At 40.4% G+C, this 72,089-nt stretch overlaps 1 protein-coding gene and 1 pseudogene across 1 annotated transcript; both read right to left on the reverse strand.

The window, feature by feature from the left end:
- Window positions 1-18,644: 18,644 nt before the first annotated feature.
- Window positions 18,645-19,127, reverse strand: LOC116900812 (ubiquitin-40S ribosomal protein S27a-like). The gene has a single exon (XM_032902525.1). It carries the CDS (start codon window positions 19,125-19,127, stop codon window positions 18,645-18,647), a length of 483 nt encoding a protein of 160 aa, XP_032758416.1.
- A 14,367-nt stretch (window positions 19,128-33,494) lies between these two features.
- Window positions 33,495-33,992, reverse strand: LOC116900172 (annotated as a pseudogene).
- Window positions 33,993-72,089: the final 38,097 nt, after the last annotated feature.

Raw genomic sequence — 72,089 nt, forward strand, 5'->3', positions numbered from 1 at the left:
GACCTTTGGGACACACACATTCACGCACACGCACACATACACACAAATGTAATAAAATATTTAAAAAATATTTTGGTATGTTTGGATTAAAACAGAATAAAATAAACTGGATAATTTGAAAGGCAGCTATTTCTTCTTTCAGTTCTAGAGGCAAAGGCCCTTTTTCTTCAAGTAGACAGCTAGCTGCCTTCTGGCTGAGTTCCCACATGGAGGAAAGAATGAAAGAATTCTTTGGGTCTTGAATTCTTTGAAATCTGTCTTTTTCTGATCTACTCAGTGCCCAAACACCATTATGTCAGGGATTAAGATTGCAACAAATGAACTATGTGGAGATACAGACACTAAGACTATAGCAGAGAGTATAGGCAAGTGGTGATCTACAGCATCTATGACGGCATAACAGTTTCCAGTGTTGATGTCAATAATTAGGTTGTCTTTTCGCTCACCCAATAGCCATTTATATTGCTTCCCAGATTCATAGTTGCCTTTACTATATTGTTCGAAATAGAAGTAGATCTCTAATTTCAGCAACTTTAATGTTTGATTAAAGCTGTTATCAAAATGGGTGAAGCTGAATTTTAAAGTAGCTCACCTTACTGAGAACAGAGATTGAATTATGACCTTGTGATTTGATTTAGGGCCCTACCTCAGGGCTGTGGGCATAAGAATGGTTCCAGCTATGCTTCACAAGAGTCCAGCTACATCGCTAATTTACGGAAGGCAGAAAACGGTAGAGTGAATAAACAAAAATGCAATAAAGTCATTAAGAGAAGGAAAGGCTTATCTCGTTTATTCAGATATAATTGTAGTTGCTGGAGCCAGGCAGGTCTTCAGCTCTGCAGTTAGAACGTGTAATTTTCCTGCTTAGAACTCTTTAGGGACTGTCTATGGAACTCGGATGTCAACATTTTTCAAGAGCCTCATCTGACCTGTTGTCTGCCTCACTCTCCAGCCTCATCTCAAGTGTTCGTGCCAGCTCTCCTATGTTCTCAGGTCTTTCTCCTTTGGCTCCTGCCTGAAGGCTGTGAAAAACTTGTTCCCTCTTTTTGAGACCCCCAGACTGCTCTCTAACATCACCTCCTCATATTTTCTCACATCACCATGTAAATGTTCTTCAAGGAAGCTGTCCACTTTTCCAGACCTAATGTTAGGGGACCTCATTCTGTGCTTCCCTGCACTTCATTTGAAATTATTTTATTTAGTGTATGCAATTGCTTATTTAAGCCAGTTTAGACCAGTGTCTCAGGGTTTCTATTGCTGTCAAGAGACACCATGAACACGAGAACTCTTATAATGGAAAGCATTTAATTACGGCTGGATTACAGGTTCACAGGGTTAGTTCATTATTGTCATGGCGAGAAGCATGGTGGCATACAGTCAGTCATGGTACTAGAGAAGGGGCTGAGAGTTCTACTTCTTGATCCAAAGGCAGAAGAAACAACTGTGGCCACACTGAGTATAACTTGAGCATGTAAGTCCTCAAAGCCTGCCTTTACAATGACATACTTCCTCCAACAGGGCAACACCTACCCAAATAAGGTCATGCTGCCTAATAGTGTCCTTCCCTATGGGCCAAACATTCATACACATGACCTTGTAGGCGTCATTCCTATTGAAACCACTACAACCAGAATACAAACCATGTAATTTTTCTGCCCCGCCCTTCTGCATTCTGGAGGAGACAAGTCTTCTGGGCTTAAGTATATTTGAACCCCAAACCCTGAAATATCTATCTTCTCCTGATGTTATTAGGTGGGATGTTATTAGGTGAGAGGTCCTACCCAATGCTCTTCACCATTATCTAAGGACTGACAGAATGAGCACTTAGTGTTTGGCTTTTGACAAACAGCTATGTTGCTATCATCTTTGTGATTAGCTAATAATATGCACACTTTTTGCATAGATTAGAAATTTATGGATTTTATTTTCCTATTTTGCTGAATTTTATACTGGCCAACTCCAGTGTATACTTTTAAAAAACTGAATTACTTAACAGATGCTCCTTATGCACAGGGCACAATGACAGGCACCGGGGACAGGCAACAAGAACAGTGAATCAGGTTGTGAGTTCCTTAGCCAGTGTTGGTGAGAATACAAATTGGTGCAGCCACCCTGGAAATCAGTGTGGAGAACTTTGAAACAACACAAAATAAATCTACCTAGCTATACCATTCCTTGGTATATGCCCAAAGGACTCAATATCACATTCTACGGATATTTGCTCAGTCATGTTCATTGTTGCCCTATTCATAATAGCCAGGAACTAGAAACAGCCTAAATGTCCTTCATCAGATGACTGGAAAAGGAAAACGTGGTTCATATGCACTGTAAAGAAAAATGAAATCATGGACGTTTAGTAACAATATTGATCGAGGTGACCCAGACTCAGAAAGACAAGCCCTTCATGTTCTCTCTCATCTGCATTTCTCTTGTTAACATTTCAGGCATGGAAACAGATTCACCGAATCAAAACTCTTGAGACTTTGTGGTCATTGCACATTTGGTATTGTGTTAAGACTTTTTCTTTGCCCTTTGTCTGAGTTAGGGTTTCATTGCTGTGAAGAGACACCATGGCCATGCAAATTCTTATAAAGGAAATCATTTAATCGGGGCTGGCTTACAGTTTCAGAGGTTTAGTTCATTGTCATCATGGTGAGAAGTCTGGTGACATACAGACAGACATGGTGCTGGAGAAGGTGCTGAGAGTTCTTGATCGACAGGCAGCAGAAGGGGCCATCCATACTAGGCCTAGTTTGAGCATATGGGACCTCAAAGCCTGCCTCCACAGTGACACATTTCTTCCAATAAGGCCACACCTCCGGTGGTGATTTGAGTATGCTTGGCTCAGGGAGTGGCACTATTTGGAGGTGTGGCCTTGTTGGAGTAGGTGTGGTCTTGTTGTTATAGATGTACCGCTGTGGGCTTGGGCTTCAAAATCCTCATTCTAGCTGCCTGAAAGTCAGCCTTCTCCTTTTTGACTTTGTAACAAGTTTCCCCAACACCATGCCTGCTTGGACGCTGCCATGCTTCCCACCACAATGATAATGGACTGAATCTCTGAACCTGTAAGCCAGTCCAATTAAATTTGTCTTTACAAGAATTGCCTTGGTCATGGTATCTGTTCACATCAGTAAAACCCTAACTAATACAGAAGTTGGTACCAGGAGTTGGGGTATTGCTGTGATAGGCCTGACTGACCATGCTCTTGTTTGGAAGAAGGTGGATTTTTGGGACTTTGGATTTGGAAAGCAGTGGAATCCTTTAAATGGGGCTTAATGGGCTATCCTAGTAGGAATATGGAAGTGACTTGAAGCAGCAGCAGACCTGGCCCAAGAGATATCAGTAAAGAAGAATTTCAGTATGTGTTGTAGAGACTTTTTGTGGTATTTTGCTGAAGAATGTGGCTGCTTTTTGCCATTGTCTAAAGAATCTGCCTGAGGCTAAGGTGAAGAGATTTAGATTAATTGCTTGGAAAAAAGGAAGTCTCAAAACAGCTTGGTATAAATTCTGTTGTGTGGTTACTAAAGTTCACTTTCAGGAAAAGTGTAATGAAAAGAAGCAAGCTGAGAAAGGAAAAATACGAAATATATGGTTCAAGTATTAAAGGGTCACTTGGAAGTAGAATGGAGCTAAATCCTATGCTCTAGGAATTAATGGATTAAGGAAGTGGGACTTTTGGGCAAGATCCTACCTAGCTCAATTTAGATCCAGGCATGGTGGTACACACCTTTAATCCCAGGAGACAAAGCCAAACAGATTTCTGAGTTCAAGGCCAGCCTGGGACAGAGCAAGTTCTCGGTGAAGGAAAGCTTAAATCTAGGCATGGTGGTATACCTCTTTGATTCCAGGACTCAGAAGACAGAGTCATGCAGATCTCTGAATTCCAGGTCAATTTACAGAGAAAGTTCCAGTCTATAGCAGTCTTAACAATGTTAAAACTCCAAAGTTAAAAGTCTCTTCTGAGATCCAACCAATCACTTAATTGTAATTCCCCAAACAAGACAGGAAAACAGCTGGATAAACTCCGAACCTAGGCAAGTGAGAGATTTGGAATATAGAAAGCTAGTAATAGAATAAAGGGTAGGGGGCATATTCTAGCCCCATCAAGTAGCAGAACTTGGCAGCTTCAGTCATGTGGCTTTGGCTTTAGAGTCGAGAACATAAGGCACTACTGGGACAATTGTTGCTAGCTAGATGGAGCTAAGAAATTAGTGGTGATTAAGAAGAGAACGGCATCACTGAGGTGAAATCTTCTGGGAATTATTTTCTGAGAGCACAAAGAAGCTGTGTTCCAGAGATGGCCGAGGTTGTACCTCATGCTGCAGCCGTTCTTGGTAATGGGTAAGAGTCACTCAGGTGGTACTGGTTTTGAAGGCATTAAGATGTCATGAAGAACAGCTGAAGCTTGGCACTGTGTGAGGCCACAGAAGGTCATTGGTGAAGGTGCAGTCTTAATTGCAGTTGAAGGCCCAGGACTGAAGGGGCCGTGCAAAAAATTGAGGTTTGTCAGCATAGAGGGCGCCTATGAGAGGCTATTGGTGAAGCCTAGTTGCAGTGAGAAACCCCAGCATGTTAGAGATGCCAGTACCATGGGATGACCACCAGGAACAGCAGTTACAACGCAGTGGAGTCAAGCAGAGCCCAAGGTGCTACAGAGCTGAAGTGACAGTAGCCCTCTAGAGGATCCTAAAAGATCTTGTATGGATCCCAGACATTGGGGCAAGAAGCCGTAAAGTTGAAATTGCCTTGGGACTCCAAGATGTTAGAGATGTCAGAGTCACGGGATATCTGCAGAGGAAAGCTGCAAACAGAGAGTGGAACCGGCCTAGGAGAAAGAAGTTTGTTGCAGTTAACAAAGATAAAAAAGGAGTCAGAGATCTAAAGACTGCTCTGACATCAGCCATGGAGATGCAGAGTTTGAAGTCTGCCCAGCTGGTTTCCTGTTCTGCTTGGGGATTACAGTTAAGTGATTGGTTGAATCTCCGAAGAGACTTTGAACTTTGGACTTTTAACATTATTGAGACTGGTATAGACTATAGGGACTTTGAAGTTGGACTAAACATTTAGTTGTATTTACAACTAAACATTGTATTGTGCTATGTTTAGGTATGGGCCCCATAGATCCATATGTTTGAATAAGCCTATAGAGGGTAGGGAGTGGAATGTGGTGGTTTGAGTCTGCCTAGTCCATGAAGTGGCACTACTTGGAGGTGTGGCCTTGTTGGAGTAGGTGTGGCCTTGTTGGAATAGGTGTGTCACTGTGAGTTTGGGCTTTAAAACACCCATCCTGGCTGCCTAGAAGTCAGTCTTCTCCTGTTTTCCTTTGTGAAAAGTTGTAGAACTCTCAACTCCCCCAACACCATGCCTGCTTGGACACTGCCAGGCTTCCCATCATGATGATAATAGACTGAACCTCTGAACCTGTAAGCCAGCCCCAATTAAATGTTGTCCTCTATAAGAGTTGCCTTGGTCATGGTGTTTGTTCATAGCAGTAAAACCCTAACTAATACACTTCCTAATAGTACCACTCCCCATGGGCCAAGCATTCAAACAGTCTAGAGGAGCCATTCCTATTCAAACCAACCTCTCAACTACCTTTAATGTAGTTTTAGTTCTTTCTTTATATATGTTATGTGCTGAGGATAAATGTTGCATAGATACGGGTGGGGTCGCAAATCAACATCTGTATAAGCATTGTGTACATTCCAGAACTTGGTAATTATAAAAACTTAATATTAATTTCTATATTGGTTCTTTCCTAGTAAAAGAACACTTGGAATTGTTATGTCAAAGAAACATTCTTTTCTTGCCCTTAAGCATACACAGAAGCTGTGAGAGCTCATCAGGAGGAGGCAGGTTCACATGAAAGAGCCTCTGGTTTAGCATTTGTGTTATTTTCATAATTTCTTTTTTTTTTTTACACTCTAAAGGTCATTCTCTGGATCATCTAAGAACAGTAGCTCTCCTTTGTAATTTCATGATATTCATTTAAGTACAATAAATATGAACAGAGTGTAATTTTTAAAATTTGAGTATAATCAAGGTTGGCAGAAGCTAATTAAGTAGGACATAGGCAGAAAAGTTTTTAATTAGCCTTTAAGAAATCGTCGCTTATCTTGTGACTTGCACTCTTAAGGAACAAAAGAGCCAGAAGAAACAGCACATCACATGTGTGCAGAAGAAGGCCATAACTCGGACCATCTGGGCACAAAGCAACTGCAGCACACAGGAGAGTATTAAGTCAGAGTGATTCTGACCTTGTGCTGCAGAATAGTCTAACTAAATGGAGGAGAAAGTTAATATAATATATTTTTTTTTCTGTTTGGATTAGCCAAACTCATCTCAGTACATTGGGGAATAGTTTGAAGAGAGAACAACAAGGCACGTGGTTTCCAAGAACTGGGTGACGCCACAAAATATATGTCTGTATTTATCCACTTAGACTCATGTACATGTATGGATCTGTGTGAATAGTTTTAGGCATATGTTTATTTATACATTCCTATATTCGGGGTGCATTGCAGTTTTTATCTCCCCTTTTTTTTGTCATTTATGACCCGGCTCCTGAGTGTCACATTCGTCACGTCTATTGACTTATGTTGTGAGAGCAAGTTGTAAACCCTGCTGAGGTTCAAAGGTGTGAGGCACACATTCCATCAAAGAGAGGGGAGAGGGGAACTATGAAACAGCACGTGGGGATGAAAAGTGTTACACCAATTTTGCAAAATACCTTCTGCCGACATCTTTTAAGAAATACGTTCATTTCTCCTTATAGGCTTATTGATAAGATTTCATGATGAGGTCTTAGCGTCTTTTCTATAGTAGAAGGATTTGAAGCAATAATGTCCATTCTTTCCATTATTGGTAATTTGTGTCTTCGCTTTTTTTCTGAATCAGGTTAGCTATTTTTAAAAGCTTATTGATTTTTTTTCCAAAAACAAGCTAATGATCTCATGGATTCTCTCTACATTTTAAATTGCATTAATTTCCATTTTTATCATTGAAAGTTTTTAACCCCTTGTTTTGATTTAAATATATTCCACTTCCTTATTATTCTCTTTGCTCTTATGTAGCCTATTGAGATAGAAGCTTAAATAGTTTGTTTAGGTTGGTCTTTAAATATTTGCATTTAAATCATGAACATTTGAAACACTTATAAACACATCTGATATACATTTAAAGGGTTTGTATATATGGGTGTTTTATTCTGCATATGTCCCTGTATATTAGAAGACGGCATTGAATGTTATGATACATGGCTGTAATCCCTCATGTGGTTGCTCTCAGTTGAATTCAGGATTGTTAAAAGACCAGCCAATACTCTTAACCACTGAGCCATCTCTCAGCACTGATATATTTTAATACATTCTATTCTCACTGTTGTTTAATTAACATATATTTCTAGTATTTTTATTGCATTTTTCTTAGATTCAAGGATTATTTAGAAGTATCTTATTTAATTTCCTAAATAATCGAGTCTGTTTTGCTTTGCTCTTTTTCAGTTGCTTCATTGCTGGCATAAAATATATGTGACATAAAACTTACTGTTGATCAATCATGGTTAGATCACTTTGTAAAGCTACTCTATTTCGGTTAATCAAGGCAGCTCCTCAAAGTAACCTATCTTTCTAGGTTCTTGCCCTCCCCTCCCTGCTGACCTGAAAAATGTTTATCAATCACCTGATATTTCTAGCCTTGAAGTATTCTAGGTAATTCTTGAAGTATTAGTTGCCTGTAGTTCTTTGTCTGCGGTTTTGAGATTTTTCTCTTTCCACATAAGCACATCTGTTAGTGTTGTCATTGTTATGGCATTGTTATTTTTAAGGTAAGGTGGGTGTTGCTTCCATTTCATTTCTTGGAGACACAATTTCACTGCAGACATCCTGGTTCTCTTGCTCTCACAGCCTTTCCTCTCTCTTCCATGACAGTTCATGAGCTTTTAGTGAAGGAGTTATGTTGCAGATGTATCCACTGGGATTAGACACCCAAAGTCAGTTTTTCCTCTGCATTTTGAACAGTTGTAGTTTACTGCAAAGGTCTCTGTCTGTTGCAAAGAGAAGCTCCTTTCGCAAGGGATAAGAGCTACACTTCTCCATGACTATGAGGATAGTGACTTAGAATGCAATTAGTAATTATGGTGGTTTAGTAAAGTGTCCCTAGATTATCCTCTAAAATGCATGACATTACAATCCCTGAGTAGTTGGCTATGTTTCCAACACTATAATGAATGGGTTCTACATTCAATTAGCCAGCTATTGGTTACTAGCAAGGTATACATGCCACCATTGCACCTTTAGAAGCATCTTGCCATGATGGTCATTCAGCCTCAGTAAATGTGAGTGGTATCTCATTGTAGTTTAGCTTTGCTTTTGCCTAGTGACGACGTGGAACCTGTTTTCACGTGCTTGGCAGATATTTAATATCTTCCTGGGAAAGATATCTATTTAAATATTTATTCCATTTTAAAATTAGATTGACTTTTAAGAGAAGCTGTGTCTGCAGAGACAGATTGATTAGAACTAAGTACTGTGGAGAGATTGGCATGTTACAAGGGCAGAGGCAAGTTACCTTATCTTGGACTTGCTTTAGCACCCAAACAGCTATTCCTGTGACAAGTAGATAAAATTCTTTTGCAGTTTATTAAGATAGCATAGTGCTAGCTTCCAGCAATCCAAAAGCCAAGGAATATCATCGGATAATGCCTTATGCCTACATGAGAGCTTCCTCCCATCTTGCTGTAACTGCATTTTCAATATATCTACTATTGAATTTAAACTTGAGTTGATTTATAACTGCCTTTTATCATGTTTTCCTTAAGATTACTATTGCTGTGACAAAACAGCATAACCAAAGCAACATGGGGAGGAAAGGGTTTCTTCAACTCACAATTCTATATAACTTCATTATCAAAAGCAGCGAGGGCAGAAACTCAAGTAGGGCAGGAACTTGGGGCAGGAGCTGATGCAGAGGGGTACTGCTTTACTAATTCACCCCTTATGGCTTGCTCAAGCCCGCTTTCTTATAGAATCTAGGACTCCCAGCCTAGGGATGTCACCACTCACAATGGGCTGGGCCATCCCCCATCAGTCACTATTAAGAAAATGCTTACAAGTTTGTCTGCAGCCCTATCTTATGGAGACACATTCTTAACCAAGGTTCTATCCTTTTGGATGATTTCAGCTTGTGTTAAGTTGGCATAAAACTGTCTAACACACTTTATGAAACTGTATGTTGGAATATGACATTCAGGGTAACTGAAATCTGCATTCCAGGGCCATTGTTTCTCAAAGTGGCTCCAGAGTAAACTAATTTTCATCCCCCTTAAAGATGAGAACTTTTTTTTTCTTGCCAAGCCCTTTGTGTATTTTGCATAGTAGGCTCTTATGAGACATTCTATTTGTAAATATGTTCTCCAATTTGGTGTTTGTGTTTCATTTCCTATCTAATAATATCATTGAATAAAAATATTTTAAATTTTATTGAAGCTCTATTATCTAGATTTAATTTGTGCTTGTGGTATCCTCTTTAGGAATGAATCCATTGCCAAATCTATCATGAATATTTAGATTTTATTGTATATTTTCCTCTTGAAGAGATTGCCTTTCCCCCTTTGTATGTTCTTGACATTGCTGTTGAAAAATCAATTTACCACTGTTACATAGGCTTGTTTATGGACTTTATTCCAGTGATCTACATGTCCATAACTTTGTCACCATCATGCTGTTTTGATTGTTGTATATTTGTGATGTTCTAAAATCCAAAATTGTGAGTCTTCCAATTTAATTGTTTTCAGGATTGGTTTCATTATTTGAGGATTGCTGGAAATTCCATATGCATGGAAGGTTCTACTTTTCTATTTCTACAAGAAGGGTCAATGGGATTTTCATAGAGACTGCAGGGAACTGTTGATCAACATCATGAGTATTGCCATCACAAACAATATTAAGATTCCTAATCTGTGAAGAGCAATATGGTTCCATTTATTTAGGTCTTGCTGAAGTATATTCACTGATATTTTGTAGGTATATAAATACTGTAATTTCTTGGTCAAATTCATTCAAGGAATTCTTTTCTTTTTGACATTTGTATAAATTGAATTGAAAAGAATTTCCCGCAAGTCAGTCTCTGATTATAGAGTATATGAAAAGTGGCAAGGTAAATAATGAGTCCCAAGTCTACAAAATGTAATACAGGAAAATGTATATGAATTTTATGATGCTTGTTATTAAAAAGGAAATACTAAAGGACAAGGAACTTATTAACCACTTTAAGGAATTATAAAACAAAGCAAAACAAAACATACTAATTGCCACAAGCAACAAATAGAAAATAATCAAACAAATGAAAATCCCAGAAAGAAAAAAATCACTAAGCTCAAATCTAACTAAGCAACAATAAAAACAAATAAAAGAATGCAAGAAGGGCTTACTGATGCTGTAAGCTTTTACAAAACAGCCAGTAAGTCGATAACTCACTCACTTGAATAATCCATTTAAGAAGACAACCTTGATATGAGAATAACAGGAAAACATAAAAGATGACTAAAGAGTTTGGTGGTGTAATTATTAGACTTTAGGAGGTTACAAAAAAAAATCAGCTAGTCTTGGTGGTGCATGATTTTAGTCCCAGCAGTAGGAATGTTTAGGCACATGGATCTTTGAGTTTGAGGCCAGCATGGCTTAAATAATGAGTTCCAAAGACAGCCTGAATGTAGAAACCCTACCTTAAAAAATAGGAAAAAAAAAGATGGATTATGTATAGTTAGGGTTTTATTGCTGTGATAAACATCATGCCAAAAGCAAGTTGGGGAAGAAATGGTTTATTTGAAGGAAGTCCAGGCAGGAACTCAAGCAGGGCAAGAGCCTGGAGGCAAGAGCTGATGCAAAGGCCGTGGAAGAATGCTGCTTACTGACGTGCTCCTCATGACTTGTTCAGCCTGCTTCTTTATAGCACCCAGGACCACCAGCCTAGAAGTGACTCTACCCACAATGGGTGGGGTCCTAAAGACTTGCCCATTACCTGGTCTTACAGAGTTTCTTTCTCCATGGAGGTTCCTTCCTCTCAGATGACTTTAGCTTGTGTGAAGTTGACTTCAAGCTAGGCAGGGCAGATGACTAGCAAAATAAAAGAGGCCAAAGCAATATACAGTGGTGGAAAAGTTCGTAGAAGAAAATTGTGTTGGAATTGAGTAGAATCTGCGTATGGTGTTTAAACATTATTTTAACTGCATTGAGGATTCACTTGGAAAGGAACATTCAAGAAAGGACTTGCGTTACTCACAGATTCTGTGAGAGGAATCTCAGTAAAACACAAGAGTTACGAGGAAGCAGGGAGGGAGCAGGATTAACCAAGCAGTCAGAACCAGAAAGAATGTGAAATCAAAGGCTCTCCCACCTCCCAGTCATGGCAAGGGTCTTCTGGTTTCAATGCATCTCTTTATAAGGTTGTTTCTTTTAGGCATAGTTCCTCCAAGGGGGGCAGTGGTGTTCTTGGGTAACGTTATAGTTCTATTTTTAGTTTCTTTAGGCACTTCCATACTATTTCCCACTGCAGTTGCACCACACTGAATTCCTACCAGCGGTGTACAAGCCTTCTCTTTTCACCAACCCTTAATTTTACTGGCTTTTAGATGACAGCCAATTTGTTCCAGTCTATAGGCTTCCTTTTTATTTAATTATTTCCATTTCTACAAGGTAGCTTTTCAGTTTGACATAATCAATTTCATTTCATTACCTATTTTTTAGAGTCCCATCATCACAAAGAACAATGCCAAGGAAACTTTCCTCCATTTTCTTCTAGTACTTTTATGACTTCAAGCCGTAACACCTTCAATTCAATTTTAGTTGTTTTGCCTGTGGAGAAGTGTGGTAGTGGTGGTGGTGGTGGTGGTGGTGATGGTGGTGTGTGTGTGTGTGTGTGTGTGTGTGTGTGTGTGTGCGCGCGCATGTGTGTGTGTGTGTGTGAATGTGGGTGTGTTGCGTGTACATAAGTATGTAGATACATGAACCACTTGTGTGTACTCATGGAGGTCAGAGCTACATGTTATGAGTATCTTCCTCTAAGCTTTCTGCCTTAATGCTTTTAGACAGGGACCCTTACTAAACCAGAAGATCACCATTTTGGCTAAGCTGACTGACTAGCAAGCTCTTAGATCTAGTTATCCATGCCTCCCAATGCTGGGGTTACACAGCATGTACAACCATTTCTGACTTTTATGTGGATCCTGGGGATTTGAACTCAGGTCCTCATGCTTGTACAAAAAGCACTTTTGTTCACTGAGATCTCACCTAGGCATCTTACTAGGTCCATTTTTTTCTAACTCATGAGAGTGTGTTTAATGTTTATGTCAATGTTTTGTCAATGTTATGCTGCAGATACTGAGACAATTATGTCAAGGTTCTTTTTTTGTTCATCTTAATGTCATACATTTTTATTAATTGATTTGTAAGTGTAAAACCAACCTTATATCCAGGACTAAATCCAGCTTGGTTATGATGTGTCAGAGTGTTTACATGTTGTTGAATTTGATAGAGAAGTAGTACTTTATTGAGAAATTTTGCATCTACATACATCAGAAATACTGACTTGTAGTTTTCAGTTTTCTTTTCTTTTGTCTTTGTCTGGCTTTAGTATTAGAGTGATATATGCCTACTAAAACAGACTGAATATATCCTTTATAATTCAATTTTTTATGTTTCAAAAGGATTGGCTAGTATTAATTCCACAAAGCCACCTGGTGCCAACATTTTGTTTGTCAAGAGATTTTTAATTACTACTTCAATCTCTTTATTTGCTATTGATCTATTCAGCCTTTCTATTTCCTCCAATTCAATCTTAGTAGATTATATGCTTCTAGCAATTTATTCATTTCCTGTGGGTTATCCAATTTGTTGGCATATAATTGTTTCTAACAGTCTCTTCTGATGTTTTTCATTTCTGAGGCATCTGTTATAATGCCTTCACTTTTATTTCTGATTTAATTTGTTTGGGTCCTATCTCCTAGTTCATCTAGCTAAAGCTTGGCCCATTTTGTTCATTGTATATGAAAATCCCAATTGTTAATTTTGCTGACTAAAAATAATTTTGCTCTATCTTTGATATATTTCTGCTGTCACCACTATATTTCCTTCCTTTTGGTAATTTTAAGTTTAGTGTTTAGTTACTGAGGAATAACTCTAGTTTTGTTTATTTGAGATCTTTCTTCCCTCTTTAAGGTAAGCATTTATTGGTGTAAACCACCTCTTAGAAACCCTTTTTTGCAATGCCCCACAGGGTTGGATTATATTGTGTTTCCATTTTTGTTTTATCTCAGGAGGTTTAGTGGCATAGAGCAGCTTAAGAAATAGTGGTGCAGCTGGGATTTAATACTCTAGCAGCTTCTCAAAACTCTTATACTGTAAAGTTTGGAGGTTGAATTTCTGTCAGTGAAGGTTTTAAGACAAGAGAACATGCTCTGGGGACTTGTAGTCTCAGCTCATGACAAACCAAACTTCTCACCTCTTCCCTCCCTCCTCATGCTAGCTAGTTTTATGTCGACTTCTGACACAAGCTACAGTCACAGCAGAGTAGGGGACCTCAATTGAGAAATGGTGTCACCTTCATAAGATTGAGCTATTGGCAAAGTCTGTAGAATTTCTTAATTAGTGGTTGATGTGGGAAGGCCCAGGTCATAATGGGTGGGTCCATTCTTGGGCTTGTGGTCCTAGGTTTTATAAGAAAGCAGGCTGAGCAAGCCATGAGAACTAAGCTAGTAAGGTCTTCCATGGTCTGTCCATCAGATCCTGCCCTGTTTTGAGTTTCTGTCCTGACTTCCTTGGATGATGAACAGTGACAGAGAAGTATAAGTCAAATAAACTCTTCCCTCCACAATTTGTTTTTGGTTATAGCAGAAACCCTAACTGTGACACTCTTATAGATGGGTTCTTGCTAACAGCTCTCTATCATCCACTGGTCCAGAATCTGCCAGTCAATAGCTACCACTGCCTTTGCCACTCAGGTATGAAGGCAAGAGGAGGAAGAAATGGGAGCAGGGCCTTTTGTTGCTGTTCGTCCCAGCAGGGATCTGTATGTGGGTACTGAAGTGTGTTTTGGTTAAGAGTATTGTCTTGAGTTGACAATACTATAGTGTTTTGGTGGTCTAACTATTGAAGGCCTTTCAGTTACCCTTGATTTGGATTAATTGTCTTTTGATGTACAGGCTTCAACTCATTGAGGGTTAGCTTTTCTTCCAGATGCTTGGAATACATACTAAAGGGAGATTTGACTTCCCTTTCATTCTGCCCTGGGCGGTGTTGATTGTAGCCAGCTTCTCTGGTATACTCATTCAGAGCTGTCTGATTCTATATTTTCCTAAGTTCCAATTATCAGACTAAAGACAAAATTTCTTTTCATTTATAGTTTCTGAGTTTGAGATGTGAAGCCCAGCGTCTAGTTGCTGGGACTATGTGGTCAGTGACTACAGATACTGGGAACAAGACAGGATATCTGATGCCTTGACTCACCCATTTGAATTCACTTCACTCGATCAATTCATCTCCCTTCTAGTTTTCCCAAAGCTTGAAAACTTTTCAAGATTCAAAAGAGACATTAAGTATCATTAGCTGTATTGAGACTATATACCAATAAGATTTTATTGTTACCCATAAAATATATGCTTTGCTCACATGCCATAAAGCACTCTGTCCTAAATAAGAGGAATGCAACTTTGGCAGACAGGACAGAATAACTGAATGTGACACATGTTGTAAAAATGCATCTTTCACTTTTATACTATGTGTTGACATCCTTACTTTCTGAGTTCTGTAGCATATCATTAGTGTGGATTTTGGGTAATTTTCCTAATGTAGCTAGAGCATCAACAAGACTGATCCGTCTTTATCTCCTCACTGTCTCAGGTAAGTAGCTGTGTATCTGCTCTTCTGAAAGACACTTCCAGTGACTTGGAAGGAAAACAAAAGACTGAACGACTCAGCACCTGCTAGTGGCAGGAACTCTGCAGTATTCCCACAGGGGTTAGCGCTGGTTCATCAGCCTATCTGAACCTTAGCATTAATAAATGGTATGAGTCTATGATAAAGAAATTCCTGAGTATGAATAGTTGCTGCCAACCTGCTGTGGTTTTTCATTTCTACTCTGTGGAATATTTCTTTAGGTTGTTTTAGGCAATGTAGGTTTAATAAAAATAGCTTTATTAATCCTAATTTAACAATTATCTCGCTAAAGAATAGATTAAAATTCCAAGACACAAGTTTTAATAGCACCTAATAAGATACTTGATCAAAAGATTTGAACAAATAAAAGTAAAGATTTGCCTAATAAAAGTAAAGCACATGAAATACATGAAATAGCAGCTTGGGCGTCACATCATCAGGCATGAGGGAGGACTCCTGAAGGACAAAATGGTAGGCCTTGAAGTTGCCTGAATCGGCTGTGCTGATTTTCCAGAGAAGCCAGGTAGAGCTGGCCAAGGTGAGGAAATAGAGCTAAGTCCAGGAGGACCAGTACAGCGAACATCCCCAGGAGTGGTTACCACGTTCACCATCAGATTACTGAGCAGTGTCTGTGAATAGCAGATGCATGCAGAAAGGAATGGTGGAAAGGATCATGCCCATCCTCAACACACACAGAGACAGAGTACTACTGGGAATATGGTCTTTTCTATTCCCCTTTCCTCTAAGATCCCTCGTCTCCTTTAAGGAAAGTCTAGATGTAGAAACCAAGCTGCTTTACCAGAAGAGAATATTTCTAATTCCTCTTGGATAATATTTACTTAGTTGAATTTCTATCTATAAATATTTTGCAAAATATAATTAGGATGCTTTCAATCATATGCTACAAGTAGGCAGATTTATTCTGTAGGATTTGAGGGCATTTTAGCAAGAGTGACAAAACACTCAGTATAGGGACTAGGCTGCACCCACGTTTGGTTCTACCCACAAAGAGCTTACTACTCTAGAGGGAATAAATCTCCTTCCTTACTCTAAGTTTGTTCCAAAATGAAATAGAAAGCTATAGAGATGGCTCAGTTAGTAAAGTCACTGCCATACAAGCACAAAGAAATGGATTTCATCCCTAGAACTCATGAGAACCTGTGTATAGATGAGTGCTGGGTGGGGGTTAGAGACAGGTAGGGTGCTGAAACTTATTGGTCAATCAACCTAGCAGTCAATGAGCTCCAGGTTCAGTGAGAGACCCTGGTTCAGAAAATTTGAGGTGGGGAATGATTGAGAGAGACATTCAATGCACACCTATGGCTTCTACTTGCACTCCTAGATGCACCCCTCCACATGAATATATATATATGTATATATATATATGTATATATATACATACATGCATATATGTATACACACATATATGTATATATATGTATATATTCCATACATTAAAGGATAAAATAAAAATTATAAGCATAGTGTCTTTCTTTATAGTATACAAAATTAGACTCAATTTTAACCCTCAGGAAATACAGGGCCTGTCACACGGGCAGGAATCACCTTGAGTCCCTTTAAGTCCCTATATGTGCCCCAGACAGGCTCCAGTTAGACTATAGGTTGCTAGTTGGTTGACTACAGCTTCTTTATGAGTCACCTTTGATCTGGGATACAGGAAATTAGTAACACTGTAAATAACAGGATGGACAGCCTAGTACCAGGACCTGTGTCTTCTGTAGTTAAGTGACTCTGAATGCTTGTTTCTTCTCTCTGCTGGGCTATTAGCCCCGCTGGAGGGGAGAGTTTGCAGATTTTCTTAAGAATGTCTGGGTAGACCAGGTATTCATGATGCACACAATCTCAATAGCTCATAACTTACTCCAATCAGCCTCCATGACTGATTGCTCTGGATAATTATGTTCCTTTCTGCTTTGCTTCTTATAAGAAATCCTTTTGTTGTCATGTATGCAATGTACCACATTCATATGGGGGCAAGCTGTAGACTCTCCAGTATAATGCTATGGAATACATAAACCATATAAGACTACCCTGAAAACAACTTCTTAAGAAACATTTAGGTGTCAAAATAAACTATAGATTGTATCTTCATTAACATATTAAATAATAAAATGTAGCAGATAATATAATATATTTGCTAATTTAAAGTAGTAATACATACAAATAACATTTCCTTATATTCACAGTCACTGAAATAGACTTTAAAAATAGCTGCGATTTTCATTCCAATGATTTCGGTTGTTGACAAAGTTCTATTTTTGTGGAAATTTGTGGCCTATATAGTAGAGGCAGATGTTAAATAATGTATCAGCCATCCATGCAAGTAAAGATGTAACTTTTCCCCCAAGGCAATGTCATAAAGTGTGGATTTTGGAAGGGTGAAGTGCTTTTCCTCTGAGCAAAGTACAGATGTGGAGTCCTTTTCTTCTGCCTATTAATCCATGGTTAGAAGCCTGACCAGCTTTACAGAGTCTTGGTAATTGCTCCACTTCCAGTGTGCTGCTAGGCATATTAAACAGGAGATGTTTGCCCAAGAGCAGCGTGCGTTGAAACAGATGCTAGACACACAGTGAGTAATTAGATATATTGGAGGTGTCAGGTGTATCACGAGGAGTGCCTGGACCTTAGAGAATTACCTTTTCTTCTGTTTTTAATACAGATGGCTGAAGCGTGAGAAGTCGTGCTCTCTGATGGCTGGTCGCAGACCTTCCTTCTGCAGAGGTGTGCAGGCATAGGACTCTCATGAATTTTCCTATGACAGTCATGATCATGAAACCCAAGTTCTGACATAGGTGGTATGTCATGGTCTGACATATGTGGAGGTAAAAGCATGAAGGCTAGCTGCATCTCCGAATTGATTTAGAGCAAGGTCTTTCAATGTGTGTGTGTGTGTGTGTGTGTGTGTGTGTGTGCGTGTATAATATATATATTATATATTTTACATATATATATGTATATATGTCAGGCCCAAACTAAGAACTATGTTTTACACTATCCCCTAACTCCCATACCTGAGTACACTTACTTCACTCATATACACATCCTTAAAGTGGAAACAGCAATCCCCAAATTAAATTGTGCCATGTGCGATGCGTTCCAATCTATTCTGTATTGTTCTCTTGTGTTTTCATTAAAGTATGCTAAATCGATTTCTGACTTGCGTAATGGGTTGAAATCTTCAGTTCTGTGGATTAGACATAAAATGGACCATGCTTCAAAATTGCGGGGACTCTCTCTCCAAAATGAAAATGACTGGTGCCATGTGGGGAAAGGGGCTGAAGGAGAATCCAGTAGTTCCCTTCCCTGACCCCAGAACTCAGGCTCTCTACTTTGTAGCCCATCTCAATTAAGCATTTAATGACCTTGACTTCCTATACACAAGGAGATGGCGATTCGTGATTCAAAAAACCATGAATAGGCAGGATGTCTCATTCCTCTCACTTCTCACTAGTAAGCAGTTCCTGGAGATATTTACACTGAGTTTGAAGCACTTACATCTGTTTTGGCATCTCGGTGGTCTCTTTAAGTCTTTTGTGCCCATCCTGCACTGTGGCATGCTGCCTACTTCAGTTTCCAGACGGTAAGAACCACTTGCCTTAAGTGCTTTGGCTTTATTAAGTAACTTAAGGTACAAGCTTGTTAGATTGAATCTAATATTTAAAGCTTTTTTTTTTTATCAGTTCCTTCTTTTTATTAACTCATACACAACTCCTTGTCTTTTGGTTTGTTGAAGCAGTAAGTCAGACAACACTTGCCACAGTAACGCATAACAAAATGGCTACCCATGTCAACTCCAGTACCATACTCATCAAAAGGACATTCCCGAAGAAGTCGGCTGATTTTGCCATTTTCATCCACCTTATAGTATTTCAGCACAGCCAACTTGACCTTCTTCCTCTTATGCTTGTTCTTCTTGGGGGTGGTGTAAGACTTCTTCCTTGTCTTAGCAGCACCACGAAGTCTCAGCACGAGATGGAGAGTGCACTCCTTTTGAATGTTGTAGTCAGACAAAGTACGGCCATCTTCCGGCTGCTTACCAGCAAAGATCAACCTTTGCTGATCAGGAGGAATTCCTTCCTTATCCTGGATCTTGGCCTTTATATCTTCTATAGTGTCCGAGGGTTCAACCTCGAGCATGATGGTCTTTCCTGGAAGGGCCTTCACAAAAATCTGCATCGTGGCGTCTGCTCCACCTACGATGGCGGATCGGAAAGGAAGAGCCAAGTGTGGCCGACGGGGTCTCCCGGCCGAAGGAACCTATTTAAAGTTTTTTTAACCTTTATTTTATGAGAATGAACTTTCCGTTTACATGTGTACTTGTATACCTTGTGTGTGTTGGATCGCCTGGGAGAGGAGACACAGACAGTTATGAACGGCCATAATTGGGTGGCTGGGAATTGAACCCAGGTCTTCTGGAGGAGTAACTAGAGCTCTTAAACCCCCAGTCTTCTCTCTAGTCTGTCAGGTTGTATCTAAATGGGAGGTTTCTGGTCTCAAGGACAGAAGTAGATAATCTCATGAAGCAGTAATGACAATATCAAGGGAACACTATTCTGCTCATGAATGTCAACAGATTGATTGCTGTTGGAGGGTTCTTCACTGGGCACAAAGACTATCTGCCCTTGAGAATTAGGAAGAGAAGCTGCGCCCAGCTTCTTATTCATAGAATACCAAATGTCACAGCTGATTCAATGACAGTTGCTAAAACTACTAGCGACAGTTCCAGGGATACTGCAGAAGTAGGGGATATGGTATTTATTGATTCCCTTTTCATTGTCTTTTTTCCAAGCTGTGTGCATAGATATGCAATGCCTAGGTATTTGTTTGGAAGTCACTGGACAATCTTGGTAGCTGGTCTTTGTTTCTCACCTCGCTTGACTCAGGGTTCTGTGAGCTCCTAGGGGATCCCATCACTACTTCCCACCTCTCAGCAGGAGTGCTGGAATTGCAGATGTATGATCCTGTAATTCTCGTGAGTTCATTTGTCTTGTTTTTCGTTTGTTTTTCGAAATAGGGTTTCTCTGTACAGCCCCGGCTCTCTTGGAACTCACTTTGCAGACCTGGCTGGCCTTGAACTCAGAGATCCTCCTGCCTCTACCTCCAAGTGCTGGGATTAAAGGCATGTGCTAACACACCTGGCAGTTTTTGTGATTTTTTTGATATGAGTCTCAGGGATCTGTACTTAGGTCTTAATGCTTTTACCCCTTGAGTTATCTCCTTGAAATTTCATTTTTTTATGAGACTCATTTGTTTAGACCCTTGTGGTTTATTCAGACCCTCTCTCAATTTCTGGACAAGAGAACAGTCATAACCAGCCACTGAGCACTTTATCTGTAAGGCCATTAGCCACATCATCTGGTTTCTGTTAAAAAGTATACTTTTCTTTTTTTATTGAAATTCATTTTTTTCATACAATATATTCTGATCACAGCTTCTTCATCCTCATGCACTATCTTTTTCTATTTGGCTTGTTGCACATACTTTAGAATACAAACTATCTTTCGTTTTCTTTTTTCTTTCGTGCTCTGTTTTGAGATAATATCCTGCTAGGTATCCCAGGCCAGCTTTGAATCTGTGATCTTACCTCAACCACCCAAGTGCTATGATCACAGGTATACTCCAACACGTCCAAGGGAAGCTATATATTTATAATGCATTTTGTATGATAAGATTCATTAACTGGATATTAAGTTTCTTAGCTCTAGGGCATTGGGCGGAACCTGTTAGAACTTAATCCTGAATGTGTGTTTCACTCATCACTATCTAGTTTCCTAGTATAGCTAACTAGACATGGGAAATGAACCATAGTAGCTTGATACCAATGGCATTCCTAATGGTTGTGATCTCCTGGAAAGCCAATGATTGGATGCTGTAACAATAATTATTAATTCCACATTGCTTATTGAAAGAGTTTTGAATCGGACTCAGAGTTTTAGTGACAAAGTCATGAGGGTGCCTCTGGGGTTTGTAACTTGAAGGGTGACATTGTGAATAAAAGCAAATAAAGTTTTCCCCACAGTGTGAGGTGACTGAGAAGGAAGCTGCTGTAGCACTCACTGCTAATAACAAGCTGTGTCCTAATGTTTAGGGGAAGGAGGAAGCCTAAGAAAGTTGGAGTTTTAGTTGAGGTTGGATTCAGATTTCTACCAGTGTGATATTCTTTCAAGACACTCATGAGGGAATTTCGTGTAGAAAGTATTTATTTGAGGATTAATCTTTAACACTGTGCATGAGACAAGAGCCGGATTAACTGGGGAGAGAGAGACAGGGAGAGGGAGTGGGGAACTGAGAGAGACAGAGACAAAGAGGCAGAGAGAAGGTGGAATGTATTATTCGTGCCACTAAACCATGACTAACACCAGGGGGCGCTCCAGAGCAACGTCAGTACACCAGAGTGGCTCAGGGTTGTAATCCTGCCCATTTATTTATGTTCCTGCCTCAAGCAGTCACTGGTTTTGGGCTTCCTTTGCAGATCCTTAAATGACTCTGCAGCTGGGGCAAACTCTGAGGTAGGTGACAGTGGAGCGGCATGTCACTCCTTGAAGAGATTCTGGAGACACATCTCCATGTCTTTTTCATCTAGAAAGTGACAGGTGAAAGTGAACTCAGGGTCAACTAATTCCCAGACCGATGACTTCCCTCCTCCCTCTCTCTCTTTAGTTCTTCAGCAAATAAATATTTATTATTTTCTTATGGAAAGGTGCCGTTTTAAGTATTAAGAACTCAGTATTAAGAGGATTAAGGAAACCTTGTGGAAGCTCCCCCAATCCGTGCCACGGCTTTTAGAGGAGTATATTGCAATTTAATGTGGAAGGAAGATGCCTCATAAACAAAGAAATGACAAGCAGTTTGGATGATGATTCAGCGATGGTGTGAAGCTTACCCAGAAAAGGCAGGAAAAACTGAACACACATGTCTGGGAGAGAGAATGGGATCCATGGTGGCTCTATGGAAAACAGGTGTATCAGAGGAGTGGGGAAGGCCAGTATCGAAGAGGGAAAGGTATAAGTCTTGTGGCTGCGTGAAGAGTCATGCTAAGCAGAGAAAGCAGCCAGTAAAAAGGTCCGAGGAGGACTCTGGCCATTGTATTCTCTTACAGAGTTCCCTTCGAGTTTCTGTGCATAACACAATGGCTATCACCGGCCTGGCGTAGAATGCAACATTTGCAAACTAAACTCATTTGTGTATCGCTGTGCTCACTTTTATAATATCCCCAAACCATTTACACTAGTATTTCATTAGGGTCATATTTAATTAATTCTCATTTGACTCAAGTACATACATTTTTTAATTGAAAATGCATTTTCCATATAATATATTTTGATTATGGTTTCCCTTCAACTCTCCCCAGATCTTTCTCACCTACCCAAATCCATAGCCTTTCTTTCTCTCTCCCATTATAATTTTCTCTTAGTTAGGGTTTTACTGCTGTGAACAGACACTATAACCAGGGCAACTCTTATAAAGGACAACACTTGGGCTGGCTTACAGGTTCAGAGGTTCAGTCCATTATTGTCAAGACGGGAGCATGGCAGCATCCAGGCAGGCGTGGTGCGGGAGGAGCTGAGAGTTCTACATCTTCATCTGAAGGCTGCTAGCAGAATACTGGCTTCCAGGCATCTAGGATGAGGGTCTTAAAGCCCACGCCCACAGTGACACACCTGCTCCAACAAGACCACACCTCCTAATATCACCACTCCACGGGCCAAGCATATACAAGCCATCGCAGAATTCAAACAAACATCTAAAATAATAATAAAATGAAACAATGTAAAGTAAAAACAAACCAGAAGTACACGTATTTGATAATGAGTTTTGGGATAAAAATAAATGACTGTTGCTTTGATTTGAGAATGGCTTCAGCATCTCCAGTACTTCATGAATTTAGTTTAACCCTCCACTGGGAAGTGTTAAGAGGATAAGCACCAAGTATGACTATGGCACTAGAACGGAGACTTTGTGAAGTCATATGTGTGAGAATCATATAATGTCAATAGAAGGGATCATGAAAGGTTTTATGAAAGGGAGAGTGCTCAGAAAAGAAGCACCCATACACATGTACTCCCTACCTCTTGCTAAGTGATGTCCTCTACCTCCACAGGTTTCTGTCACCAGGCAGGCAATTGCTAGATATAGATTTTGACCATCTACCTCCAGAACTGCACAAGAATAAACCTCTTTACTTCGAAGCTTACCCAATTTATGATATTATATAATTGGCCACAAAAAACCCCTATAAGCCATCAAGATAACAGTGGCTAATTATTCAGAGTCTGAGGGAGTCAGTCATTATCCCTAGTATTTGGCAAAGATCCCAAGGCAAGCAAAAGAGGAGCAAAGTAGAAAATGAAGAAGGTTAGGCTGTGGATGCAGCTTAGGGGTAGAGTACTTGCCTAAAATGTGCATGGCTCTGGGTTCAAGTCCCACTACTGAAAGCAAAAATAAAGACAAGGAAGACTTCAGAGAACATTGGTACGGGAGAAACTGTAGGTGGGCTGACTAGAAGAAGGTATCCTATGTGATTGCTTGGGAGCGTACACTTGGCTTCCTACCCTCAAATCAAATTTGGTTCAGCTTTGATCTCAAGCTGAAAGTAGGTAAAAAATGGGAGAAACTGTTAGTTATTAATAAGGTTCCATGGTTTACAAAAGCTGAATGGAATGGCTGATAAAGGCAGTAGTCCGACTTCCTACTGTAGATGGTGTGCAGATAGTGGGTTGCTTTATATTGTACATAATCGGAAATAGTGGATGGTGCCAGAGTTAGTTGATTTTGATCGTATGTAGGTCAGAGGTTTTGTTTCCATATGTGGCCAGATCTTGTCAATTTATATGTTCAGCTGCATTACTTTTTAAGTAGCTGTAGAAGCAAGCACACATGTGAATATGTGACTATGATAGTAGATTTTTTCCATGTGAAGCTGGAAATAAGTGTATGAAATATTGAGCATACATCTATAAGAATGTGTTAATACTTTGGGAGAAGTTGAGTGACAGTTATTGAATACATATTTTATTTAAGCTCTTAGATTGTAGATGACCGGTATATAGGGTAATCTGAGTATATCTTCAGTGATATGTGAGTGCATGAATTCCAGATGTAAGGACAGTTGGACAGGCCACATCACTAACTTACTCCTTGACAAGGATTGATCTGAGGAAGATTTATCATAATTGATGCTGCTTTAGCTAAGACCATCGGAGTTTTAAAGCAATATTGAAAATTTAGTTGTTAATGCTTTGGAAAGCCAGACAAATTGTTTTAAAGCCTTGCATGTTTGATGTGAGGAACAAAAGAGCAACTATGCAGATTAATTAATAACAGAGAAGGATGTTTTATAGATGGTGGTAAGTCAGACCTCTATTTGTCTGGACTATACTAATCAAAATAAGAAAGACATCATAACTTTTTTTTTCCGAGGCTATTTTGCCTGACTGTTAAATACATCTGTGCATACACACATGTGATTATATGTTTCATTTAATGCCATTTTGCATCAATCTTCCCTAATTGACTGTGGAATCCTCGAGCGAGAATTAGCTAGAATTAGTCTTACAAATGCTTGAGCTACGACCTATTAATCCCAAGACTGCCGAATAGCATATGCTCAATAAATGTCAACTAAATAAATTAGCAAACAAATCTTCAGGGCACTTGTGCATCTATACACAATGTGATGATTGCACTGCGTGAGTCTGGAGAAAGCGGTGGCCAGCAGTTCTAGTGTCATCCTCCCATGGATAGATCCCTCCTTAATGTTTGATGATTGGCAACAAGAGAGCATGGAGGACCAGCTGTCTGGCTCCTTGGCACCCAAGCTCATAATTTAACGTTATGATTTGTGGATGTTTGTCGAAAACAAACTACATTCTGTCCCCTAAGCTTGATGAACAGCATTACTCTCCACTTGTGGAGGGTTGCTTTTGGAAAAACAGCAAATGAGGCATTTGAAGGAGAATTTTGGCAAAAACTGCCAATATCCACTACAGGCTGGCTTGGCTCTTTTCCTTTTTCATTTTCATATTTAAAACTGAGAAAGATACCTCCATACTTCTAACCTTTTTCTAGGTGGCTGTATGGTTCATGACCCTTCATTCCTGTGTTAACCACATGTTTTGAGTCATTTTCCCAAAGAACCTGAATGAGATGTAATTTGATAGATGATAATTCAGTAGGTTCTATCAAAAGTTCTAAATTCATACAAGTTTAAATATCAATATAAGGAAAAATCAAAACAAAAACAAAACACAAAACAAAACAAAAACAAAACCAACCAACCAATCAAACAACAACCACCCCAAATGGCAACCTGTACTTGTTTAGGCAGATTCATGTGGTAATCATACTTATTCAGCCAAGATCAGAACGTAGTAACTTTCCTCTTTAAAAACATGTCAATATTGACTTAAGGAAATATACCCGTTTTCAGTCTAGTGGTGGGTTTTACAATCTGAAACCCAATCAAGACATCACGGTGGAACCATGCTCTGGGATCGTGGACATATTACTAATGTGTTTAGAAATCCTACTTATAGGACTATGTCTTCTCCATCAGTGGGGCAGTGCCCTATAGGGTTTGTTAGTTGGCACTCTACTCTACGGTAGGTCTGTTGAGACTGGCCACTGTCCATTGGTGGCTAACTCAGGGCAACATGACATTTTACTAAGCAGCATTGCAATGGTTGGAAATCAGCTTTCATACGGTAGATGAAGAAAGGTCTAATGTGATGGTTTGAATGGTAAATGTATTGGTCACTTGAACAGTTGGCCTCAGCTGGTGGTTGTTTGGGGGAGGATTAGGATGAGTGGCCTTGCCTGAGGAAGCGTGTTCCTATTCAACAGATCTTTCAAGTTAGCTTTCTCTGCCTCCTCCTTGAGGCTTGAGATGTGAGCTCTTAGCTGCTGCCTGAGCCTTTGGCCATTAAGCCTTTGCTAACATCCACTAAGCCTAAGCTCCAACCCTCTGCAACTCTGAGCCCAGCAAAACTCTTCCTCTCATAGTCACCTTGGTCATGGGATTTTATCACAGCAACCGAAAAGTAGCTGATGCCCCAGTCAGCAGGTGGGTTTAGCAATTAGTTCTTCATTGCAAAGATTAGTGGCATTTAGGTTGTGTGAATTGAGAGACATGTGCTACTGTCATAGGAGAGGGCAATGACGAACTCCTAGACCTTGTATCCTCGGGCACAATTCATAAACGGTCTTTGTCCAGGCATTCAGCAGAAGGCTTTCATTAGAGTATTGTCGCAGGCTCTCTGATGGCCTCTCATGCAAGCTGATGACAGAAAGAGCTGAGTCTTTATCATGTACAAAGTGAGGTCGGGAAAATACTGTGTGTCTGTTTACTCATTGGTTCTGTATAATTCAAACTTAAAATATGACAATTTGGCCAGACGTTTACTTTCATTGAATCCATTGGTCATTGTGGTGTAACTACACTGCCCATGTAGACTCTATGCCCATGTAGCCTTTTCTTTACATGTCCAAGAGTTATTATTGACCAAAGAACTCATTTCTTTAAAAAAATGTTTCTCTGTTTATGAACAGGTTTGCTGTGTTCTAATTTCTGAGTTTTTTCTTTTTTTGTACTACTCAAGGTACAGAGAAGTAGAACAGTAGCATCTATATCTATTGTATCTCTCTTTATCTGTCTGTCTGTCTGTCTTTCTGTCTTTGTCTGTCTCTTTATGTCCTCATATATGGAGCCTTCTCGTAGGAAGTTATTTCATATGATTGTGAAATTTACCAAGTCTGAGTGTGTAAGACAGGTGCTTTAGGAAGCCACAGGCTGGCACTCTTAATACAGACTGAAGCTGTTGTTTACTGGTGTAACCCAGGGAAGCACAGTGCTGTCGAAATAGTTTTCCAAGTGATTAAATCAGACCCCCTCAATTGATCAAGGATGATCTTTTTGTTTAAATTAAGTGTGGACTTTAATTATCTTTACAAAATTTATCCCCAGCAACACTCAGGTCAGTCTTTGGACTGGGATCTACTCAAACTGACACTTCTAAGAAACACTTTCATCCAGTTTTGGTGTTCAGACAGCCAAGGTTGGTTCTGTACCAGTCTTCTGTTTATGCCCCCTGCTCATTTATTACAAATGGTCATTGATTTTGTTCCGTCTCATGGGGAGCTTTCTGATTTCGTTATTGTTTTATTTGTTTTGTAGAAATACAGGGTTGCGATTCTAAAGAGAGTTCAGGAAATAGCTTATCTTAATGGCACTGCTTTTTCCTTCTTAAATTCCTGTTTGAATTTGTGACATGAGCTTCTCCAACTCAATTCTCTGATTAAAAGGGATTATCTCTTCAGAATACTTGCTGAGAAGATGTCACGTTCTTCTTCATCCTCTGCAGAGCAGTGGTAGTATTGCAGAGAGGTCTGTGGCAGACAGACATGGAATGTAGAGTCAAAGGCACTGAGCACCAAGCTTTAATTTGATCCCTAGAAAGTTATTTAATCTGACTGAAATTTGACACCTTATCTGTAATGTATTGGGTAAAATGATCAGAAATAGTATTGGGAAACACATCATAGATTCTTAGCATATGCATGTCATTATCATTGGGTCAGCAACTATACCCTTGGCTGTACTGCATGCTCTGGTCACTTTCCCTTCTCTAAGAAGAATCCAAAAGACCAGAGCACTAGAAGAAGGAAAGCTTGGCTCTAACTGAACCTCAGATATCCTCATGACAAAGTCAAAGTATCATATTGATAAACATCAAAGGTTACTTATTATGCAGTTAATAATAATAAGTCTTCCAAGTCTTTATACATTTTTCTACCTTCTGTTGAGTTGAGGAATGAATATTTATTATATTTTTTTTAGCTCTTAATATTAGTCTTAAAAGCAGCCTGAAACAGTTTTACTGAAAGCCCAGTGATCCTTACAGAAGATGAGTCAGAAAGATTTTAAAAGGCAGGGGCAGTTATGACTATAAATAGTGTCTTCTAGACACAGCAGGGCAGCTGTACGTGTGAGTTCACAGCAGTGAGGCAGCTTGCGCAACACTTGTGCAAGCTAATTCAAGATAAAATCCCAACAGAGAGATGGAGGGTGGGCATGAAGTCGCCCCTAGCTAAGGAGCTATTGGCAATTGATTGATAGTTAATGGGAAAGGAAGAGTCAGTTGTCTTCAAGGATGTGGCCTCTGGTAGATGGGCCATGCCTCAGTGGAAGACCACATGTCTAATAGTGTGTGAGCATCATCAAGTGTACTTGATGAGCTAAAGAAAACAGAAGACACAGAGTTGTGTGGTAGGAAAGCGGGGGTTGGGGTGGTATCTGGGAAGAGTTGGGAGATGTGAGTATGATAAAATACATTGTACAAAAGTCTCAAAGAACTAATAAAAATGTTTTTCTGTATTTAGGTAAGTCTAGCTCCTTAGTAGTTATATATAAATGGTCTTTTATTCATTCAATATTACAAGGTTTATGCTGTTATGACATTCTGTTTTACCTTAGCCTTTTTTTTAATTTATTTTTTATTATTATTAACTTGAGTATTTCTTATATACATTTGAGTGTTATTCCTTTCCGGTTTCGGGCAAACATCCCCTCCCCTCCCCCAACCCTCCCCCCATTGCTGCCCTCTCCCCAACAGTCTAGTTCACTGGGGTTCAGTCTTAGCAGGACCCAGGGCTTCCCCTTCCACTGGTGCTCTTACTAGGATATTCATTGCTACCTATGAGGTCAGAGTCAGGGTCAGTCCATATAGTCTTTGGGTAGTGGCTTAGTCCCTGGAAGCTCTGGTTGGTTGGCATTGCTGTACATATGGGGTCTCGAGTTCCTGCAAGCTCTTCCAGTTCTTTCTCTGATTCCTTCAACAGGGGTCCTGTTCTCAGTTCAGTGGTTTCCTGCTGGCATACGCCTCTGTATTTGCTGTATTCTGGCTGTGTCTCTCAGGAGCGATCTGCATTCACATTTTGATCATCCGTCTTGAGTTTCATTTGTTCTAGGCATCTAGGGTTATTCAAGCATTTGGGCTAATAGCCACTTATCAATGAGTACATACCATGTATGTTTTCTGTGATTGGGTTAGCTCACTCAGGATGATATTTTCCAGTTCAACCATTTGCCTACAATTTCATAAAGTCATTGTTTTTTGATAGCTGAGTAATATTCCATTGTGTAGATGTACCACATTTTCTGTATCCATTCCTCTGTTGAAGGGCATCTGGGTTCTTTCAGCTTCTGGCTATTATAAATAAGGCTACGATGAACATAGTGGACACGTGTCTTTTTACATGTTGGGGCATCTTTTGGGTATATGCCCAGGAGAGGTATAGCTGGATCCTCAGGCAGTTCAATGTCCAATTTTCTGAGGAACCTCCAGACTGATTTCAGAATGGTTGTACCAGTCTGCAATCCCACCAACAATGGAGTGTTCCCCTTTCTCCACATCCTCGCCAGCATTTGCTGTCACCTGTTTTTTTTTTTTTTTTTATTAACTTGAATATTTCTTATATACATTTGAGTGTTATTCCCTTTCCGGTTTCGGCAAACATCCCCCTCCCCTCCCTTCCTTATGGGTGTTCCCTCCCCACCCTCCCCTATTGCCGCCCTCCCCCAACTGTCTAGTTCACTGGGGGTTCAGTCTTAGCAGGACCCAGGGCTTCCCCTTCCACTGGTGCTCTTACTAGGATATTCATTGCTACCTATGAGGTCAGAGTCCAGGGTCAGTCCATGTACAGTCTTTAGGTAGTGGCTTAGTCCCTGGAAGCTCTGGTTGCTTGGCATTGTTGTACATTTGGGGTCTCGAGCCCCTTCAAGCTCTTCCAGTTCTTTCTCTGATTCCTTCAACGGGGGTCCTATTCTCAGTTCAGTGGTTTGCTGCTGACATTCGCCTCTGTATTTGCTGTATTCTGGCTGTGTCTCTCAGGGCGATCTACACTTCTGCACTTCTTTGCTTCATCCATCTTATCTAATTGGGTGGCTGTATATATATGGGCCACATGTGGGGCAGGCTCTGAATGGGTGTCCTTCAGTCTCTGTTTTAATCTTTGCCTCTCTCTTCCCTGCCAAGGGTATTCTTGTTCCCCTTTTAAAGAAGGAGTGAAGCATTCACATTTTGATCATCCGTCTTGAGTTTCATTTGTTCTAGGCATCTAGGGTAATTCAGGCATTTGGGCTAATAGCCACTTATCAATGAGTGCATACCATGTATGTCTTTCTGTGATTGGGTTAGCTCACTCAGGATGATATTTTCCAGTTCAACCATTTGCCTTAATTTCATAAAGTCGTTGTTTTTTATAGCTGAGTAATATTCCATTGTGTAGATGTACCACATTTTCTGTATCCATTCCTCTGTTGAAGGGCATCTGGGTTCTTTCCAGCTTCTGGCTATTATAAATAAGGCTGCGATGAACATAGTGGAGCACGTGTCTTTTTTACATGTTGGGGCATCTTTTGGGTATATGCCCAAGAGAGGTATAGCTGGATCCTCAGGCAGTTCAATGTCCAATTTTCTGAGGAACCTCCAGACTGATTTCCAGAATGGTTGTACCAGTCTGCAATCCCACCAACAATGGAGGAGTGTTCCTCTTTCTCCACATCCTCGCCAGCATTTGCTGTCACCTGAGTTTTTGATCTTAGCCATTCTCACTGGTGTGAGGTGAAATCTCAGGTTGTTTTGATTTGCATTTCCCTGATGACTAAAAGATGTTGAACATTTCTTTAGGTGTTTCTCAGCCATTCGGCATTCCTCAGCTGTGAATTCTTTGTTTAGCTCTGAACCCCATTTTTTAATAGGGTTATTTGTCTCCCCTTGGTCTAACTTTTTTGAGTTCTTTGTATATTTTGGATATAAGGCCTCTATCTGTTGTAGGATTGGTAAAGATCTTTTCCCAATCTGTTGGTTGCCGTTTTGTCCAACCACAGTTGTCCTTTGCCTTACAGAAGCTTTGCAGTTTTATGAGATCCCATTTGTCGATTCTTGATCTTAGAGCATAAGCCATTGGTGTTTTGTTCAGGAAATTTTTCCAGTGCCCATGTGTTCCAGATGCTTCCCTAGTTTTCTTCTATTAGTTTGAGTGTGTCTGGTTTGATGTGGAGGTCCTTGATCCACTTGGACTTAAGCTTTGTACAGGGTCACCTGAGTTTTTGATCTTAGCCATTCTCACTGGTGTGAGGTGAAATCTCAGGGTTGTTTTGATTTGCATTTCCCTTATGACTAACGATGTTGAACATATCTTTAGGTGTTTCTCGGCCATTCGGCATTCCTCAGCTGTGAATTCTTTGTTTAGCTCTGAACCCCATTTTTTAATAGGGTTATTTGTCTCCCTGCTGTCTAACTTCTTGAGTTCTTTGTGTATTTTGGATATAAGCCCTCTATCTGTTGTAGGATTGGTAAAGATCTTTCCCAATCTGTAGGTTTGCCGTTTGTCCTAACCACAGTGTCCTTTGCCTTACAGAAGCTTTGCAGTTTTAAGGAGATCCCATTTGTCGATTCTTGATCTTAGAGCATAAGCCATTGGTGTTTTGTTCAGGAAATTTTTTCCAGTGCCCATGTGTTCCAGATGCTTCCTAGTTTTTCTTCTATTAGTTTGAGGTGTCTGGTTTGATGTGGAGGTCCTTGATCCACTTGGACTTAAGCTTTGTACAGGGTGATAAGCATGGATCGATCTGCATTCTTCTACATGTTGACCTCCAGTTGAACCAGCACCATTTGCTGAAAATGCTATCTTTTTCCATTGGATGGATTTGGCTCCTTTGTCAAAAAATCAAGTGACCATAGGTGTGTGGGTTCATTTCTGGGTCTTCAATTCTGTTCTATTGGTCTATCTGTCTGTCTCTGTACCAATACCATGCAGTTTTTATCACTATTGCTCTGTAATACTGCTTGAGTTCTGGGATAGTGATTCCCCCTGAAGTCCTTTTATTGTTGAGGATAGTTTTAGCTATCCTGGGTTTTTTGTTATTCCAGATGAATTTGCAAATTGTTCTGTCTAACTCTTTGAAGAATTGGATTGGTATTTTGATGGGGATTGCATTGAATCTGTAGATCGCTTTTGGCAGAATGGCCATTTTTACTATATTAATCCTGCCAATCCATGAGCATGGGAGATCTTTCCATCTTCTGAGATCTTCTTCAATTTCTTTCTTCAGAGTCTTGAAGTTCTTATTGTACAGATCTTTCCCTTGCTTGGTTAAAGTCACACCAAGGTACTTTATATTATTTGGATCTATTATGAAGGGTGTCGTTTCCTAATTTCTTTCTAAAGCTTGTTTCTCTTTTTGTAGAGGAAGGCTACTGATTTATTTGAGTTAATTTTATACCCAGCCACTTTGCTGAAGTTGTTTATCAGCTTTAGTAGTTCTCTGGTGGAACTTTTGGGATCACTTAAATATACTATCATATCATCTGCAAATAGTGATATTTTGACTTCTTCTTTTCGATCTGTATCCCTTGACCTCCTTTTGTTGTCTGATTGCTCTGGCTAGAACTTCAAGAACTATATTGAATAAGTAGGGAGAGAGTGGGCAGCCTTGTCTAGTCCCTGATTTTAGTGGGATTGTTTCAAGTTTCTCTCCATTTAGTTTAATGTTAGCAACTGGTTTGCTGTATATGGCTTTTACTATGTTTATTACCTTAGCCTTTTAAGTTCTATTAATAGAAGATAGTACAATAGACCAGGACTTTCATTTACTTGATTTTAGCCAAAAGGCCAAGAAGTAACCAAGTCTTTCAGAATTGGCAAAATTTAATTCCACTTCCCTAGAACCAGAGTGTAAGGATATTTAAAATTTTTGTCTTTCTTTAAATCTAATGTATTTTACACTGCAGGCCCAAAGAAATAAGTACTTGAGATTTTGACTGGTGACAAGGAGAATAATGTCAATAAGCCAGCATCAGTTTAGCAACAGGCAACATTCCATAACTCAAAATATTTTAGTGTCTAAAGAAACTTTCAAAACAAATAAATTTGGTGATTTCATAAGAATTGACACACTATTAGGGTGGGGATAAATCATTCAACTGTTACAGGTAAAAAAGTTATCTATTAAATTTTGCTTCAATATACTTCCCTGCTTAGATTTTTCTCCTCCCTAATTATCATTTCCACACAGTCCACAGGTAGACGTTAGGCAAGGCTCCCAACTTCCTTGCCTCAAAGAACAACTTGCAATCAGAATATGTCATAACTTCCTCTTCTCAACTCCCTTAAGTACCCTTTCCCATATTCTTCCTGATCCAGTTGTTATCAAATATTGCTTTCATTAGGTAAATAACCCCAGGGACTCAGCAAAGTCCCAGGGAACAAAGGAGAAAAACCATGATCCCTGTCTTTAGCAAGCTATCATAGGCCATTTTCTATTGCTCTAACAGAATGCCACAGATTGAACAATTTGTTTTTATTCTTATTTAGTTTTTATTCATAATCATAAACCTAACTTTGCAATACAGCCAGACTTGAAGGGGAATGAGGAAAATATGGAACCCAAAGAACTTCAGTGATAGCAGATGGGAAGGGAGTGCTCTCCTGAGCTACAGAAGGATTGGTTTGATGGGTAAAATGCCTGCAAGTCAAAAGAAATTAGAGTTGTCCACAGTCGGAAACGGTGATCTTGGTGATCTTGCCCTTCCTGGACCCAAAATGCTCCATGGCTTCCACGATGTTCATGCCTTCTTTCCCCTTCCCAAAGACCACATGCTTTCCATCCAGCCACTCAGTCTTGGCAGTGCAGATAATACCTGGGAACCATTTGTGTTTGGTCCAGCATTTGCTATGGACAAGATGCCAGGATCTGTATGCTTCAGGATAAGGTTCTCATCCTCAAATTTCTCTCCATAGATGGACCTGCCGCCAGTGCCATTATGGTGTGTGAAGTCATCACCCTGGCACATGAATCCTGGAATAATTCTGTGAAAAAAGGCACCCTTATAGTCAAATCCTTTTTCTCCAGTGCTCAGAGCACAAAAGTTTTTGGCTGTCTTCGGACTTTTGTCTGTAAGCAGCTCGAAGGAGACAAAGCGAAAAGGGCTCTCCATCGGCCGTGATGTTGAAGAACACTGTGGCGTTGACCATGTCTGCAGCAAGTGGCAAAAAGCAACAGCAGCATCTGCAAAGCCGGACAATTTGTAATACAGAATGAGAGTATCTGGTGTGACTGAGAGAAAGCATATAAGAGAGTAAGAAGGAGTCCGGGGAGCTAAAGGTGCTTCTGCAACCATTGCCTCACATGAAAATACCTGCTCTTAGGTAATAGCATCAGCACACTTGGAAGGAAGAGTGCTCAGAGCCTAAATGCACTATAAGGATTCTTCTTTCAAAGGCACTGTTACTGTGACAATTCAGTTTCAACTGCTGGGTGCAGTACTGCACATCTCTGAGAACTTGTGAGATGGAGGCTGAAACACATTCATGAAGCGGTAGAGAGGTAGACAGTGAGAACTGGTAGAAGTGTGGCTTCTGTAGTGAAGCAGAAATGCAAAGTTCTCCACTGGAAGCCTGTGACTCCAATATGTACTGCTTGAGATGATTCTCCATTGAGGACGGGTGTTTGCTGGGAAATAAGGTGTAGGAGGTGTGTGTGTGTGTGTGTGTGTGTGTGTGTGTGTGTGTGTGTGTGTGTGTGTGTGTGTGTGTGTGTGTGTGTGTGTGTGTGTGTGTGTGTGTGTGTGTATGTGTGTGTGTGTGTATGTGTGTGTGTATATGTGTGTGTGTGTGTGTGTGTGTGTGTGTGTGTGTGTGTGTGTGTGTGTGTGTATGTGTGTGTGTGTGTGTGTGTGTGTGTATGTATGTGTGTGTGTGTGTGTGTATGTGTGTGTGTGTGTGTGTGTGTGTGTGTGTGTGTGTGTGTGTGTGTGTATGTGTGTGTGTGTGTGTGTGTGTGTGTGTGTGTGTGTGTGTGTGTGTGTGTGTGTGTGTGTGTGTGTGTGTGTGTGTGTGTGTGTGTGTGTGTGTGTGTGTGTGTGTGTGTGTGTGTGTGTGTGTGTGTGTGTGTGTGTACGTGTGCATGCATGCCTGAGATGGCAGAATAAAGGTTTCTTGGTGGAGGCAATTGCATTCACAAATAATCAAAGGGTTAAGAAACTCTGTTGTTCTTGGGAAGCTGCCAGTTATACTTTCCTAGCAATTCAGCAAAGCATCGAAGGGGTACGTTTTTGTAATTTGAAGTAGCGTGCAGGAATCCTAAGGACCAATGAGGGAGGAGAAAATTTGCATTTTATCCTTGAATGGGAATGGCTGAGCAATTTTAAAGAGATAGTGTCAAATTGACGAATTAATTGGCCATGAAAGCTTGATTTGAGGTGAGCAAGAGCAGGAGTAAAAAGGCCACTGTGAGTGCTTTGGCAGTAACGTAAGTCCAGCATAAAGGAGAGAGGTGGACACTAATTAACAAATTCATTCGCTCTCCAACAAGTTCTAGTTGAACACTGAGAATGTGTCAGGCATGTGGGATACGGAGGTGAACACATAATTATTCTTTCATGCACATTGCCAGGAGGAAAGCCAGAGCATATCCTTCCCATGTTGAGCCTCTGAGGTTTTCCTACTGGGATTAAATGTGGTATCTTCGAAGAGCCTTAGGCTCAGTCACAAACCTGCCTCTGTGGTTTTCTGGCTGAGGGGCCTTGGGCAAGTTATTTAATTCACTAGTGTGACTGTAAGGGAGACAACTGTCTATATGACTATCTATATTACAAAGTTTTCATGGAGATGAGTGGGTAAAGTGTACATAGGACTCAGCAGTACTCGTTACATTACTGATATCTCTTGTCTACCTGCTTAGAGCTAGGGATGATGAGAGGTCAGGCTGGGAGCGAAACAGGGAATGGAATGAAGGCTTGCCATGCATGACGTGTGTGATTTATAACCGTTAGAGGCCAACACTAAGTCAGGGCTGCATTAGAATGACCCCCCTCTTCTCTTTGATCATCTCTGGATCCTGAAATAACACTCATGAAGGAAGGGTCAGGAGCATCCAGTGCAGAAGGGGCTGGGATTGTCTTTCAGGACCTGGGTCATCACCTCTTCCTTCCTGATTTCTCTAACTCCTCAAGCTGATGGATGGCCTTTGGCTTCAGCTTATCCAGTTCCCCTTGCTTCATGAGCTGTACCTGACCCAGGAGCAGATGGATGAGTTCAGGTCAGAGTTGAGTGCAGAAAGATGTGAGCCTAGTGTTAGAGGACATAAAGTAGGAAACAGAAGGCAGAAGGAGGCCAGCAGTTAGAGAGAAGAGACCTGCAGGAGAAACCATCTATTCAGAGGGAAGGGCTTTGATGGCTTCTTTACTATTGCTTTATTTCAGGTAGGAGGACAAGCCTGACCTTAGCAGAAGATGCACTTGAGTACAGACTGTTCTGCAGGTAAATAGTGACCACCTGAAATTGCTTGTGGCCTGAGACTTCCTGTAATCCCTGTCCTTTAAATGTGTGTCTCAGAAAGAAATTCTATCTAAAACAATATCAGGTCTCCCACCTGAGGATGGATAATATCTTAGATGTTTCCGAGATTGCAGTCCGGGAAGTCAGGAACGTCTGTTTCCATGTTGCCATGACAACTTCTCCCACTTATGACGGGAAGGAAGATAGAGGTCATGTTGGTGGGCTGTTTAAATGTTGCTCTGATCATGGTTTTTATTTCCGTGGGGGGAAGAGAAAAAGGCTATAGGCAGGAAGGAAAAAAAAAGACAAGGATAGAAAATAAAATATAAGAGATAAAGGGATTCCTGTGAGTGACTTTTTAAAATAGATTTTGTTATTGAAGGATTTGTATTAATTCAATTGGATTTAACATCTAATAAGAGAGCTGCGGGTGAAATCTCTAACACTTGAAGGCATAATGAGCGTTCGAGTACCAAATGATGCAATGGCCTCCTTTCTTTTGTGGAGAGCGACTTTAAAGTAGATTGCAGGGAGAGAGAAAGAGGTTATAAAAGCCATCACTTAAGATTTAGAGCAAAGGGAAGAACAGCAGCTTTGCTTTAAATTAATGTCCCTTCTTTCGGTGATTTCTATTCTCTTCTTGAACTCACAGTTTAGAATTGAATAAAACCTCAGGTAAATTAGGGATCAGGGCAATATGAGTCAGGTACAGTCAGAAGTACAGAACCGAAGAAGTATTTGGAAAGCTAAAGGATGAAGGAGTTATATTTTGTGTATTTTAATTAGGCAGAGGTTGAAGAGGGAAGGAGAAAGGAGAGGAGAGAGGGAGAGAGGGGAGTGATGAGAGACAGAAAGGCAACACGGAGATTAGCAAGAGCCAGGGATTTACCCTCCTTACCCTGTATTAAAGGACAAAGAAAGGGATGGTGACATATGACTTCTGGGACTGGCAGCCTGGAGGGAGCTGTGACCATCGAAAAGATCATCTGTTAGGAGGAGACAAGCTGCTGTTGAAAATACCATCCAAATAGGGAAGGAGGGAGGGAGGGAGGGAGGGAGGGAGGGAGGGAGGGAGGGAGAGAGAGAGAGAGAGAGAGAGAGAGAGAGAGAGAGAATAGTGTATATACTAGTGCATATACTTTAGTGCTTCTTCCTGAACAAACCCAACAAGAAGCCAGCCACTGAAGGATCATGGGAAACAGATGCCATGGGCCAGCCTGCTGTAGTGCAGGGCAGAAGAAGGGAGATTGTCTTACAGACAAAAAAAATAAACAAATGGCCCAAGGGACTGTGGGACAATTAAAGACTTGAAAAAGAATGTGGACTTATTATTTCAAAGTGCATGCCATGTCAAATATGTTCTGGACCCTGCTTCCTGGACTGTGTAATCTGTGGCAACAGATACATCATTCTGATTAGAGCAACCCTTTTTCGTGTCAGAGTGGGATTTACCATCCACAATACATTTGGAGACTAACACAAAATCTTTCCTGAAAAGCTAAGGATATAAGCTCCACATCAGTTTAAAAAAAATCAATCAGAAGTGATCAAAGTTGTGCTGTAAAATTCCCCAAACAAAGTTTGCACATCAAAGACAAATGGGCTCAAACTTTATACAGCTAAGTGAATTTCCACACACTAAGAACAGGTATGGAGCAGTACATTAAACATTACACTTTCAGTATTGAATAAATATTTTTTATTCTTTATATAAAATACTGTAAAATTCTGATATGTAATAATGTTTTTATTTATTTGCAAGTTTAAAAAAATAAAATTTATAAATAAATTTATAAATAAAAAATAAAATTTACAACCCCCAAACTACAAAATCCTCAGAACAAAAACCCACTCCCCTAACTCCTGGCAGGATGCTGACTTAGAATCCCAGAATGTTGGAGTCAGAACCTAAATTAAAATATTTGCACAGGATGCCTGGCTACCGTGTTTTCCCAGCCACCTGCTGAAATAGCTATTTGGGAATAGCTATTTTCCTGAGGAATCCTGTACTATTTTTAGCCCATTAGTAAGAAGTTCATTATGTTAAACAATCTGCTTTCTGCAGGTTCCCTACATTGGGTTGTGTTTTGCTCTCTAGGGTCAAACACAAGGATTAACCCCTTTACTCTATGACATTCCTTCAAATGTTAAAAGGTGGAAGTCATATGCCCTTTTGCATGCTAAACCTCTCCAAGTCCTTCAGAGATATGTTTTTCTTTTGGTTGACTTTTCTGCTGCTGTTGTCAGTGTCATATCTTTTACTTTTATTTTTTTTGGTAGTTTGGAAAAGAATGGCCCCCATAGAGTCATAGATTTGAATGCCTGAACATCAGGGAGTGGCACTATTAGGAGGTGTGGCCTTGTTGGAGTGGGTGTGGCTTTGTTGGAGGAAGGGGAGGTTCCAGATGCTCAAGCCTGACCCAGTGTCACTCTAACTGCTGCCTGCTGATCCAGATGTAGAACTCTCAGCTACTTTTTCAGCACCACGTCTGCCTGCATGTGCTTCCTGCCATGATGGTAATGGACTAAACCTCTTATCTGTAAGTCAGGCCCAATTAAATGATTTCCTTTATATGAGTTGTTGTGACCATTTATGTCTTTTTACAGCAATGAAACACTAACTAAGACATAGTTTGTGTGTGTGTGTGTGTATGTGTGCATGTGTGTATACATGCGTGCTATGACATGTGGGTATGTAGGTTGGAGAACAACTTGTGGAAGTTGATTTTTTTCCTCCTAACATGTGGGTTCTGGGGATCAAACTCTGGTTGTTAGGTTTGGTAATGAGCGCCCCTAGCCACTGAGCATCCTGTTACCCAGCACCATATCTTTGATACAAACCATAGGCTCACTTACGCTCATCCCTAATAAATGAGTAGCCCAATCCCTAACCTTCCAGGGTAACTTATAACCCTATTAATTCAAGCATCCTGATTTGGTATTGCTTATCTCTACTAACTTGTCTGCTTCCAAAGAATAGGAATTATATCTCGATCATTTATTTTGTTTTACCCCCCACAGTAGTAGGGACGGTGTATCTAGTAGTACAGTAGCATTCAGAAGGAATACAAACATTCCATCATGAACTGATGGTCTGCCACATGCTCTTTTGTCTTCACGCTGTTCTCCCTTGCCTGGAAGCCTTGCTGTTTTGTTGTTAGTGAAACTCTTCCTGTAAATTCCAGCTGGCACTCTCTCTAGCTTTTCTTGACTCTACCCTTCCCAAATGAGAAGATACTCTTTGGATTCCTATGGTGCACACACTCATTCCCATATTTTCTATAAGCCTTGTCTTTGTAGGCAAGTAGACTTATATTTTAAACTAGTCCAACCTTAGGGTTCAGTTTTTTTTTTCATATGAAATTTAAAGTGATCGTGATTAAGTGAAATATCAAATGTTGAGAATTTTGTTGAAGGCTCACTACATAGCAGGCATCCATTATATTTTTATCTATTATTGTGACATTTTTATCTTTGTATTTCATTTCATGGGTGTTTTGTCCAAATGATAGAGTTTAGTTGAATCCTTTTTCTTAAAAAATTGAAAACAGATTCTTCTCTCATGTAATACATCTCAACCATAGTTTCTCCTCCCTCTGCTTCTCCAAGCTCCACAACATCTGCTCTCTCCCCTGGATCTACTCTCTCTTCATGTCCCTTCAGAAAAGACCAGGCCTCCAAGAGACAACAACCAAACACAACCAAGGAAAAACAGTAAGACAAGGCAAAAGCCCTTATACCGAGGCTGGACAGGCAACCCAGCAAGAGGAAAAGAGTCCCAGGAGTAGTCAAATATGCCAAAGACATACCTGCTTCCAGAGTTAGAAGTCCCACAAAACACCAAGCTAACAGCCACACATACGTAGAAGACCTGATGAAGACCCATGCTTGTCAGTTTAGTCTCTGCAATCCCATATGTGCCCTGCTTAGATGAGTCAGGGAGCCATATTCTTCTGGTGTCCCCCATCTCCAATCTTTCCACCTCATCTTCAGTGGGACTCCCTGAGCAAAAATTGGGGAAAGGAGGCCAGGTGAAGCTTGTCTGTGGGGTCCATGGGAGGAATGGAGGGGGGCAAAGCAAGGGTGTAACTGGTGTGCTGTTGTAGTGCTAAGGATGAGCCTGAGGGATTTGATCAGAGAGTGAGTTTAGTTGAATCTTGAACTGCTGATCCTTTTCACATTTTGGAAGGCTGGGAAGTCTAAAATTAAGGCAAATTTGGTATTTGTTGAGGGCCTGTGGTCTTGTTGAATCTTCACATGGTGGAATGGGCTAGGTAGTTCTCTGGACCTCTTTTATACGGGCATTACTTCCATTCAGGGATCCCTCCCTGATAACTTAGTTACATCCAGTATTGTTTACATGTTGTCACTCTGACAAGATGTTGGTATGTTGGTGTTTGCTTGGCCTTGTGAGCTTGGGCAGGACTCCAAGATGGTGTGAGCCTGCAGTAGAGGATAGCTGTGTGAGAGAGTGTGGATAGCAGCGATCTACTCCTAAGGGACCACCCTTAGTTCTTCCACCTAAGCCCTACTTTTAAAGTTTGCACAACCTTGCCAAATAATGTCAATCATTGAAAATATGAACCTGTGGGTGACATTTAAGATTCAAACATTCTGCCCTTGGGCCCCAAAGGCACATGGTATTTAGTTCAAGAGTCCCCAAAGTATCAACAGTTCCAACATTTATTAAAAGCGCAAAGTTTAGTCTCTGCTGATACTTAAGAAAACTCTTTGCTGTGAGACCTTAGAGAGTAAAAAATAAAGTCACACCTTTCCAGTATAGCAGCACAAAATAAGCATTCTCTTTGTACATGGAGGAATGAAGGCACTGAAAAGAGGATAGAACCTGGACATAACCAGAGCTCAGCAGAACAAACACTGTATCGAAGTTCTGTATCCATTTTGTGGATGTGATCTTATGTCCTTATAAGCTCTCTCTTGGGTTAACTCCACTTGCTTCTTATAGTTTACCTGGGAAGCTATTCCTCATTCTTGGTACTTCTAGATTCATAGAATCTCCACTCTAGCATATCCTTCTCTCTCATAATACTGTGTGGTATATTTTCAGGGCCTCCAGTGGGGACTCTGACCCTGCTACACATTGCCTTCCTTAACAGTTAGGGTGGGAGCTTCCACATCCAGTGACTCTTCTATAGTGTCACACAGGCAATGCCAAGGGCTGCTGCCTGCTCAAGGAATTTGTGGGCCTTTCTGGGCCATGACTTAGAGTGGCTTTTGAATACATGGGCAGCTTAACTGAAGAATGCCTTAGGCACCTTAGAGGTCCTTTTTCCTTAAGGAAAAGTCCTTCAAATGAGTTCACAACTTTATGCTCTTGAGCCATGATGGTATGGCTAAGGTCTGGTCATGTCCTCTAATGCATTTGTCATCCTTTCTGTTGTCTCAGTGAAAACTCTTTATTTTCCTCTACCTTCTGTCCCCAAGCTGGTCTCGAACTCTCTATGTAACTGAACCTTGGTCTTTTGAACCTCTTGCTTTCGCATCCTGATTGCTGTTTGTGTGGTGCTGGGGATATAATCCAATGCCTATTAGGTAAGTACTCTTCGCATTGAACTACCTCCACAATGTTCTCTAACAAATAAGAAGTCAGGAAAAATCTTGAGCACAACAAGCGGCACTTGGGGGAAATCTTAAGACACAGCAGATAGACTTAGATGGTGAAGAAAGTTTTTTTTTTTTTTTTTTTTTTTTTTTTTTAATCAGGGGTGAGGAAACACACACATACCAGCAAGCACACACAAAGAAAGATCCTTCGCAGAGCAGATGGGGCCTTGGAAAGACAAAATATAATTCTTTCCTTGACAGAAGGGGGTCTTTGAAGGGTTTTTGAGGGACCTTCTTCCCTAAATTTAGGATTGGTCCCTTTGAACAAAGACAGGGAAGCTGATAGTCCTGCAGATCTGGTGCCATAATCTGGTTTTGAAGTAGTCTACAGGCAAGAGAGCCCTACTGATGGGCAAAAAGCCCACAGAACTTTATTTTAAGTGGTCATGCTTTTGTTTCAGGTCAGGAGTATTAGGGAGAAGCCAGATATTTTGGAAATTCATCATTTTTATTATCTAGATACAACCCCTCTCCCTATGTCTGTCTGTCAGGAGATCTGTCTAATAACTTGTCCTCAAAAGGATATATATCTTTATCCCTTCATATATTCCAGTCTTGAGTTCCAGGATACTTTCATAAAGTCTTTAATGTTCATAATACAAGAAAGGTATATTTCTTCTTGTAGTTTCTTTCATGGTGAACAAATCTACTTTTCCTGGTAAATCGAGACGCATGTTCACTTCCTATTTGCTTGTCTTTTCAGCAACATCTGATACTCTTTTCTTTCCTTCCTTCCTTCCTTCCTTCCTTCCTTCCTTCCTTCCTTCCTTCCTTCCTTCCTTCCTTCCTCTCTCCCTCTCTCCCTCTTTCTCTCTCTCCCTCTCTCCCTCTCTCCCTCTCTCCCTCTCTCCCTCCCTCTCTCCTTCCCTCCTTCCTTCCTTCCTTCCTTTTTCCTCCTTCCTTCCTTCCTTCCTTTCTCCTCCTCTTTTTCAAATTATTTGTTTAATTATTTAAATGTGCATAGTGTTTTCGCATGCATGTATGACTGTAAGTTGTTATATAAGGTTGTTGGATTCCCAGGAACTGGAGTTACAGACAGCTGTGAGCTATCATGTGGGTGCTGGAAGAGCAGCCAGTGTTCTTAACCACCAAGCCATCACTCCAGCCTCCAGCCTCCCTTTGGGTGTCTTATATGAACACACAGCTCAATAACTGAACAGACATAAATTATGTTTTCCCAGTTAGATCTACTGTTTTTCTTGTTCCTTCCTCTTTGAGTAGATTTCCAAGCTAGACATCTGTGTGTCATCTGCTTCCTCCCTTGACAGCCCTACCAATTACTAAGTCCTGGAAATGTCTAAACATGCTGGCACTCACTTTGAAATCCACCCACTTTTCACTAGTTTCTGCCACTTGCCTGCCTGCCTGTATTTTTGCAACTGTCTTATAATTGGCTGTCCAGGAAGCCGTCATCACAGTGCAACCTGAATAGTCTTCCATGAACCATGTTATTTTCATGCGTAAGATTCATCAGTAGTTTTATGATACTCCTATAATCCAATGTAAATTTCTTCAGTTGATCAAGGCCCTTTTCAATATGCATCCTGTCAAAACTTGGCGTATCACTGAGTATTCTTTGCCATGGACGCTGACTCAGCTGACCCACCCACAAAATATTTCCATTTTGATTAGTGTGTAATAACTGTATGTATTAGTAAGGTTTAGTGAGAAAGTTCAACACATGTGTGCAGAATGTGCTGATCAAATCTAATGCTTATCCATGGACACTTTTATACCCTCTAGGAATCAGTATTCTACATTCAAATTAAATATCTACATAAGATACAATGTCAACTCTTGCCTTTTCCCCTCTTGCTTATTTTACCCATCATAATATCTTTCAGTTCCATTCATTTGTTGCAAAGAACAGAACTTAATTGTTCTTTATGGCTATATTGTATCTCATTGTGTATATATGCCACAATTTCTTTACTCATTTGTGCAGTGAACATTACTAGCGTTGGAATGCTGTTCATGATCTTTCTTTAATGGGAAACAATTTCTCCTTAGTTCATTTGGGCTAGAGCTCAGAGCTTAGACTTTCCTTTACTATAAAGTTCTCTGTGACTTCTGTAAGCTTTGTTGGTTCCCCAGACTGTTAGAAGCCTCACATCTACGCTCATGGCATCTATACTCAGTCTGAGAATAACTTTTTCCCCCCATCTTTATTAAATTGGGTATTTCTTATTTACATTTCAAATGTTATTCGCTTTTCCAGTTTCCAGGCCAACATGCCCCTAACCCCTCCCTATCCCCTTCTATATGGGTGTTCCCCTCCCCATCCTCCCCTCATTATTGCCTTCCCCAACAAGAATCCCGTTCACTGGGGGTCCAGCCTTGGCAGGACCAAGGACTTCCCCTTCCACTGGTGCTCTTACTAGGCTATCCATTGCTACCTATACAGTTGGAGTCCAGGGTCAGTCCATGTATAGTCTTTGGGTGGTGGCTCAGTCCCTGGAAGCTCTGCTTGGTTGGCATTGTTGTTCATATGGGGTCTCAAGCCCCTTCAAGCTCTTTCAGGCCTTTCTCTGATTCCTTCAATGGGGGTCCCATTCTCAGTTCAGTGGTTTGCTGCTGGCATTTGCCTATGTATTTGCCATATTCTGGCTGTGTCTCTTAGGAGAGATCTACATCCGGTTCCTGTCAGCCTGCACTTCTTTGCTTCATCCATCTTATCTAGTTTGGTGGCTGTATATGTATCGGCCACATGTGGGGCAGGCTCTGAATGGGTGTTCCTTCAGCCTCTATTCTAAACTTTGCTGGTCCCTATTCCTTCCCAAGGGTATTCTTGTTCCCCTTTTAAAGAAGGAGTGAAGCATTTGCATTTTGGTCATCCTTCTTGAGTTTCATGTGTTCTGTGCATCCAGTATTTGCGCTAATATCCACTTATCAAAACATACCATGTATGTTTTTCTGTGATTGGGTTACTTCACTCAGGATGATATTTTCCAGTTCCATCCATTTGCCTATGGATTTCATAAAGTCATTGTTTTTGATAGCTGAGTAGTATTCCATTGTGAAGATGAACCACATTTTCTGTTTCCATTCCTCTGTTGAGGGGCATCTGGGTTCTTTCCAGCTTCTGGCTATTATAAATAAGGCTGCTATGAACATAGTGGAGCATGTGTCTTTGTTATATGTTGGGGCATCTATTGAGTATATGCCCAGGAGAGGTATAGCTGGGTCCCCAGGTAGTTCAATGTCCAATTTTCTGAGGAACCTCCAGACTGATTTCCAGAATGGTTATAACAGTCTGCAATCCCACAACAATGGAGGAGTGTTCTTTCTCCACATTCTTACCAGCATCTGCTATCACCTGAGTTTTTGATCTTAGCCATTCTCACTGGTGTGAGGTGAAATCTCAGGGTTGTTTTGATTTGCATTTCCCTTATGACTAAAGATGTTGAACATTTCTTTAGGTGTTTCTCAGCCATTTGGCATTCCTCAGCTGTGAATTCTTTGTTTAGCTCTGAACCCCACTTTTTAATAGGGTTTTTTTTTGTCTCCCTGTGGTCTAACTTCGTGAGTTCTTTGTATATTTTGGATATAAGCCCTCTATCTGTTGTAGGATTGGTAAAGATCTTTTCCCAATCTGTTGGTTGCCATTTTGTCCTAACAGCAGTGTCCTTTGCCTTACAGAAGCTTTGCAGTTTTATGAGATCCCATTTGTTGATTCTTGATCTTAGAGCATAAGCCATTGGTGTTTTGTTCAGGAAATTTTCTTCAGTGCCCATGTGTTTGAGATTCTTCCCCACTTTTTCTTCTATTAGTTTGAGTGTATCTGGTTTGATGTGGAGTTCCTTGATCCACTTGGACTTAAGTTTGTACAGGGTGACAAGAATGGATCGATCTGCACTCTTCTACATGCTGACCTTCGGTTGAACCAGCACCATTTGCTGAAAATGCTATCTTTTTTCCATTGGATGGTTTTGGCTCCTTTGTCAAAAATCAAGTGACCATAGGTGTGTGGGTTCATTTCTGGGTCTTCAATTCTATTCCACTGGTCTATCTGCCTGTCTCTGTACCAATACCATACAATTTTCATCACTATTGCTCTGTAATACTGCTTGAGTTCAGGGATAATGATTCTCCAGGAAGTCTTCTAATTGTTGAGGATAGTTTTAGCTATCCTGGATTTTTTGTTATCCCAGATGAATTTGCAAATTGTTCTGTCTAACTCTCTGAAGAATTGGGTTGGAGTTTTGATGGGGTTTGCATTGAATCTGTAGATCGCTTTTGGTAAATGGCTATTTTTACTTTATTAATCCTGCCAATCCATGAGCATGGGAGATCTTTCCATCTTCTGAGATATTCTTCAATTTCTTTATTCAGAGGCTTGAAGTTCTTATCATACAGATCTTTCACTTGCTTGATTAAAGTCACACCGAGGTATTTTATATTATTTGGGACTATTATGAATTTCTTTCTTCCTTGACCAGGTTATCATTGAATAGAGCATTGTTCAACTTCCATGTATATGTGGGCGTTCTTTCCTTATTGTTATTGAAGGCCAACTTTAGCCCGTGGTGGTCTAATAGGACACATGGGATTATTTCTATTTTCTGTATGTGGTGAGGCCTGTTTTGTGCCCAATTATATGGTCAATTTTGGAGAAAGTACCATGAGGTGGTGAGAAGAAGGTATATCCTTTTGTTTTAGGATAGAATGTTCTATAAGTATCTATTAAGTCCATTTGGTTCATAACTTCTGTTAGTCTGTCTGTGTTTCTGCTTAATTTCTGTTTCCATGATCTTTCCTTTGATGAGAGTGGGGTGTTGAAATCTCCTACTATTATTGTGTGAAGTGCAATGTGTGTTTTGAGCTTTAGTAAGGTTTCTTTTATGTATGTAGGTGCCCTTGTATTTGGAGCATAGATATTTAGGATTGAGAGTTCATCGTGGTGGATTTTTCCTTTGATGAATATGAAGTGTCCTTCCTTATCTTTTTTGATAATTTTGATTGAACATTAATTTTATTTGCTGTTAGAATGGCTATTCCAGCTTGCTTCTTCAGACCATTTGCTTGGAAAGTTGTTTTCCAGCCTTTTATCTGAGGTAGTGTCTGTCTTTGTCTCTGAGGTGTGTTTCTTGTAGGAGGCAAAATGCTGGGTCCTCATTATGTATCCAGTTTTTTATCTGTGTCTTTTTATTGGGGAATTGAGTCCATTCATATTGAGAAATATTAAGGAATAGTGATTGTTGCTTCCTGTTATCTTCGTGTTTGGAGGTGAGATTATGTTTGTGTGCTTGTCTTCTCTTTGTTTTGTTTCAAAACGATTAGTTTCTTGCTTTTTCTAGGGTGTAGCTTCCTTCCTTGTTTTGGGCTTTACCATTTATTATCCTTTGTAGGGCTGGATTTGTAGAAAATATTGTGTAAATTTGGTTTTGTCATGGAATATCTTGGTTTCTTTATATATGTTAAATAAGAGTTTTGCTGGATACGGTAACTTGGGCTGGCATTTGTGTTCTCTTAGGGTCTGTGTGACATCTGTCCAGGATCTTCTGGCTTCCATAGTCTCTGGTGAGAAGTCTGGTGTAATTCTTATAGGTCTGCCTTTATATGTTACTTTACCTTTTTCCTTTATTGCTTTTAATATTCTTTCTTTGTTTTGTGCATTTGGTGTTTTAACTATTATGTGATGGGAGGAATTTCTCTTCTGGTCCAATCGATTTGGAGTTCTGTAGGCTTCTTGTGTGTTTATGGGCATCTCTTTCTTTAGGTTAGGGAAGTTTTCTTCTATGATTTTGTTGAAGATATTTACTGGTCCTTTGAGTTGGGAGTCTTCACTCTCTTCTATACCTAGGTTTGATCTTCTCATTGTGTCCTGGATTTCCTGTATGGTTTGGGCCAGTATCTTTTTTCGTTTTACATTTTCTTTGACAGTTGTGTCGATGATTTCTATGGAATCTTCTGCTCCTGAGATTCTCTCTTCTATCTCTTGTATTCTGTTGGTGATGCTTGTATCTATGGCTCCTTGTCTCTTCTTTTGGTTTTCTAAATCCAGGGTTGTTTCCCTTTGTGCTTTCTTTATTGTGTCTCTTTCCATTTTCAATTCCTTCACCCATTTGATTGTGTTTTCTTGTAATTCTTTCAGGGGTTTTTGTGTTTCCTCTACGGGCTTCTACTTGTTTACTTGTGTTTTCTTGCCTTTCTCTAAGAGATTTCTTTATGTCCTTCTTGAAGTCCTCCATCATCATGATCAAATGTGATTTTAAGTCCAGATCTTGCTTTTCTGGTGTGTTTAGATATTCAGTGTTTTCTTTGGTGGGAGAATTGGGCTCCGATGATGCCATATAGTCTTTGTTTCTGTTACTTGGTGTTACCTTGTTCTGCTATTTCTGACAGTAGCTAGACCGTCCTATAGGCCTGTGTGTCAGGAGTGCTGTAGACCTATTTTTCTGTTTTCTTTCATCCAGTTATTTGAACAGAGTTTTCTGCTTTCAGATGTGTAGTTGTTCCTGTCCCCTGGCTTTCAGCTGTTCCTGGGGGTGTGTGTGTCCTGAGTCCACCAGGCAGGTCACTAAGAGAATAAAGTTGGTCTTACCTCTGGTCTTGGGCCTGAAGTTGCTCCTTGGGGCTAGGTTTCAGCTCTCCATGAGGGCAGCAACCAGAAGGGCCTGCTCCTACTTCTGGGTCCCTGTGTGCAGGGGGCCTTGATGGTGCTAGGTGTTTTTCTCTAGAGTCAGAAATGTTGGCAGAGTGTATTCTCCTCTGGTTTCCCAGTATTGTCTGCCCCTCTGAAGGTCTAGCTCTCCCTCTCACGGGAGCTGTTTGGCTGGGTCCGTTCAGATTCGGGCACAGTCTGGACTGCAGGGCTCCTGCAGCTTGACTGCAGAAAATAACTTTTATACTATCTTGCAATTGTCAGTAGTGGCTCATCATTTAGTAAACCGTGTGAAGGCAGAGTGTTTTTTCTTCATTATATATATATATATATATATATATATATATATATATATACATACACAATTTTTTAAATTATTCTTCATAGAAATGGTTTGGGGCTAGGAAGCATATACTTTATGTACCACCAAATTCATAGTTCTAGAGCAATAGATACAAGGACAATTGAGTTCAATTCTGAGATGCTACTGTGAATCATAAAGAACCCTCTTGTCTAGGACATGTTGTTTATCTTTGACCTGATGTATACCACATGAGGGTGGCCAACCCCAGATGGGATAAAAAATGGAGCAGTATCTGGAGTTGAGAGGTACATATTTCACAACCCTACATTAATGAAGCAAATGATGGAATGCCTCAGAATGTGGCTATGATGGAGATTGTACTGAGCTAGACCAAACCTAGGTCATCTGAGAAGCAACAATGCTCTCTGCAACATATGCACAGGCATCTAGGAGGCTGTGGTGGGTGCTGCCCAAGAAAAAATTAGCAACAATTCTTTCTAGATAATGATGAATGAGCTTCTCTATAGAAGAGTATCTAGCTCCAGGAGCAGCTCTGACTGTAGCTGCCCATTTCCCTGCCAAGAATTCAGAACCTGGAATCACTTTCAATCCTTAACCACTTTTGCAAAGTCTCCTGTTGGATCAAGAACTGTAGACCTTCCCATTCAGAGCCTGCCCACATGTGGCCCATACATATACAGCCACCCAATTAGATAAGATGGATGAAGCAAAGAAGTGCAGGCTGACAGGAACCGGATGTAGATCTCTCCTGAGAGACACAGCCAGAATACAGCAAATACATAGGCGAATGCCAGCAGCAAACCACTGAATTGAGAACAGGACCCCCATTGAAGGAATCAGAGAAAGGATTGGAAGAGCTTGAAGGGGCTCGAGACCCCATATGAACAACAATGCCAACCAACCAGAGCTTCCAGGGACTAAGCCACTATCCAAAGACTATACATGGACTGACCCTGGGCTCCAACCTCATAGGTAGCAATGAATAGCCTAGTAAGAGCACCAGTGGAAGGGGAAGCCCTTGGTCCTGCCAAGACTGAACCCCCAGTGAACATAATTGTTGGGGGCAGGGCGGTAATGGGGGGAGGGTGGGGAGGGGAACACTCATATAGAAGGGGAGGGAGAGGGGTTAGGGGGATGTTGGCCTGGAAACTGGGAAAGGGAATAACAATCGAAATGTAAATAAGAAATACTCAATTTAATAAAGATTAAAAAAAAAAAGAACTGTAGACCTTGAAAACTAAGGCTCTCATCTGGTATTTATTTAGCTTTGGCTCTTATTGGACATTCTGTTTCCCAGAACTTTCCAGAGGATGCAGTGCCAGGTCTTCATTAGAGGATTCTACTTTCTGAAAGTCTTGCTAGGTACATCTTCTCTGATGAGGTGTCCACTGCCTAGCATTAGTTTGTGTAGATGGTTCAGTTTTAAACTAGAAAATTACAGGTGTCATAAAGTGAGGTTTTACCAGCAACCACACAAACTCAACTCCAGATGCTTCATAAGTGAGGAGACACATATAGGTTATGACTACTGTAGAGGATTGGGGAACTCCTGGGTACCTGGTTTTCAGAATATCTTAGTCCATGACTCCAGTTTCTCTGTTATCCTTTACTCAAAATAGCCTGCTATCCTTTGTCCCTTCTAAATAGCTGGTGACTTTAGAGGTATGGTCTCACCCTATACGTAAAATTTTTTCATTACTATATGTTTTATAGAGTCAGAATATTTACTCATAGTCTTCCTTGCACAGAACTATTTAAGTTTTTCGCAGTTCTGTTGATTAGCATCACCTTCTTGTACTACATGACCCTTTGTAGTCTACAGATCTGTAAGTGATTACAGATTACAGATCTGTAATGCCGAATTAGACAATGAACCACTTTTTAGTGGTTCCTGGGGCAGTGTTTTCTGTCTGCATCCTTATAAGTTAATATTATTGTATGCTATTGAAAAGTGTCTCATTCCTCCTTCTCCTTTACCTCTTGTCACTCCCAACCCAACCCATGTTAGGTTTCCACACTCTGGGGAAGGACAAATGAACCAGGCTATGGTTTTCCTTCCAAGGCCCTGTTCTAGTCACTTCAGTCAGCACTTTCTCATGCTCTTCAGGGACCTCCATGATGAGTGGGAGACATCTGCTTTCTCTTCCTGAAGGGGAAGAAGAGAAAAAGCCTTCTGGATAGAAATCAAGAAGCTATGCCAGTTTGAAAGATGCTGGTGCCATATTGGATGAGGTGATTTGTGGAAGAAGGAAATGGAGATGACAAGCTGAGCCAAGGGCTTGGAAAGCAGAGATATAGGGAATGTGAACACTGATTTTGTGGAGAAGCTCCAGAAGAGAGTTAAGAATTAGAAGTGGCGATGGAATGTGAAAGATTCCATGAAACTAAGCATCATGACACAGTAACCCTGGTTCCATTTTTTTCAACACACACACACACACACACACACACACACACACACACCCCTCTTTTTTTCCTCCATCTTTATTAAATTGGGTATTTGTTATTTACATTTCAATTATTCCCTTTCCTGGTTTCCAGGCCAGCATCCCGCAAACCCCCCTCCCCTTCTATATGGGTCTTTGGATAGTGGCTTAGTCCCTGGAAGCTCTGGTTGCTTGGCATTGTTGTTCATATGGGGTCTCAAGCCCCTTCAAGCTCTTCCAGTCCTTTCTCTGATTCCTTCAATGGGGGTCCTGTTCTCAGTTCAGTGGTTTGCTGTATTTGCCATATTCTGGCTGTGTCTCTCAGGAGAGATCTACATCCGGTTCCTGTCAGCCTGCACTTCTTTGCTTCATCCATCTTATCTAGTTTGGTGGCTGTATATGTATGGGCCATATGTGGGGCAGGCTCTGAATGGGCGTTCCTTCAGCCTCTGTTCTAAACTTTGCCTCCCTATTCCTTACCAAGGTATTCTTTTTTCCCTTTTAAAGAAGGAATGAAGCATTCACATTTTGGTCATCCTTCTTGAGTTTCATGTGTTCTGTGCATTTAGGGTAATTCGAGCATTTGGGCTAATATCCACTTATCGATGAGTGCATACCATGCACACACACACTTCTATAAATTGACAATATATATGTGTCTCTCTCCCCTCAGTCATAGGTGTGGGTAATATATATTTTTCTCAAAAGACAGGAAGAATGAATGGATCTGTCTTAGTGTGGATTGGTGGTGTTTGCATATGTGTATGCATAAGAACATATATCTGGGCTTGGTGGAGATCTATACACTATAACTTTCTAATTCAGCGCTCTCTCCCATCAGAGGAAAGTGAATAAAAGGAACAGTTCGAAGAGGAATACATCCATCCATAGAATTAAGTCCCTTGAGTCTCTAGATCAGTGGTTCCCATCCTTTGAGTCATGACCCTTCCAAGGTCTACAACCCTTTTATGGGGTCACCTAAGACAATTGAAAACACAGATATTTATATTATGAAGCATAACAGTGGCAAATCACAGTTATGAAGTAGCAACAAAAATAATTTTATAGTTGGAGGTTACCACAATATGAGGAAGTGTATTAAATGATCACATCATTAGGAAGGTTGATGCTCTAGATGAGGGTTAACCCAAGGAAAGTGTGGGAGAAGTAATGAAAATGTCAGAGTTGTGACCCCTTTATTACCCTATGACTTCTAATGGCTCTTGAGGAAGAGTGGAAGAGTCTCTCCTTTCATAGTCTGTGTCCTGTCTGTGCTCTATGGTTTCTCTTCAGACCATACAAGACCACCACCATCTCATCCTCTGCTTCCTTCTTCTCTTCTTTGCCTCTCCTCATCTTCCTTTCTCTCCTTCTTCCTCCCACCTCTCTCTCTCTGTCTCTCTTTCTGTGTCTCTGTCTCTGTCTGTCTGTCTGCCTCTCTCTCTCTCTCTCTCTCTCTCTCTCTCTCTCTTTCTCTCTCAGTGCCTTGCTGTTTAATGTTATGATGTTGTTTCCACGAGTCACAGAGGAGAACATGTCCTGTCCTCATTGTGCTACTTGTCTAAGCTTCCTAAAGACCTGTGATGAGCATGTAGAGGCAAGAGAAAGAGACATTTGTTTCAAGTGGTTCTTAGACAGTGCAGGGAGGAAGTACAGCTTTCCTCATTTCCAGTAAAGACCACTCATACGCACCTTTGTAAATATTACCTTAGTTACAAGAAGCAACTTCCAGCTTTGTCATGACAGTCATATGACTTCTACTGCTTACTGAGAATATGACCCCTGTTGACTTCTTGACAACTTAGCTCTTTATTCTACAATGGGGCAATGACAGGGATGCTTTTAGGTTTTGATTCAACAAAGTACAGTAAGCAGTTATTCCAGCGATTAGATATTGTAAGTATCTAACAAATGTTACTCATATTAGTATTGTCCTTGCAAATCATAGGTTAGAATCAGAATGAATTCAGACCCTAAGTTGAGTTCCTCTAGCCAAGGGATCTTAGGTGAGTGGTTTCACCTCTCTGCCTCAGTTTATATATCTTTATTCTTAGAAATAATTCTTAGAAAAGATACATGAATGCACACATATTTATGTAAATGTATGTTATATGTTACCAGCCTCTTTCAGGGGCTAGAAGAGGGTGTCTGATTCAGGGCTGAACTTACAGGCAGTAGTGAGATACCTGATTCCAGGTGTTGAGAACTGAACTTGGGTCCTCTGGAAGAATAGTTCATTCTCTTAACCATTGAGCCATCTCTCCAAGCCCCTTTATGCAGTTTTAAAGTAGGAAACTAATTGGATATAGCTTCAGGGATTGTTGTGGGGATTAGTGAATGATACAAAGTGCTTAGAACATTGCCCAGCACTTGGTTAATGCAGTAGAAATAGGAGCCATTAGCATTGTCTTGCACTAGAAGGAGATTGCCCTTACCTTAAAGGGAGAAAGAAGCTTAATTTTCATTCTTAGCTTCTCTCCAAAGGGCAAACAAGATAATAGAAGCTGACAGTGTCTTTTTAGATGAGAAGTACGGGTGGATCCTCTTCTATAGTAAAGAACACTGCATTGAATAATTTAAAATTGCTGAGAAATGGATCTTAAATTTTCTTAGAGCATGCACAAAAGGCTGGGATTTTGTGAGGTGATAAATTTGTGAATTAGCTTGATAGTGAGAATTATTTTACAATGTGCAATTATATTAAAAGATCACTCATCACAGACCTTAACATTATACATATAAAACTCTTACTTGTCAATTATGTATTAATAAAACTGAGTAAGCTTAAGCACGCAAACCCCGTGTTACTCTTTCAGACGCTGGCCCATTTTGTACTTTGGAGCAGAAGATCATGAACATCCAAACATTTGCATGAGGCACATTAAATATGGATTTGAGACTCAGCTCTTACTATAGGGATTATCTGGCGTTATGCTGCTGTGGCCTGTAAAGTTATGATCTTATTTGAGAACAACTACTAAAAGTAAGTTTAGTTGCTGTGAATAACTTTTAATGACTTGTGTGATCAAAGCTGCTAGGAGGCTTTAAATATGTGATTTTTTTCAAATTTATAATAAAGCTTTCTCTTTGTGAATCTCATCAACTCTACCCGCTATTTTTTTAAGCCTTCCAGTGCATGAAGAAACAGACACAACTCAGCCCGAGTCCTTTATTTTAATTCTCAGAGAAACGGAATCTCATATGAGTTTTGGGTTTTCACAAAATGAGACTTCCCAGAGTCAGAGAACATAATTTAATATACAAATTAACAGACAGCAAAAGGGAATCCTATAACTCTCAGAATTCTGTGTGTAGGGAATCACTTCTCCGTAGTTAAAGCTGCATGCGTTGCAACTGTAAACACAGAGAAAATACACTGGCGATCTGACAAAGCCTGAAGCTCATAGGTGAAGGTGAACATAGGAACCGAGGAGGCAGAACCTGCAGGGAGCTGAAGGGAACAGGAGCCCTAACTTTCTGGCCTGCCTGGAGGAAAAATACTCTAACAGAAGGAAATGTGATTTATGCAAGGTAAAGCTTGTGTACTACACAGTAGCTATATTTTGATCTTTTTGCATTAACAGAACCTCTTATCCCCACCCCATCCCCCCCCCACTTTCCAATATTTCCTTTCTATCCTAGGAGATAAATTTCCAGGGCTTTTCTGCGTTTCTCAAACCTAAAGAACATACGTCCTAAGTTGGTTTGGACTTAGTTTTCAGTCATGCTTGCATAGCAGAGAGCTATAGAAGATATTTGTGTTTCTCCACCCAGGAGTCGGGGACAGAGCAGATGGTCTTTCCTTTCAGAGCAAGAGGCAGGCATTATGTTGTTCTGATGGCTCTTGGTCCATTTTTAGAGGGTAGGTTCTTGGGGCTCCTCTGCCGTGTTCCACTGTACTCAAGTGTGGGCTGGTACCCAGTACACATCCTTTTGAGTGAACTGGCTTCCCTGAGCGGACACATGAGAATGACCTTGGTTGGTGCTATTCCATGAGTAATAAATGCTATGGTGTAATAACAGACACTAGCCTAGCATGGCTGTCCTCTGAGAGATCCTACCAGCAGCTGACAGAGACAGAGGCAGATACTTATACCCAACCATTGGACTAAAGTCTGGGACCCCTTTGGTTGAACTAGGGAAAGGATTGAAGAAGCTGAAGGGAAGGGTGAACCCACAGGAAGGCCAGCAGTCTCACCTAACCTGGACCCCAGGGAGCTCCTAGAGACTGAGCCACTAATCAGGCAGCATACATGGGCTGGTCCGAGGCCCCTGGCACATACATAGCAGAGGTCTGCCTGGTTTGGCCTCAGTAGGAGAATATGTGTCTAATTCTCATGAATGTTGAGGCCCCAGGGAAGGGGGCTATCTGGTAGAGGGCAGAGGAGGAAAGAGGGAGCACTCTCTTGGAAGCAAGGGGGAGGAGGAATGGGATGAGGGACTGTGGGAGAGGGGATGGGGGACAATGGCTGGAATGTAAACAAATAAAATTTAACTCTTTTTTTTTTGGTTCTTTTTTTTTTTCCGGAGCTGGGGACCGAACCCAGGGCCTTGCACTTCCTAGGCAAGCGCTCTACCACTGAGCTAAATCCCCAACACAAATAAAATTTAAAAATCCTCGTGTCTTTATGTGTTTGTGACTGAATTTCACATGGGTGCAAATGTCCTAGTAGGCCAAAAGGTGGCATCAGATCCCCCTGGAGCTGGGGTTACAGGTAGTTTTGAGCCACCGAATGTAACTGCTTAGCCATCTCTCCAGCTCGTAAATAAGCTTTTATGCTCATCTTCTACGAAGGTTTTCATTCTTTATCCTTTTACCACTAATTCTGCATTTTTATATTGTCTCAGTGTATAACTATCACCATCTATATCTTTATCATCTTCGTACCTACAGCATCTCTTTCTGCGTTTTTAGTGCCAACGCATTGTTTTCATTTAAAACAAAATTTGGGAATTTCTATATAGCAAACCCGAAAGCTGTTACCTTCTTGTCTTACTCTCCAAAATAGCTCCAAGTGTTTACAGTCGTGTGACGCGCCATCGTTTAAAAATATCAAATAGACTGTGAGGCTCGAGCACTTCCCTTTCCAGCACCAGGTTTTACTGTGTCTGACTTTTTTAAATTACTTGTGTCAAATAACAACATTAACATATGCAGGACCTTTTTTTTTTTTTAAATTAATGCAATTCTAAATACTTAACCTACATTTCCATTTTTCTGTTGTAAAGTTTGATCTGGGTGTCCCACTGGAAAGTTAAACATGTACACATGTATTATTTTTCTCAAACCAGCGTCTGCTCCTGACTGCTCTGTGTGTGTGTGTGTGTGTGTATGAGGAGTTGTGTGTGTGTGTATGTGTGTGTGTGTGTGTGTGTGTGAGAGAGAGAGAGAGAGAGAGAGAGAGAGAGAGAGAGAGATGTGGGTATATGAGAGTGTGGGTGTATGCATGTGTGGGTCTTTGGGTATGAAGGTATGTGGGAATGCAGTTGTGTGGTTGTATAGGAGTGTGAGTGTGTAGGGGTATGAAAGTGTGGCTGTGTAGGGTGTGTGAATATGATAGTATGTGGGACGTATGGATATGTGAGAGTGTAGGTAAGTGAATGTGTGTAAGTCTGGGGTGTGTGTGAGTGTGCGGTTGTGTGGGTTGTGTGGTGTACGTGGGACATGTGGCTGGTTCTGCAAAACAGTCTCTGTGGATCATTCTCTTGAGCATTTCCTTCTCCTAGAGCACCAGTGATGGTTATTTGCAACATTGTAGAAATTCTTCCTGTAGTGCCCAGAGTTTTTGTCAGTTTCCCTGAATTGTTGCTTGAAATGTTTGGCTCTGACAGTGTGAACTGCATTGGTGTAAAAATTGCTTCATGTTGTTACTCTGCTGGATTCTGCGTTCTAAATTTTCACTATCACACGCTACTTTTCATTTGTATAACACTTTCTGCTTTGGTTATGACAGGAGAAGCTCCTCAAGGGTGAAGGCCATGTTGCTCCTTTTCTTTCCATTCTAGAACATCCACCATCCTTGGTGTGACTTTTCAAGTTTTCAAATCCTCTTTTCAAGTAAATCAACCAACCAACCAAATCAACCTTCTTGTTGAGTTTTGCTCATGTATACATATGTCCGGGCTGACTGATCGGGATTGGAGAACCTATCTGGGAGCTGATCCACGTAGAGATTCTCCTTCTCACAGCACATGTTGAGCTCCTGAAGATCTTCATTTAGTTGTGGGACCTTGTAGAATTCCTCAGTCTATGTTGGCGTATCAACTGCCATTGTCATTAGTTTGGCCTTGTTCATGAAAGCACATTGTTGAATGTTCATGAGTACATTCTTCCTGTCATGTGTCGAGGATGCTATTTAACAGCAGACACCCTGGTCCTCTTTTCTCCTTCATCTCCCATGAATTTCCCTGGACCTTAGTTGTGAGGGTTGTGTTGCACATTTATCAATTGAAGGTGGACACCCCACACTCATTTAGCTTCCGTATTTTGACCAGTTGTGGAGCTCTGTAATTGTCTCCGTCTTTTGCAAAACAAAGCTTCTTCGATGAGGTGTGGTAGCTACAGGTATCTGTGGGTATGAGGATGCATCTTAGAAAATAGAAATCACGTTGATTTATCAAAGTGGCAGTAGTAGATTCTCTTTTTGGGTCTCTGACCTCACTAGCTACCAGTAGTTGACTTTATTTGCAGAAGCAGCCATGGATTCGCTCTCGTTGAACATGTCTTATGTTCAAGGTATGAGCATGTGGGATAGTAAGTACTGGGATTTTCTGTTGCAATTTAACAAGTGATCTGTGGAGGAGGGGAGGGAAGTAATCGGTTTCTGCCCGCTCTCCCCTTGCAGTGTTGAGGATTGAATCCAGGTCCTGTGCATGCGAAGCTGGCCTTCTTTCATTGAGCTCCATCCTCAGCTGGGCCCAATAATCTGTTTCCAGAAGGGAAATTGGGAAAGTAGAAATTGGTTTAAATAGCTTAGGGTCTTTTATTTATCCAACACGTACTCATTGAACTGAAGCTCTGAGAGGTGACTGGAATGTGAGAAAACACAATCTTGTGATTTTTTTTTTTTTTTAAGAAAGAGGGCTGCCAGGAGGTAACACAGGAATCCAATGAGATGAAGCTAGAAAGTTACTTTGTCTAAAAGATGATTTTTTTCCCACTAACCTATTTAGCTCAGACCTAGAAAGATACTGAAAAAGGTGGGAAATTGGACAGCATCATGTGAAGACAGACCCCAAAGTCTGGATTAGGGAGCAGAGAAACATGTAAAAACACCTTGACATTATTATTATTATTTTTAAAGATTTATTTATTAGGTATAGAGTGTTCCACCTGTATATATGCCCGCACACCAGAAGAAGGCATCAAGATCACTTTACAGATGGTTGGGAGCCATCATACGGTTGCTGGGAATTGAACTCGGGACCTCTGGAAGAGCAGTCAGTGCTCTTAACCGCTGAGCTCTCTCTCCAGCCCCTGACATTAAAAAATAGAAACTAGTGACTCTGATATGATGAGCAAAACAAGTCAAAGGTGACACGCTGGTTTCTAGTCCTCAAGGAAATGAAGGGTTTTGGGTAGAACAAATTCAATTCCTGAGAGTATATTCTTATTCTTTTTTATTTATTAAAATATTTTTTATATAATATACTTTTTTGATATTCTTTCCACTCTCCTAACATTGCTTAGATACCTTCCTCCCTACCCACCAAACTTCATATTCTTTCCTGAAAAATTTACAGCAGAAAATCCTTCCTTGTATTTTTACAGTATAAGCTTTCATCAGGTTCAGGGGATGGGGCTTACATGTTTCAGAAAATATTTTGTGAACTCTTGGTGAGGTCATGTTTGTAATTTCAGAAACAAAGACTTTCTTTGAGACTACCAGTAGGTAGAGAAGTCATGTCGGATACCTGAGGAGCTGTCTCATTATCTAAGACAGTGTTCTTAACCTTCCTAATGCTGTGACCTTTGACTCTTAATACCACAACCTCATGTTGTGGGGACCCCAACCATAAAACGATTTTCAGTGCTACTTCTGAACTGGAATTTTGCTACTGTTATAATCATAATATAAATATCTAAAATGCAGGATATCTGGTATGACATCAGAGAGGGTCACAACCCACAGGTTGAGAAATGCTCACCTAAGAGAATGGTTTTGTATGCTAATTTTTTAATGCAATGAAAACCTTGCACATGAAAGAACATTTAGGTTATAAGCAGCCCTTGGGCTAGGGTGAAATAAATTCATAAGGAAAATGATAGCACAGATCATTATATATACGACAGGTCAGGAGTAATAACGTATTTTGGTAAGAAGTTTAGAGAAAGGTATTGCATGCTTAGTTGGAAATGAGTGTGAGAAGTACATGGACATTTTTATGTTAATTTCAAGGGATATTTTATTTACCCTTCCACGAAGTCTTTTTTTCTCCCAACCATGTGCATTTTATATTTTCGACTAATGGGCTTTTCACACATAAGCTTCATAATCAAATTGGTTCAGGAATAAATTGCTGGAAGTGGAACTTTCTTACTCTCTGTGACGGCTAATGAAGATGGATGGGGGAAAGAGGGACTGTGCTTTGTGGAGGAGGCGCTCATCTCACTCCCTACTGTGTTGGCTAAAGGCAAATTTGTTGCAAGGAAAAAATAGAATCATCTAATTGCTTAATTCCTGCTGAAAGCCACTGGCAGCCAGCCTATTCAAACACGCGGGCTTTTGTTTAGAGAAGCCACTGTAAAGCTCGTGTATGCACATCCAGCACAAGCCTTGATTTTTTTTTTCTCCAGTGAATATTTGCTGTTACAAAAAATGTTAATATTTGATTGAAAAAAATAATTACTTGAATTTCATTGATGTTCAGAATACTGAACAACTCTCATTGTCTTAATTCTGGGAAACAAAGATTGCATTTGGACTTGAGGACTGACTAGAAATTTACATATAGGCCACTGGTAGATTTGAGAAAGGCCTTTGTTTCAAGGTAGTCATAAAGTCAGCAAGGTGTTCAAATATATGATGTACTGGGAACTCATATGCTGCTGGTAAGATTACACAGGGCAAGTGTTTACAAGATACATTCATTGGGTACATTCATTGGGTACATTCATTGGATACATTCATTGGATACATTCATGGGATACATTCATGGGATATGTTCCCATGTGATGGTTCTTCCATTCCCTTCCCATTTACTAACCAACAGACATGATTTGTATGAGAATGTTCATGCCGATGCTAAATGCAGAGCCAGAAAAAGGAATGAATCACAGATCCCTAAACAACAAAGGTGAATCTTAAGAATAGGGCAAAAGAAAAAAAAATGTACACTATGTCTAAATGGCTCTTCTTTGTGTGTGTATATGTTTGTACACCTTCAAATGTGTGTGTGTGTGTGTGTGTGTGTGTGTGTGTGTGTGTGTGTATCTCCTGTGCTCATAGAGGTCAGTGGTTCATATTGTGTGTCTTTTCTGAATGTTTCCCCCTTATCGTCATCATTATTATTTCAGAAAAGACTATATCTTAGAGATGTTGCTCTAGAAGTGATGGGAGGAACAGTGATCTCTATGACCTACCCTTACTGAGGATCGATTGGTAGCTGGAGGATGTGGTCACCGGTGAGTTTCCCAAGCTCCATCAGATAGCCCCATACCCTTGTACACATGGGCAGTATTAACTTGACTTATCAGTTTATAAAAAAAATGATAATTTTTAAAAAAAATATTATCATCTACAGAGAACATTGATACTGCATGGTTCTGAGAGCATGGAAACACATGACTTAATGTATGTAAAAGGTAAAGTTTAAGTAATTTAGTATTTTTGGATCACGTGTTTCTGAGGCTAGTTTAGAATTTAATTCCCTGAAAAGCAGAGGAGCACATGCGACAGCATTGAGACTTTTCCTTATCAACTCTGTTGGGTTTTTAACTTTTTGATCACAAAATCTTGCAAATATATATTTATATATCCGATATTATATATGATATATATTTATAAACATTATATATATGAAATTTAAGATGATAGAGTTGAATTAGAACAGGGAGTCTAGGGTCTGCTGTTTTCTAGTTTGGAACTTCCCGAGAAGTTAATGATTGCTGTAAGCTCTAGTTCCTCCGAAGTAGGAGTTTAGTGCTCACTCTGACTCATTAAAACGCTGGTGTCTGAGGAGATCAAGATGGCACCTACCCAGAGCAGAACAAACACTGGCAGCTCTGTAATTGTTACCTATTACTAGCATCGGGTAAGAATGTTAACAGCCACGTATTGGCTTATAATTTATGCAGCTAATCTGGTAGCGACTTCTCTATGTGGGTCTGCCTGCCCTGCGTGGAAGTATCGCACTCTCTTCTTTGTTTTACTCTTTAGCTTGTTAACTGCACTTATCCTCCGTGCAGAATTGAACCAATTTATGTGATGGTTTTAGAAGTGAGGCAAATAGGATGAGATTCATTAGTGCTGGACTGATTTGTGCCTAGCAACCCCGTGGGAAACGTCTTGACAGCTAAGCCGCCTAGTTCCCATGGTACCAGTTAATAGGGAAATGCTTCGTCTGTAGTGAGTTATTTGTTATCCTAGTGAGAGCATTCAGTTTCCTAATTTAAAAATTTTTGTTCGTAGCTGCATTAAGCTCAGTGTTTTCCAATGTTTGTCTTTAGAGGTATTGTTTATGTACTAATTGGAAAAGGAAAGAAAGGCTGTTTCTGAGTGTGAGGTAATGATCAGGGTAATAACTTTATAGCCCCATTAAAATTTGACAGCTTCATAGCTGTGGGAGTTGGTGGGTAGGGAACCCCTGTTGATTTCACACATTGTGCCATGTACCTGAACATTTGAATACTAGTAAATTAGAAACACTCTTCTGCTTCAAATTGGGCACTATAAGTATCGACTCAAATTGTTCAGTTTGCGGTGGATCAATGATCAATGGCAGCAACCACACCCAACTGTGACCAGCACCTCTATACCATAGTGGTAGCAGCGACACGAGACTAATGCATTTAAAAATTTAAGGCATGCATTCAGATTAGACGGTGCTTTTTAGACTAAAACACCTACTGGTCTGATTTGAACTTTTGTAGTTTAAACAGTAATTTTATAATGGAAAAGCAATCCAAATGTGAATTCCAACTATAGTTTTGATTGTTTACATGCAGTGTAGTGTTAACGCTCTTCCCTAAAGAATCATTCTTAAAAATTGGATCTTGGATTAGGAAAAAGGTCAAACAAAGCAAACATATAGCAACAACAACATTATGTGATAATCATAGTGAAAATTTTATTTTCAATTATCTGGTGTCAATTAAGAATGTCCATATATCAGCTCTACAGGTGGCTGTTAGGGACTCTGTTATTGCTTTCAAAGTCAGGATTTTCCCCTGAACGTAGTGTGACCAAACTGAGCTTCCTAGGCTCCCAGAGACCCAATTCTGTTAATCACATTTGCATGATACCTATAAAATACTGAGGCCAATAAGACAAAAACGGCTAAAGACGTCTTTAAGAAGACAGAACAAACAGACCTGGAAACTATGGTAGGTTTGTGTGCCTGTATTACTGAATGACAGTGTATACAAAACAATAAAGAAAGATGAGAGTCTCAGCTAGTTAACTTTGATTTTAAGTGGCTAGAAAAAGACTGCTAATTTGTCAACTAGCTTTTTTTCTTATGAAATTATGCATAATTTTTGTAGTTCCTCTTACGTGGCAGGGCTCATTCTAAATGCTGGAAATTTAATCCTGGGATAGGAGATGGGCTGAGATCAAACAATAAGAATGATTGATTCTTCCTCCTATTTTTTTTAAAGTTAATTATGAGAACCATGAAAATAATGTGCTAGAGAAAGCCATGTTAGCTATGAGGCTGAGCGCGTAGGTGGTTAAGGTGTGTCTATACTGGCTCCATGCCCACCATTCTCCTATTAGCACCCTGGTCTATAGCTGACCCGCCCCTGGTTCACAAAGAGATGCAAGTTAGGCCTTCATGGGTTTGATGAATCACTACTCAAACGTCACGTTAGGAAAGAAGTTAAGAGAAGATGGCAATAGAATATATAACTTCAGGAGATGTGGTCTGCATATGAACTGTGTATTCTTCACTGACTCACGTTTTGAATGTTTAGTCCATGGATGGTAGCTGTATTCTGGAAGACTCTGCTGACCTCAGTGATGACCTGAGCTGCCACATGAGGTCATGGGGACATCCAGGTCCAGCCTGCTGCTGGGGGCTATGTCTGGGTCCTTGGTTCTTCTTGGGAAGTTTTGGAGGTAAGGTTTTGAAGGAGGAAAGTGACTGAGTGAGAATGATTGGCAGTTATATAACCCTTGGCCACTGTCAATCATTCTATGTGCTACAGTGTAAACAACTGTCCCCTCACACATGCCCTTGCCACTAGAATGTTCTGCTCAAGGGCATGGAACCTTGCAATTATGAACCAAGACTTTGAAAATACAAACCAAGATAAATGTTGCCTTTCTTACCTAGTTTCTGCTTGTATTTTGGTTACAGCATAGTCATGATTTTGTTTTCCTCATAGCAAGGCACAAATAACTAATTCAGGGCAGTGTTGTTTTAGTAAAAGCGCCTAGGCAGCATTTACCTGAAGGACAATTTGGGCTGAAATTTTGATGATAAAATATAAAATATCTGTTCAAGACCTGAGATGTGAATGGACTTGGAATTTGCTAGATATAGATTTTTAAAAAGCCAGATTAGAGGAAGCTCAGAAGAAACTAAAGTCATTTACACCACCGCATAACTAAGTGACTAGCTCCTAATTCCTTTCTTCCTCCACTGTCTTTGAGGCTAGCGAAACAACAGGCTGTATCATCATGACATGCACACTTCTGATTTGTCCTATAAAGGGATTAATTTGTAATTGCAGTTGATTTTGTTAGAACATGAAATTTATGCTTCTAGAAAACATTCTCTTTAAAAAAAATATGTACTAAAAATAATGTCTCAGGAGAAAACAGAAGTTGGGAAGCCTACTCAAAACTAGTGTAATTCTGTAACCAGAGCATTAACAAAAACAGTAATGGTGTCTTCAGATACAGCCAGCTGGGGACTGCCTCATGGGATATTAAAAACTCAGAAGCAAAACAGAAAGAAAATGCTCGTTTGCTTGCGTGGGTACAGAGATCCTGCAGCCTCGGAACTGCAAAACCGGCTCCTTCATGCATTCCAGCAGACCAGAACTCTGACCAAAGACAAGAGAGAATTTTCACCGTTGAAGTTCACTTCATAGGGAAATAAGTCCTAGGTTCAGATACTCGTGTGAAATAACAGAAGGCAGGGATCCTGGCTGTGATGTCACCAAGGTGAGATGCTTCCCCTTTCTGAAGTGTTTCCCCCTCACCTAGCAGTGTCTGGCCTGGAACAAAGGTGATCATACAACACAACTCTGAATTCATGACTTCCCACCCTTGGATGGAATCCCTTTTACTATTTCTTATGAACACAATTGGAAGTAGCCTGGCTCACCCGCCTTTAGGATTGGTCTCAATAAGCATACTGTTAGAATCCAATCCATTTCTATTCCATTAGGATCTGTTGTGTCTGTTTCGACAATCCTGCTTTAGAGTTATTTTAGCCTGATAAAACTCCTATTAACATCAGTGACCTGGGGCAGCTGGAAGGAAGACGCCTAAGTGTCTGCTGCAGGTGCCATGATGATGGGCTAATGTGTAATGGAGATGTGGGAAGGTAGAATACAGGGTAGAGAGACAAAAGAGAAAGCGAAACTGAGAGGTTCACACACTGTGGAGACTCAACAGCAGTGAGGAGCAGACAGATGTGAGGAAGCCATGGTGAGGGCCCAGGATGTGACCAAGAGCCATGTCTGGGTCTGTGATTCTGCTGCAGCTGGGGTCTGTGTCAGTGTCTGTTGTCCGAGTTAACACCAAAGGCCTAGCAGATGTCTGAGGTCTGCGCTGGCACCGGAGACCATGTGGATATCTGAGGTCCATGTTGCTGCAGGAGTACATGCTGTTCTGAGTTCACCTGTACAGCCACCTGAGGTCATGCGAACATCCAGGCCCAAGCTGCTGCTGAGGGTTTTGTCTGGGTCGCGGTCCTATGGCAGCGGGAGTCTGCATTGTTGTCCCCAGGTCCATGTTATCACCAAAGGCCATGCAGATGTCCCTCGTTTGGAGTGCCACTGGAGGCACTGTGCTGAGCAGGCCTCACCTCTCAGCTGGGCAGCACAGCGAGCCTTCCAGAGGGCATGAGCACCAGAAAGCTGGCCCCGCTCCTAATCTGTTGTCGGGTGGTATGGGTCAGGAGAGCTGCTCTCCCCTCTTACTCCTTGTCACCTGCAGCTGGCAGATGAGTTGACCCTGAGATCTTCAAAGCCCCCCCCCCATCTGCAACACTGATGAGAGTGGGCCTGTACCTCTCCAGTGCAGCATATTAGAGCTATGGGGATGGTGATGGTGGAGGTGAGCAGGCTCCAAGGGTACAATATCAGCATGGCTGATCCTGTCCCTTACAGCCTGCGGCATTGGGTGAGCCAAGGCAGTCCTGGAGATATGAATGGTGGTATGGATGCAGGAGAGCTACCTTCCTGCTCTGATCCTGGACTCTGAGTTAGCACACCCCAGCATCTACCCCATTTATGATCTACTGGAGTGTAAGAAGGAGCCGGTTTTGCAGTTCTGAGGCTGCAGGATTTCTATGATGTAGGGCAACAACACGATATCTAAGGGGAGTCTCCATGAGGATCTTATATAGATAGTGTAGAAGAAACCAGAGGCCTTGAAACAGACTATTGACTCACTGCAATGAACATTTGTAAGTGAAGAAGTGTGGACAAAAGGGTATACTGTGTTGTCACTGTGACACACTACAGCTTCTATGGCAAGATATTTTTCTTTTTTATTCTATTTTCTTTTCTTTTGTGGGAGAGGTTGCCAGGGCAGAGGACAGATATGAAGGGATGGAAAGATGAGTGGGATTGGGTACATGATGTGAAATTCACCAAGAATCAGTAAAAAGTTGAAAACCAATCTCCGATAACAGAATAGCTTAGGCTGGTTGTTTATTTTTTATTTATTTATTTTTTTTATGAGTGGGTAAAGCAAATTGAACCCTGAAATCTGCATATGAGATTCACTGTTCATGATTTTAAAAACCTGTTCAATGTTAAATATGATTCTGGACTAAAGAGATTGTATGAGTCAAACACTCTAAAGGAGTTCCAGAGTTCTCAGGAACGCCAGAAGTCATTTCCATGGGCGATAGATGACTCGAGAAGCCAAGAAACCCATGGTCTTGGGATTGGAGCTGCCAGATCCTGCATTTCCTGCCATCTACCAATCTGGGGATCTGATGGCAGAGTCTTGATCTTGACTTCTGGGCTCCTGTGCTGCAGCGGGTTGACTCCAGGCTGCCTCTTTTGTTATTAGTAATCCAGTATATTCCAGTCTTAACAATGGCTTCTCTCTGTAAGATGACTTCTGAGATGGGAGAATGAAAACTGGCCTTCATCACTGCTAAGTGGTCATTCCAGAGGAGGCGCCATCCCACTAAATCTCCACGTGGACTTGAGGCCCTGAGGAGTATGGGCTGTCTTTTGGGAGGGTCTGAGAGGCTCTCTTTACAGGGTTACAGCTCACCACTTAGGCAAAGATTCTGGTTCTTTTTTGTCCCCAGGGAGCTGGAGCTGGAGCTGGAGCTGGAGCTGGAGCTGGAGCTGGAGCTGGAGCTGGAGCTGGAGCTGGAGCTGGAGCTGGAGCTGGAGCTGGAGCTGGAGCTGGCGTTGTTGCCTCTGATGGGCTGCTCTTCTTTTCTTTCTTTTATCACACTTTTATTGAAAATAAATTTTTCCTCATATAATATATCTTGATTATGGTATTATTTCTCCCAGTTCCTTCCCACCTCCCATATCGATCTGCCTCTGCTTTGTCTCTCATTAGAAAACAAATAGGCTTTTAAGGAATAATAATAAAGACAAGACAAAAACTATCATATCAGAATAGAACCCAACCCAACCCAACCCAACCCAACCAAACCAAACCAAACCACACCAAACCAAACCAATCAAAGAAAACAAAACAGAAGGAAAAGAGCCCAAGAGAAGGCACAAGAAACAAATACAGACACAGATACTCATTTGCACACTCAGGAACCCCATTACAACACTAAACTAGAAGCAATAGTATATATGCAAAGGATCTGTAGGGTAAAAACAAAGACTAAAGATACAAATTTCTTTTTTTTTTTTTTTTTTTTTTTTTTTTTTTTTTCGGAGCTGGGGACCGAACCCAGGGCCTTGCTCTTCCTAGGCAAGCACTCAACCACTGAGCTAAATCCCCAACCCAAGATACAAATTTTAAATAAAATAAAATTAAAAAAAAAAAGAATGAAAAAAAAAGTCCTGTTGAGTCAGAGGTCTCTGTTCTTGATGTCTTTAATCCTCTCTGGTTCTACTCTTTCTGCCTCCTCTTCTGAAGGATTCCTTGAGACTTGGAGGAAGGTTATTTGGTAGAGACATCTCATTTAGGGCTGAGTCCTCTGTAGTCTCTCATGTTTTGCATTGTATGGCTATTGGTTTCTGTATTTGTCCCTATCTGCTGCAGATAGAAACCTGTCTGATGAAGAGTAAGCAAGGCACTGATCCATGAATGTAACAGAATGTCATGGGGACAAGACATGATGTCTTGAGGACAGTCTAATTTGTTTGGGGTTTCCAATGGGACTCCTTCAGTCAGGAAATAAATATAACTCATTAATGGTAATCTATATTTGGTGACAAGAGATGTCCAGTTGGGGCTGTATATTTGGTTTTACCCTGGGTCCCTGGGCTATCTAGTCTTAAGTTCTTGGTTACCCAAGTATTATTGTATATGGCTTCCATCTTGTGGAGTTAGCCCTAAGTCAAATCAGATATAGGTTGGTTCCTTTCACAAGTTTTGGGCCGCCACGGCACTAGCATGTCTTGCAGGCAGGACAACAGTGTAGATCAAAGGGTTTGTGGCTGGTGTTTATGTTTCCTTTGGTAGCATGTAGAGTACCTTCCTGTGCCAAAGATACTAGCACGTGGGGGGGAAGACTCTACGTAGTCATCGGCTTAACTTCTCTACCTTTGATGTATTTTTATACATATTTGTTATGTATAAAAACATACATATTTGTTGTTTTATATTTGTTGTTTTCAGCAATGGGAAATTGCCATCAGTTTGTGGAGAGTAGCTTATTGTCTTGGGGACAGCCTGGGTTGTCTGGTGGTTCCCGCAGGATTTCTTTGGCCAGCAAATAAATTAGATATCACTCATTCCTAGTAATTAATATTTGGCGACAAGGGATATCCAGTTGGGGCTCTGTCTTTCCAATTATTTGGTAATTTCGTTAAATTGTCTTCATATATGTGTGTATTTTAGGAAGCTTCTACTGTACTAAGTTTCCATGCTAGCCCTCAGCTGTCCCTTAGTTGTCTCGCCCTGTGTTCCTTCCCTCAACCCCTTCTTCTCTTCCTTCCTGTTCCATTTTCCATTCCATCATCCATATCTATCTGTTCCATTTCCCTTCCTAGGGAGTTTTATCCATCTCCCCTAGTCCTTTAAGAGAATGAATTTGAAAATGTAGCATATTTACACAATGGAATGTTACTTAGCCACTAACCAAATGAAATCATAAAATTCACAGGTAAATGGATGGAACTAGAAAAAAATTATTCCAAATGAGGTAACCCAGGAAGACAGATATGGTACGTATTTGCTTATATGTGGATATTAGTTGTTAATTGAATGGTAACCAAGTTCTTCTCTTGCTTTGCACTCCATGTCATCATGTCCTCTGGCTTATGATGCTCCCCCAGTTTCTCTGTTTGCCATAGTCTTCTCTTTGTTATCCTTTTAATTCTCATTTCACTATGCCAAATGGAGGCAGCTTCAAAGCCTTCATATTACCCTAAGATTCAGGATGGGTAACTCATAAACAATGAAATTTCTATCTCCCAAATATGGAAGAGGATGGGGCAGGTAGGTACACATCGAATCTATTGAGGTTCTGCTTCCTTATAGATTGCCCCTTTTCCTGTGTCTCCCATGACTGAAGCAGCTAATGCAGTTTTTGGACTCTTTTTCCCTACTATGGCACTGTTACCATTCATAAGGGCCTAATCATGTCTTAAAGGTCCTACTCTACAATTCTATCACAAGGAGAGATGAGTTAAGATACATGAATGCTGAGGGGAATCCATCACACCACAACAGGTGGGAAGAATTATTCTGAAATTTATTTTTTTCTAGAATATTATGTAAATTGCTTCTTTTCTGAAAGAAAAGTTAACTAGTTAACTTAAAAAGTTAACTAGTCAAAACAACTGTAACATAGTTCAACTTTAAAATATATAAAAGAAAAATTTAAAATATAAAACTCTATTATGCATGTCTATGAAAACTGAATAATAATCCCATCATTTATCTGTTTTTTTCAATAAGAACTTATGTTTAAATAGTGAACAGTTTCAATGACAGCTACCAAGTTTCCTTTGATGCAGTATTGATGGTATATTCTGAAAAAAATGTCATTCTTGGTGCTACTAATAAACCTTAAGCAAACTGGCCTTCATATTCAAGTAATTCTAGGATGAATTGTTTCACAGAACGAGACAGAGTATCTTCTACTAGATAGACTTGAAAGTGTTTTGAAGTTTAATGTTTCTTGTGAATCTCTAAGACAATAGTATGCATTGTTTACTAAAATTGTTCATAAATTCTTTGCAAGACTGTTCTAAGATCTGGAGATACAATTGAGGAAAATCAAACTTATTTTTTAAGATTGGGAATAAATAAACTACCCTGTTCCCTTTCCATGCTTTAACATAAGAACAAGCAGAAATAAAGTTCTGGGCTGACATTCTAACTTAAGAATGTGTAATTTGTGATATGAAAATAAAATACTACTACCAGCAACTTGCCATTTTAAAACCATTGTAAAAATTACTGAGGCTGAAGAGTTCTGTATACAAATTTATAGTGTAGTGATGCTATGCCAGAACAGAAATGATATTTGTCAATTTTGTATTTAATGTTGTAACTGAAAATTGAATTTGACACTAGATATGCCATTAATTTTTTTCAGGTCCATTAATTTTAACATATATTCACGCCAAAATTTCCTTCACTTTTTTTTGCTTATATCAATTTCATGTGGAAATGCTTCAAGGAATGATAAGAATAATTTTGGCAATGTCCTATTTTATACAAGTTCTATGCGTATCATACAAGATTATTTTGAATATCAACTTAAGCATGAAATCAACCATTTTGAAAGACTGAAGATTGAACTTAACTGTAAATTTAAATGTAACCAATTTGTTTTTATCTCTTTAGATGTTGCTTTATTGTCACCTCTTTGAAAACACATCAAACAAAGTTGGCAGCAACTTAAAAAGAAGAGCGTGTAAGGTTAACATATTGATGTGATCAAAAGAACCCTCAGATAGTCTGTAGTTTTTTTCAAATTATAATAGTCATGATTCTCTACTATATTCCTGTGTACTAATTCTTATATTTCTTGCTCCATGTAGCCCTACAAGCCTGGTATTTGTTATGTAGAGCAGGTTGACCTTGAACTCACAGAGATTTGCCTTCCTCTGTCTCCAGAGTGGTGGGACTGAAGGTATGTTGCTTGGCATGTATGCAGCTATTTAAAGATTTTAAGCATGTAAGTATGTCACTGTGTGTGGATGTGTCTGTGTGTGTGTGTGTGTCTGTCTGTCTGTCTGTCTGTCTCTGTGTGTGTGTGTGTGTGTGTGTACATGTAAAGGCCAGAAGTTGAGTGTTAGGCGTTTTCCTTGATTACATCTCATCGTTTGAGACAAAGTCTCTTAGTAGATCTGAAACTCAATCATCAGCTCGATGGCTAGCCAGCAAGCTCCAACTCTGATTGGCTGCCCATCTCTGCCGTTCCTCTTCTCACCTCACTAGGGCTGCAGACCTGCATGAAAGCACATACTCAGCTACTTATGGGGGTGTAGGTATTTGCATCTGTGTCCCTATGCTTGGTTGGCATTTTACCTAGGGACATATCTCCCTAGGCCCCAAGGTAAAGCCTTTTTAAAACAAAACCTCAAGTCCTCAGTTGCTTCATTCAGAACCCTTGTGTTCTTACTATCCACACATGTCTGGGAGACCACATGAGCTTACATAGAGTCTATAAACATGTTTATTAACACAATTATATGGGATAGTGATGAAATATCTAAGCAGTATTTTAGATGGATCAAGGCTCTTATCTCTGTAGGGTGATCACTGAAGATTAACTAATTAAAGGGCCCATATAAAGTCTTTGAGACAGACAGACTAGGAACTAGGTACATGGCAGATGCTGGTGTTTATTGTTGAATGAACACATCTGTGCTTCAAGCTTTGTGGAACATGGAACAATAGGCTTTAGTTATTTTTGCACTAACATTAATTTGAAAATCAATAAATTACTTTTAGATTTATAATAGTAATGAATGGACAGCGTAGATAATTTTCTCTCACACCCTACTTCTATGTGTCTATACTTAAGCTTCTTCACTACGAACATCCCACACCAAAGTGATAACTGCCTGTTATAGTTCATGAATCTATATTAGTGCATTGTCACCTAGAACTTATGGTTTACAGTAGGGTTAATCCCTAGATTTGTGTAAAATGGATTTGGGCAAGTGTCTATGTATAAATCACACTGGTAACAGAATGCTACCTTCCCTGTTCACTACTCTGAGGATCCTCTATGCTCTGCCTATAAATCTTTTCATCCCCGTAAACCTGTGGTAACTGCTGATCTTTTAATGACCATGGTTCTATCCTTGT

This window comes from Rattus rattus, chromosome 5, assembly GCF_011064425.1.
Source record: "Rattus rattus isolate New Zealand chromosome 5, Rrattus_CSIRO_v1, whole genome shotgun sequence".
NCBI lineage: Eukaryota > Metazoa > Chordata > Mammalia > Rodentia > Muridae > Rattus > Rattus rattus.

Bases quoted from the DNA above. Each gene is read 5' to 3' on its own strand.
- LOC116900812 (XM_032902525.1), bottom strand. From the start codon at position 19,127: ATGCAGATTTTTGTGAAGGCCCTTCCAGGAAAGACCATCATGCTCGAG.